Source organism: Phocoena sinus, chromosome 5, assembly GCF_008692025.1.
Source record: "Phocoena sinus isolate mPhoSin1 chromosome 5, mPhoSin1.pri, whole genome shotgun sequence".
In the NCBI taxonomy this organism is placed as follows: Eukaryota; Metazoa; Chordata; class Mammalia; order Artiodactyla; family Phocoenidae; genus Phocoena; species Phocoena sinus.
The window spans coordinates 14260818-14319932 of record NC_045767.1 but is presented as its reverse complement, the minus strand read 5'-3'; the positions used below and the strand labels follow the sequence as shown (position 1 = coordinate 14319932).

General features: G+C 35.8%; 1 protein-coding gene across 2 annotated transcripts; it reads left to right on the top strand.

The window, feature by feature from the left end:
• The first annotated feature begins 5369 nt into the window (after window positions 1–5369).
• HSPA4L (heat shock protein family A (Hsp70) member 4 like) lies at window positions 5370–58823 on the top strand. Of its 2 annotated transcripts, XM_032632913.1 has the most exons (19): window positions 5370–5888; window positions 16774–16831; window positions 18782–18922; window positions 20928–21050; window positions 23839–23938; window positions 24301–24434; window positions 26209–26453; window positions 26596–26672; window positions 27296–27447; window positions 27919–28025; window positions 29237–29370; window positions 31007–31206; window positions 37214–37312; window positions 39216–39353; window positions 43064–43189; window positions 43465–43572; window positions 45946–46065; window positions 50421–50582; window positions 53575–58823. In XM_032632913.1, the coding sequence occupies exons 1-19, from the start codon at window positions 5782–5784 to the stop codon at window positions 53764–53766; spliced, it is 2523 nt and encodes an 840-aa protein (XP_032488804.1). In that variant the 5' UTR covers window positions 5370–5781; the 3' UTR covers window positions 53767–58823. The 2 variants fall into 2 exon arrangements, with proteins under 2 accessions (XP_032488804.1, XP_032488805.1); XM_032632914.1 differs by lacking the exon at window positions 16774–16831 and having other exon boundaries at window positions 5531–5888.
• Window positions 58824–59115: the final 292 nt, after the last annotated feature.

The following is a 59115-nucleotide window of genomic DNA, read 5'->3' as shown; positions in this document are numbered from 1 at the left end:
AATCAGTTAAAGTAATAAAAATTAGGAATAGTGTCCCGTAAAAAGATAAACTAAGAAAAGATAAAAGTTTTTAATTTGTTTAGGGACATGCTTAGAGGCAAAAAGTCTTTAAAAATGGCATCCATAGAGAGCAAACAATTTAATTACTAAATTGCTAGACCAAAAGCCTGTTCTTTGAATCCTGCAACATGTATATAGTTAGGACAAAAGAAAATAAAATGTTAACCTAGGGGACTGAAACTGAATATGCTGTGCCTACCAACCACACAAACTGTCCAATACAGTTGAAAGGTTGGAAGGAGTTTTATTTAAGAGGAAAAACTAGGAAGATAGGCACCAAACCATAATAGACAAGGAGGATTGCCAACCATCTCAAAGCAGTGAGTAGGAAAAAGTAAAGTCATCTGTGAGAAATCATAACCCCCAGGCTTGTGTCACAACAAAGTATAGAATATATACATAAGTACTATCTGTGATACAGGAACTCCAAACTGAATAAGTAAAACTGTTCTAGGACCAGTGAGACTTCCTAAGGGCTCTGAAAGAAACAAATACAAAACCTCTCTGGGACACTTCTATGACCCAGGGCACACAAAAATCCCACAGAAAAAGCAGCCTTACTGAGGATGAATTCATGGTGAAAACATAAATCATATGAGGAAACAAGCACTGTGTAGCAGAGTTGGTAGATACAATCAGAATTAGCAATTAGCACCCTAATTCTGAGAACTAAAAATGTGATAAAATACTCTAAAAGGCTATAAAGTTAGAATGTTTAAAATGATTAATAGATTTTTTAAAGGAAGCAAAATAATACAAATAGTACAGTATGAAAGAACAGACAAGTTTGAAAGAACATCTAGAAATGGTAGAGTGCTTGAAATTAAAAACATGACAAAAAGAGGCTAAGAGTCATAGAAGTTAGAATAAAGGGATCCTACACATTCTAATAGGAGATCTAGAAGAAACTGAAAAGAAGGGGTGAGAGGCAGTAATCAAAGGACAATGTCTGAGACTTCTCCAGAAGCTAAAAAATCCATCCATCCTCAGGTTAATAAAAAATTCCCAGTAAATTTAAAAAATTTATAATGCTATAAATTTTATTGAAGATGTTGGGATAGTACTTTATATTTGTGCTGTATTACACAAACACATTTCTAAAGCACTGACATACATATTAGAAATAACCCTTGAAGTGAGGTAGATAATAAAGGTAGATGATAACTGGGGAGGTTAAAGGAATCACAAAAGTTAGTGGCAAATCTTGGACTCCCTATATCTAATTTAAATTTGTTTTACTAATACTATACAACTAGTATATTTTAGGATAATATAATCTGAGAGCTCACAGTTGGCCTTGTAGAATGCAAAATCCACCATCTTCATTTTACAGAAGAAGGAACTACACCCCAGAGATTGTGTGGCTTGCCCAGAGAGGCACAGGTAGTTGTTGTTGATTCCATCATTGGAATCAGGTCAGCATCTGGTTCTTGCAGTAGTCCTCTTTTCAGGAAACAGGGTCGGGTAAAGGTTGGGTACACCTGCTCTGGAATCAAATCCCTACTCAGCTCTTATTGGCTGTATAACTTTGGGAAATCATTTTTTTTTTCATTTTTATTGGAGTATAGTTGCTCTACAGTGTTGTGTTAGTTTCTGCTGTACAGCAACGTGAATCAGCAATACATATATTTTTTAAAATCCACATTAGACACATCCTAATGAAACTACAAAATATCAAAGAAATAAAACTCATGACTTGCAAAGGAACACTATTTAGACTCATCAATAATAATGGATGCCAAAAGATAAGGGACAGTTACTGTCAATCAAGAATTGTCAACCAAATTATTATTCAAAAGGTAAAGATTTTTAGACAGAAACAAAAAATTCACCATTCAGAGACCTTTACTGAAAGAAAACCCAGAAGGAAAGAGGTATGCAAGAGGCAATGAAGTAAACATATTGGTAAACCAAGATAAACACTGGCTGTAAAAGACTTTTTGGTGGGAGAAGTAACCTGGTGAATTGGGGGATAATTTAGACTCTTTCTCAGTTTTCTTGAGAGCCTACACACATTTTGGTCTCTTCTTGCATTTTTTCAGGGGCAGGCCCCAATGTAAAACTAGGTATATTACTATAAGCAGGTAAGTCTGCTTAATTCTGGAGTGCAATAATTATAAGCCCATAGACACATTTCTGTAATATCAGTAAAGCTGATTTTTTTTCTATCTCCACTGCCCACTCTTCTAGCTCAACTGTTTGAAATTTCAGGTAGAGATTCAGCTAAAATGGTATCTAGAAGGAAATTTATGTCTGCAAATATATGTATTAGAAAACAAAGAGAAAATTAATGAGCTGGGTGTTAGAAAAAGGACAAAGTAAACAAATATAGAAGGAGATAATAAAGAGCAGATGAAATAGAAAACAAAGACATAATAAACAGGCAAGAAACCCAGAAGCACTTTAAGAAACCACTAGTGATAGGAGCCAAGAAAAGAGATTCAAATAATGTTAAGAATGAGAATATTGGACATATAGAAAAGATTTTTTAAATAAATGAATAATCAGCTTTATGCCAACAAACATGAAGGCTTACATGAAATGGTCAATTTTCAATAAAAATATAAATCAATATTGATACAAGAAATAATAGAAAACAAAGACTGTATCCCCTAAAGAAACTTAACCCATGGTCATAAATCTACTTGTAAGCTCCAGGCCAAGATGGTTTTCAGGCTTGTTTTACCAAAACTTTGCCAGAGAAAAGAAAAAGGGGAAACCTCCACAACTTCTTCTATGAAGCTAGTATAATCTTGATATTAGCAAGAAGAGTAAAGAAAGGAAAATTAAACCTTATAGATACAAACATTCTAAATAAAATAATCACAAGCTAAATCCAATATATCTAAAAACAGAACCATCATGGGTGGCCTAACAGGTTTATCCGAGGAATACAGGGATGTTTAAAAATCTATTAGTATTACTGCATTAACTGATTTAGGGAGAAAAAAAGATCATTTCAATAGATGATGAATAGCGTTTGTTAAGTTTCAGTATCCATTTACGAGAAAAAACTCTTAGCAAGGAAAAGAGGATAATTTTAGCTTTTTTATATCAACGCAGAAGTATTTTCTTTAACGTTAAGCACAAGACAAGGATGCTCACTGCTATAGCTTATATTCACCATTGTACTGAAGAGCTTAGGCAACATAATTAAGAAAAAAGAAGTAGGATTAAAAATGAAGAAAAAATTTGGTTATTTCCCAGGCCATATGGTTCTATATACAGAAAATCCAAGAAACTCTACAAATATTAGAATTTTTGAGAATACAGCAGGATTGATGGATACATTGATCAATATACATAAATCAAACATAATCCCTATGTTGTAGCAGCAGCTGGGCATACCTACCATGTATTGGCTTTTTTGGTTCCAGGCATTGTGGCTATGCTCACATTATTTAATAATAAAAACAGCCTCATAGGTGTATTTGTCGTCTTCTTTTAACAGGTTTTGAACATGGGACTTGGATAGTTAAGTAACTTGCCGAAGGTCCTACCGCTAGTAACTTAGGTGAGGCTGGGACTACAACCCAAGTCTATGTGACCCCAAACCTAGCCAGGAGGTACTCTCATTTCCTCCCAGTAAATGTAGAGAATGTAATGATAATAATCCCTTGCGCCTGACCCCAACTCTTTCTTTTTACTCTGATATTTTGTGTTTTTTTAATAGGAAAATTATTCTCACACCCTCAAGTTGTACACACAACATGGAGAAATAAATGGTCGTAGGAGAATTTCAGGATATTCTGGACAAAATCCGGACGGTGGCGGGCCTAAAAGGATGGTGGCCGCAGGGGCAACTGAGGAGACCGGGGAGAAGCCGGGAGCCGCCCAGCAGCACTGGGACCCGGGGTCTGTTGGGAGCAGCGGCACCCAGTCCCCTCGCTGCTCACGCACTGCCTGCTGGGAGGCAAGGCCGCGACACCCGCCGCGTCGGAGAGGACAGAGGACGGCGTCGACGGGTATCACCAACTTCTCCGGTGTGCTTGTGAGACGGAAGAGCGGTGTGATTCTTTAACGTAGAAAGACCAGAGCCAAAACATTACATTGCGGTTTCCACAGTACCGCCCTTGAAAATGGATTTCACATTCCTCATAGCAACAGCAGCAGGAGCTATAGCCACCCTTGCTGCTGCGGCTGTTGCAGCATTGATAGTGGTAAGAAGTCTACGTTCTTTTAGAAAGTGGACAAATAAGGACAATAAGCGTACGGAAAAACCTCGTAAAAAAGTCTCTTTCATGAGACCAACCAATGGGAAACAGTAAAGACCTGAGGAATCGGGCGAGAAGCAACAGGAATCACACAAGGAATTGGACGAGAGTGTACAGGAAACCCGGGAAGAACTGAACGACAAGGGACAGGACCACGAAGCACCGAATGACAAGGAACAGGAACCCCAGGAAGAAGTGAACAAGAAGGGAGAAGAAACTCACAAAGAAACGAATGAGAAGGAACAGGACAGCCAAACTTCAGGCAGACACAGATGCTGATCAAATGAAGAAAGCAGACAGCTGGGGCAGCGGAGGCTCCTTTTCTGCGGAAGAAAGGGCAGAGGCTGGAGGCCATTCACAGGCTTGCTTGGTGTCACGGCCACACACAGGCGTAAGGTTGCTTTCCTGTAAAACTGGTTTTCAGAGGTAAGGGTTAGTGGATGAGACTGCACCTTTTAGGATATGAGGGAAGTTAAACGAAGGGAAAGTTGTCAGTGTGTTGTTCCTTGACAAAAGTTTTTTTTGGTATTTCAAGCCCTGGTGGGGGGGGGGGGGAAGTCCCATTGGCTTTCATACCAGACACTGTTACTTGTGAGGAGAAAAGGACTCCTTCCCCCACCCCCCCGCCCGGGATCGACGGTGCCCCGTAGGGCGAGGCGAGGCCGCGGTCGGCCGCACAATGGGAGCCACCTCACAGGGGCGGGCGCGGCGCGGCTGGCGGCACGTGGGCACCTCGGGGCGGCGAGGCCGGCGGGGGTTGCGGGGGGAGCCAAAGCTGCGGGCGGGCCCTCGGGGGAAAGAGCGAGGAAGTGGTTGACGGGTCATCAACCGCCAGGCTGCGCGCCCGACACCGGGCAGGCCTGGGCAGTGTCCTGCCCCTGCGACCGGCAACGCGTCCCCCGTTGCCAAAACAACCGGAAGGGGTCCTTCAGAACACGTGGGCAAACCGCCGGCGGCCGCTCTCACCTATACCAGCCGCAGTGCGCCCCGCTGCCGCGCGGTGGCGACCGAGCTAGCTAGTTCTGCTTCCCCTCCTCCTCTCCTGCCCGATCCTCCCCGCTCCCCCTTCTCCTCCCTCCCACTCCCGGCTGCCTCAGCCGCCTCCATTTTCCAGATCTTTCTCGAACCCGCAGCTCCTCGGGCAGCCGTTGCCCGAGTGCTGACGGAAGCGGCCGAAGTCGAGGCCGGGAGCAGCCTCGGGCGCGGAGGGGGACCCGGCGCGCCTCCCCAGCGACCGAACGCGCAGGCGCAGACCCAAGTAACTGCCGGTTGGAGGCGGTCGAGCCGCAGTGGAGAGAGACCTGGCTGGCGGAGGCTGCGGCGCGGGCGGCCTCCACCTCCTCCAGGGTTCCCCGACGCGCTGCCCTCGTTTTAATGCGCAGCGACTTCGGGTCATCTCTCCTTTGCTTCTCGTAGGAGTCGCAGTTCCAGGAGCAACAGCCTAGAAGAGGACGCGGTCCCCGCACAGAGGGCTTCAGCACCATCCCCCCGACCATTAGGCGGCGGGATGTCTGTGGTCGGCATTGACCTCGGCTTTCTCAACTGCTACATCGCGGTAGCGAGGAGTGGCGGCATCGAAACCATCGCCAATGAGTACAGCGACAGGTGTACCCCGTAAGTGCCTTGTCTGGTCATAACCCTAGGAAACGTCTCCTCCCGACCCTTAACGCTTGTCCCGCCCGCTGGTTTCTTCTGATGCGCGGAACTCTGAGATGACAGGTGCAGTGTATCAACTGCGATCTCTAGGGACCGCGGGTTGGCGCGCCCAGGTGGGAGTCGGACGTACTCGCTCCGCACAGCTGCTTTTCCTTCAAGGACAAGGGACTTAACTCGGATAGCTGGCCCATCTCTCCTTTCTGTACCCACGCCCCCTCTCCCCCCCCCCCCCCACGCCGCCCACCACGCCTCTGTCCGCTGGCGGCCCTGCTTCAGTTTTCGGGAAAGGGATCGGAGCGGGACCACCACGATGTCCGGAACACTGGAGAAAGATCTTTGGTTACCCCTAGTGGGGCTTGTGTGGGATTATTGGCCGCGGGCAGGCATCCCCGCTCGCTCAGTAGAAAAACTGTTTATTCTTTTTTCCCTTCCTGCTTTCCCCATCTGTCAGCGTGACAGCTTTCTCTCAAAAAAAGTAGGAAATGAAAGCTTAGACTGCAAATATCAGAAGATGAGTTGCAAGTTCATCTGACCCAGAAAACCTTTTTTGTTTGTTTTTAAAGAAGAGATTGAGATATTCAGGTTTTTATCTCAGTGTCCTTGAGAATTCGAGGTAATCGGATCGGTTTCCAGGGGCGTAGGTTAATGGTACATTAATAGGGAGAGGATCAGGGATGGGAGTCGTTGGCCTCAAGTATTGGTAATGTTCATCCATTAAAGGAAAGTGGGGGAGTTAGAACCTACCAAAAGCATATTTCTACAGAATGAACCGTTGGAGAGTCAGAGGCCGCTGCCCTGTATAAGCGTGACTGTGAAGTGATTCCATTACGAACACTTAACGAAACACTTAGGAGGAGTGGCATTATGTCATGGAAACATGTTTCCATATGTTCCATTGTTTCTCTGATCTGGGAAGTTAGCAAAGAATAGAATTAAGTAAGACAGGGTATGAAAAACTAGCTTCTTATTGTAGACTCCTGTTACCGGTAATTTTATGAGGAAACCAACTGTCCATATCTTATTTCCTATGGAGAGGCAACTAAACATGTTTGACCCTTCTGAATGGTCCAAAATACAGTACTTTAAATATAAGACTAATCTTGTCAGTGTTAAGCTAAGCCTTTAAATAATTATATTACTACACTTTTATGAGTAATTTAAATTACGTCAAGGAAATGTTGACGATAGCTTACTTGAATCATTTTGTGCTTTGGTTTCTTTCCAAGAATATTCTATAAGGTTTTGTACCACATTTTTCTAGATTATATGCATTACATTTCTTTTACTGAAATTTTGGATCGTTGTATTCTCAAATGTGAGCATAGGTCAGTTAATTTTCATAGTACTGTTAGAACTCTTCTTTTTACATCTTTTTCTGGCTTTTATGCACAATGAGAAGGTGAAGTAGTAATTGTAAACTATTTATGACTTCATCTCTACAACGTTTTGTTTTAAGCCACAGTAGATATTGGCTTCTGCCAGAAAAGGACTAGGAAATTCCACTCTCCTCTTTCAGCAGAGTAAAGGTTAATGGGGGCAGTCTTTGGCTTCAGGGACTTAGCTTATGGAGAAAAAGTGAGAGGTAGGATGGACGTTCCCCTTATCTTTAAAGCCTTATCCTAAAAGGTCATAAACCAGAATTGTAAAACAGATACTGCATTTCCAGGCTCAGAAATCTTAGTAGTGGGTCCATGACTCTTTAAATTTAAAGAGCCTGGCCAAACTTTCAAAAGAGAGTTATTTAGAAATTAGGCTGCTTATTTAAGTCTTCTAAAAGTCTCTTTGTTAATATTCTTAAGCACATTGGCAAATTCTGTGTGGCTGAGAGTTAATGATCTTTCTGATTGTAAGAGAGTCACTTCTAAGATCTAGATTTAATGAGCCTAATCCAAAGTAGAAAGTTGTAAAGGTGGAAGCACTGTATTCCTAGCTTGTATCAGCAACTCTTCCCTTCTTTCCGTGGCTGTGTACTGTCATTTATCTCAGAAATATATCTTTTATTGTTACTGAACTAATACTTCACTGTAGTCCAGTGTTCTTATACTGTATATTTGCTTTGCAGGGCTTACATTTTTGAGTGAAAGCATAGCCCTTTCTGATCCCTAGACATTTATTCGTCAAATGCCTGTCTTGCAAAAAGCATAACTATTAGAGGACCTGTAACTTTTCTAATACACCACAGTGTCTAATAATACACATAAACTAGCATTTCAAAAAATTTTTTTTTCCATATTCCAGTTGCTGACATCAAGGTAATATGACACAGGTATTTCTGAGATGCAAATACATTATAAAAAGATCCTGTGAGGACTTCCTGGGTAGGCCAGCGTTTAAGACTCCGAGCTTCCACTGCTGGGGGCACGGGTTCGATCCCTGGTCAGGGAACTAATATCCCACGTGACCTGAGGCGAATAGAATAGAATTGATTAAAATAGGATAAAATATTGATAAAAAGGTCCTGTGGAAAAGAGGTAGGAAATGTTTGATTTAGTTGGTTTCAACATCCATACTTTTTCACATTTGTTTCATTCTTTGACAAACTTTATTATGGATTCATGGGAGAATCCCACATATAAACAAAGAACAATTTAATGAAAAAGATAATTGCTTAAGTTTGGTGTACAATTAAGGGACCAAGGGCAAGTAGTTAAACCTGTTTTTCAGATTCACCTTCTGTAAAGTTGGGAGTGCTTGTACTAGCCTCTCTTATCTCGTGCATAAATTGAAGAGGAAGAAAGAAATTAACATGCATAAATTGAATAAAATATTAACTTATTTTTTCTGAATATTTTCTTATTTAAAATTATTATGCAAATAGTACATGTTTATTGTAGAAATATAGGCATGTTAAAAGATGAAAATGAAAATTATAATTTTTCCATCCAGAAATAAAATTTCCAGATGGTTTTCTCTGTGTGTATTTCAAGGGTAGATTATATTTTATATTCTGTTTGGTGTCCTTTATATATAAAATATATTTCTATACTATTAGTTTCAGTGTCTGTATAATCATTTCCTTAATTTAATTCATCCCTTATTGGATATTCAGGTTGTTTATATTTTCTTTTTATAAGCAGTGTTGCAATAACTATCTTTATAACTAAATTTTTGACCCTTAATTCCTTCAAATAAGTTCCTAGAAGTAGAATTACTGAGTGTGTACATTCTTAAGGCCTTAGATATGTTTGTATTGCTTGATTAAGTATAGATGTAGGGATTGGAATTTCCATGCTAGACTCAGTTATATCAAAGTGATTAGTTTCACACATGGGAAAAGAAAACTGCAGCCAGAAATCCTCATTCAGTATCAGATTAAAGCATGTGGTCAGCTAAAACATGCTGCCTGCCTGTATTGATAATAGTGATGTCTAGGGGCTAAGCATTGTGTTTGCGCTGTCACACATATCACACCAGTTCTATGAGTTTGATAATACTAGCTATCTTTTTCCATAAGAAGCCTTAAGCAAAGTTAAGTATCTTGGCCAAGAACTAGTAAGCAGTGAAATGGATTCAGTTTCAGGCTGCTTTGACCCCTGAACCCCAATGTCCTTACATTATCCATTGGCATATGGATGGTATCTATATATTGGTTTCATGGGGGTGTCATGGAACAAATTGGGCAGTTACTGTAGAGAGAAGGATCTTTAATATCAGTCAAATCATCTGTTTTTGGCTATTTTTTAAGAAGTATTGTTTTAAAATGTTTTAATATGCTTTTAAGTTATTTTAAGAACATGTAAAAATCTTGTTTCAATTTAGAAATTCATTAAAAAATACGTACACAAAGTAAGTTAGTGTAAACCTATGGAGGAAAGTAGTGTGGAAAGACTATAAACTATTAACAATGGATATTTCTTGACAGTAGAATTATAGAGTATGCTTTTAATACATAGTCTGTAATGTTTTGAATTTTTATGAACTTATTTTACAGTAAGGAAAATGGATCTTTTAATCAAACTATTATTTCAAGACATTTTTGTTAGGTGTACGTATTTGTTTTGTGATCAACATTCTGTAGGATCCGACTTACTGTTCAATTCTCTGTTTTTCTGTCTTCATTACCTTTTCCCTATTTCTTTTCCAGTGTATGTATAATCTGAAAATATGCGAAAATATTATTTATACACTACACCTCAAATATGTGAGATGTCCTCTTCAGTGCACAAAAGTAGAAATCACTTACCTTGGGGTATTGAAAATAAAAATTTTTGTACACAGAAAATGACAAAACTACAGACATTAACAGTGGCTAGTTGGGTAGGAGGACTTTTTATGATAATAGCAGTTTGGAGTAGGAGAATATTTTTACAGTTTTTAAATTAAATATTGTACTATATGAAATGGTGTTGTTTGTATGTTTTACTATTAGCTTACATTAACTTTGATTTAAAATATTTTAAATACTGAAGAATTACATAAAGTAAATCTCCCAGACACCTCCTAAACTTTAGTGTGTTTCTATACATTTGCAAGTATATGTATATAACTGGGATTTTTTTTAACGTAGAATTACATTATACATATTTTGCAATTGCTTTTTTCAAAATATACTGTGGACATCTCAGACTTGCTCATATGACTCTAATTTATCTCATCTTTTTAATGGTTGTACAGCATTCCGTTTATCTATACACTACCATTAGTGTACATTTCAAAATATTTTGCTGTTGACAAACAAAGTTCAATGAACAGCTTCCCCACACCCTTCTTTTTTTAAAAAATGAAATTGTGCCTAAAGGAGTGGGTGGGCAGGTATCTCACACTTAAGCACGGCCAAAGCTAGAACTATAAAATCTTTTAGTATGAATATTATGCATGAAACAAAATGAATCTCCAGTCATTGCCTTGAATTTGTGGGTGAAAAATTCTGAAAAGTTTCTAGAAGTCAAGGAATGATAGGTACAAATTACATAATATCTATTACGAGTTGGAGGTGTTTCATGTCATTGGTAGTCTTTTTAGTATGTGGTCACTAAAATACAAATTAATGACCATAACCATGTTCTAATAAAACTTTATTTGCAAAAATAAGTGGCAAGGGGTAATTTGCAAACCTCTCTTCTAGGCAGTCATAATCAAAAGACTTAAAATTACTGTGCATGGATATTTGTCTTTGAACTGATGAATTTTAAGTAAGATAGTCAGCTTTTAAAATAATGTATCTAAATACTTAAACAATATGTCTCATTTAATGTATCTAATCAGCTTTTTAATTATTGTGTCTACCTATATAAATGTCTGTGATTTCTGTTAATGGGTTCAAGTTATAAACTAATTTGTGAATTATGCTTACTAGAAGCGTTTGGAAACTATTAAAGGAATTTTTATTATTTTTATCTGTTAAAATGTTTTATGCATTGTCCATATTGAAAGATTTGAAAGTTTATATTATTACTAAATCATATATGCCTAGAAGTTTTATACTTTTAAGTAGCAAGCTAAAAAGGAAATGGCAACAATCAGTCCTTTTGAGAACATTCCTCCCCCACCCCTTCTAGGGCAACTTTTTTCCAGATAGTTAATTTTGAGAAATAATAACTAGATGTTTTCTTTACTGTCAAACTCTCAGATCCCTTAATTTGTTTATAGGCATTGAAACACTCTAAGAATGTTGTCTCCAAATTATTTGAACCACTAAGGAATCATTTTGTACAGAACACTATTTGGGAAATGATGCAGTGGTTCTCAGCTGGAGGAGATGTTGTCCCCTAGGGTGTATCTGACAATATCTGAAGATATTTTGGTTGTCACACGGGGAGGGGGAAAGGAGGAGTGCTACTGGCTTCCAGCAGGTAGAGGCCAGAGATGCTCCTCAAATCCTCTAGTGCACAAAATAGCCCCACTGCCTCAAAAAAAATTAGCCCAAAATGTCAGCAGTACCAAGGTTGAGAAACCCTGCTCTATAGACATCTTGGCAACCATATCAGCGGTTGACAATTTGATTCAGAGCCAAATTGGCCATGCAAGGAGCGGACCTTTTGATTTAAACTAATTGATTGTCCTCTCATATCATTAATTCAGCTATTGTATTTCTTAGCATCTACTCAATGATAGCCAAAGAGGTTATAAATAGTAATTATGATCTCATGGGACTGGCAAGGGAAAGCGGAGATTTCTAAAAATAGGGCTATTTTTAAAGTGTAAATGGTAAGATCAAGAGGTTTTGAATCCTTTGCTTTATAAAGAAGCAAACAAATTTAGTGTTGCCCTCTTAGGTGAGAAGTTTCATAGTCTGTTGGCAGTATGTGTTTTCTCCAACCTAACCATGCTTGGCTTTATAAAAATAGGCTTTATAAGAGAGACAGAAAGTTAATCTTAGATTTTAAGGGAAAATACAAGTACATCTTTCTTAAAGTAATATCCTGTCATTTGATTTTTATGCCGCTCCTCTACTAAAAGTGATATAGGACATTCAGAAGCTTTGCTTATTTGTTTAGAGTTTTGTGGCATTCTTTGAGAATCTAGGACTACCACTGTGGTGGCAACATCAGACTGGATATAATATATTTAAGCTGCATTGTGAACTCTCCTTTTTTTTTTCTTTCAGGTATAAAATGGAATTTCTAAATAGTAGTTGAAATAATATATAAAAAGTATAATGTAATTGGATTATGTGATACATAGTTGGATAAACTGTTGAATATCCTTTTCTATAAGAACTTTTATATCAACCTAATATGTGTGTAATTTCCTTGGTATTACTAAAGGTCAGGTAAAAGTGTTGAAAGAGAATAGGTATTTAACTTATTTTGATTTTTCTGAGAATCCTTGGCAGGTATTTATTTAATGGCTGTGTTCTAGAATCTTTTTGAAAAAAAAATTGAAGGAAGGAATTTGAAGAACTTTAGTATGTGAGGAGAATTTTCTCTGTATTGAAACTGGGTATTTCCAAGTTATAACATTAAATTTTTAAACTTTAAAAGTTGTCTGGGGCTTCCCTGGTGGCGCAGTGGTTGAGAGTCCGCCTGCCGATGCAGGGGACGCAGGTTCGTGCCCCGGTCCGGGAAGATCCCACATGCCGCGGAGCGGCTGGGCCCGTGGGCCATGGCCGCTGAGCCTGCGCGTCCGGAGCCTGTGCTCCGCAACGGGAGAGGCCACAGCAGTGAGAGGCCCGCGTACCGCAAAAAAAAAAAAAAAAGTTGTCTGCTTTTAACCTAAAAGAATATCTGATAATGATAACTGTTTAGCTTTCCTTGTGAAGTGATACAGGTGCAAAACATATTTCAGTGAATACAGCACTTAATAAATGATAGTTGAATCAATCTTATTTGGAACTAAGTGTTCTAACAAGGTAAACTCGTGAGAATCAACCTAAGAATAAGATTTTCTGTGCATTGAAATGTTGGTAGCCTTGTATTGAAAAAAGTATTCAGAAGTGTATCCAAATAATGGAGTTGAGAGTAAGATGGACTATAAACAGGCTAAGAGATGGCAAATCCATGTTTTCTCTGATGAGTTTTAGGGTGGAATGCCAACCATCCGCGTGGATTGCTATATCAGGTATGCAGATATCTACTCTGGCAAAGACTGTGTTGAATCAAGGAGTTATTTGCAAGAGAAATGAAGGTGTCACCTGAACCACTGATTCTTACTATATCCTGTTTTGGCCAGATCACAATTAAAAGTAACTTCCATTTCGTTCATCTGTTCATCACATTTAACATTTTAGTCCTACATATATATCTGCTTGGACGTCTCAAAGGTACCTCAATCTCAGCATGTCCAAAATAGAACTTGTGAAGGTCCATCCCCAAACATGTCTCTCTTACAGTGTTTTCTGTCCCATTGCATGGCACCACTATCTACCCTCTTACACAAACTGGAAACCTAGACATTATTCTTGACACCTCTTCCTATTACGTATTCCAGCACTGTTCAATAAAAATAAATATAATGTATGTGAGCCACATACATAATTTTAAATGTTCTAGTAGTTACATTAAAAAGCTAAGAAACAGGCAAAGTTTTAATATACTTGATTAAATCACTATATTCAAAATCTTATTTCAACATGTAATCAGTGTTTTAAAATTAATGAGATATTGTAACATTTCTTTTTATATTTTAAATCTTCAAACTCCAGAGTGTATTTCACACTTAAAATAAATACATCCAATTCAGATTAACTGCGCTGGAGCTCCAGTGTCACAGTTGGTGAGCGCGAGGTACTTACACAGCCTAGCTGCGTTTCATGTGCCTGATAGCCACGTGTGTCTGGTGGCTGCCGGATTGCACCGCGAAGACCTAGTTCATCACAAAGTCCTTTGAGTTTTAGCTCCTAAAATCTCTTAATTCCTTTTCCTTCTGTCTCAGCTGCTACTATACTGATAGAGATTATTGATAACTTCTAGCCCTCCTCCCATTCCTGTAGTCAAAATGATCTCCACCAGGGCTTCCCTGGTGGCACAGTGGTTGAGAGTCCGCCTGCCGATGCAGGGGACACGAGTTCGTGCCCTGGTCCGGGAGGATCCCACATGCTGCGGAGCAGCTAGGCCCGTGAGCCATGGCCACTGAGCCTGCGCGTCCAGAGCCTGTTCTCTGCAACGGGAGAGGCCACAACAGTGAGAGGCCTGCGAACCCAAAAAAAAAAAAAAAAAAATGATCTCCACCAAACACTCCCCTAATTGAATCCATCATCATTTACTCTTCCTTCAAATCTCATCACTTTCTCCGATAAGCCATTCCTGATCCTCTTTTAGGTCAATTCGTGCTGTTGCACCATGTGTACCCGTTTTTGTACCACCTAGTTTACTTTCACTTGTGACTCTATAGCAATATAAGTTCCAAGGGAGCCAAAATGATGTCTGACTTTTTTCCCCTTATTATTATAGCTTTAGTACCCAACAGAGTGCCAGGCATGTAGTAGTTACTCAGCATTCATCTGTTAAATTGACTGAATGAACTTAACTGCTTGCCTTCCCTGAAAAATCCTGTGTCCCCAGTATAACAATATCTTGTTCAGCTCTTGAAAAGCACTGTTCTGGGATCTTTTTTTTTTTTCCACTTTGTATTATATGTAAGCATGGAGTGTTCATTCTATTATTCAAAAGCCTTTAATGAACTCTCAAACCTACTGAAATATATTTCAAATTTATAATATATCATTTGAGACACTGTATAATCTGGCCCTCTGATGTATCTACCAAAATGTCCTATGAAACTAGCGAAGTTGTATTCTTCCTAGTCTCCAAGTGAGCATTAACCTTAGGAGCCATCTTCCCTTTCTTTCAGCAAGTACCTTGGTTATGTACCAGATGTCTAAACCAGTGCTATCCAGAACTTTCTATTCTACAGTGTATGTTCTATGTATTTTCTGTTCTCTGCATATCCAGTAGCCATATGTAGCTGTTAAGCACTTGGCTCTTGAGCCCTTGAAATGTGACTAATGCTGAGGAACTGAATTTTTAATTTTAGTCAATTTAAATTTTACTAGCTACATGTGGCTAGTGGCTACCATATTGGATAGTGCAGATCAAGGCAATGGGACATACATTATCTACCTACATGGCGTTCACATCCTACTGTGGAGATAGTAAAAAAATAAATTGTATCCGATGGTGATACATTATGGAGAAGAATAAAATTGGGGAAACAGGAGATGTATGTATTGGGGAGGAGCAAGAATGTTATTTATATAAGATAGAGAAGGTATCTTGGATAAGCTGACATTTGAGCCAGAGACATGAAAGAAGTGAGAGCTCATGGCATGTGTTCCAGAAAGAGAGAACAGCGTGTACAAAGCCCCTGATGCAGAAATGTGCTTGCCCTCTTCCAGAAATAGCAAGGAGACCTGTGTACCTAGATTGAAGTTCCAGAGTAGAGCAGCTAAGAACCAAACCATGAAGGGCTTTATTGGCTGTTGGGGAGATAGGACACCATTGAAGGGTTTTTAGCAGAGGAGTTTGTCTTTAAGAGGATCACTCAGGCTGTCATATTGAGAATAGACATATACTGGGAATGTCCTTTTCCACAAAACAGATACATATTAAAATGCTTTCTTTTCTTTGAAGTCTTAATTCAGAAATCACATCTTCCACCTGCTTTTCCTAAGCCTTATTATCTAGAAGTGATTATTCTCTTTTTTTGCTAGTATCATTCATAATTTTATTTTATATGTTGATTTTCTTTTGATAGACTATATTCTCCAAGCACAGTGATTGTAGCTAGTATACATACAATGCCTGTAAATATTTTTTGATTGAATGAATAATTACCTGTAATTACAACTGAAACCATGGAAACATTTTCTCGAATCACAACATGAAATTTTTTTGAAAGTTTTTTTGATAAAAATGTTACTCTACACTTGTTTTTATAAGCAGAATTACATTTGCAGTAGTAAAAGCAACAATCATATTGTCCAAAGCATTTACCTATACTCACTCACTTAATCTTCACACAACTCTGTGAGTAGGTATTATTATCAACACTATCTTCTTGATGGGAAGCTGAGGCAAATAATGGTTAGGTAATTTCTACAAGGTTACTCAGCTGTTAATGGGCAGAGCCAGGATTTAGATCCAAGGAGCCTGGCCTTACTAAGTACAGTTAGTCTTTTTAGTAAGTCATAGACCAGTAGAATTTGAAAAACAATTTTGGGACCAATACAGTGTTGCCAAGTATTACCACATTAAGAAAAATTCTAACGTTTATTCTGACCACTATTCTATTACTTAAGAAAGTTTAAAAATATGTAAAATTCTGATTTCAGTAACCTATTTTTTTGAGTAATACATAATTATATTCATTCCTTTAATTCATTTTTATATAGAGAGAAGCAGAGTAATAGCACATTAGTATAAAAATACCTTGAGAACAAACTTTTTGTTTTTTTCCTGTTTAGAGCCTGTATATCTTTGGGATCAAGAACGCGAGCCATTGGAAATGCAGCTAAGAGCCAGGTAAATTGTTCCTGTAGATGTTTTGACTTACAGGCAGAGTTAACTTCATATTGGTAACTAAGCTCCCATTTTATGTACTTGAGAGTGAAAAAAGAGAATAAAGAAGATGACTGGTCCTTATATCTTTGTATCTTATTAGATATGTTTTGCTTTGGGTTGTAAAATATTTCTTGAATTTTATTTTTAAAAAATCTTAGTTGTGAAGTCAGAGTATGCTACCAAATGACGTCAGTTTTTCCTTGTATGGTCACTTTCTATGAGGGATATCCTCCTATCTAGAATATATACTTCTACAACAAGTGAATGATGTCTTTGTAAAAGAAGGTGGGAAAAAATGGAGAAACTAATATCCAGAGTAATCCTCTGTGGCTACTATTTTACTACTACTTTACATGGAATCTGTTTAAGTATTTATATTTCTAGGCTTCTGAAATCAGTTTGCATAAAACATTCACTTTTAACATTCCATGCTATAGGTTCATCGTCCTTGGACTTTGTTTATTACCATGAACCAAAACCCTTAACAATTATTTCTTACATGTTAATATATACCTGAGTCGTCTTTATTACAAAATAAGTCTGTTTAAAGGGGCATTTTTCCTCATGACTTTTTGTACTCAATTATTCAATTGACTCATTTATCCATGAATTTTTGCTTAAGATTTTATCAAGATTGTCTTACAGTTGGCCTGTGTATGAATGTGTTTTTTTTCTTTCTTTTCCATTTTCATATTACATATAAACAAATGTTGTTTGTGCCAAAAGGACCCCTTCACTAAAGTTTACATCTCGTATTCTGGCTGATCTTCTTCTTTTTTTTAATTTTCCTTATTTTGGGGGGCTGCGTTGGGTCTTAGTTGCGGCACACAGGATCTTCGATGAGGCATGCGGGATCTTTTCGTTGCGGTGCTCAGGCTTCTCTCTAGTTGCAGCTTGCGGGCTTCTCTCTAGTTGTGGCATGCCAGCTTTCTCTAGTTGTGGTGCATGGGCTCTCTGGCTCCAGAGCGTCTGGGCTCTGCAGTTTGTGGCACATGGGCTCTCTCGTTGAGGTGTGCAAGTTCAAAAGTTGTGGTGTGTAGGCTTAGTTGCCCCGCGGCCTGTGGGATCTTAGTTTCCTGACCAGAGATCGAAGTCGTGTCCCCTGCATTGGAAGGCGGATTCTTTAACCACTGGACCACCAGGGAAGTCCCCTGGCTGATGTTCTAAGTGTATCGTAGACCTCAGACTCTCTGAAGAAAGCAAACTATGAGTTACTTCTCCAAAAAAGCTAAAGAGATCAACATGGTAATTCAGCATCCCAGTAGTTTTCATCTCATAATTGAAGATCAAGATCTACTTGGCTTTAAAGATCACTGAGAGGGAAACAACTGGATCTCAATAATATTCTATAGTTTGAACTACATGTTCTAGTTAAAGAAAAAAATTACTTTGCCAAAATACAAGCTATTTACAAATTAAGACACTTTAACTTAGCATCATGTTACATGGAAGGAGTTTTAATTTACTAGCCTAGGAGCAGTTTTCAGCAGTGGAAGCAACATAGTACCACAAAGAATAAGATATTGAGAGTAAAAGAAGAACATGGCAATAAAAAACATAGTTTAAATAAAAACACAAATGAAAGTGGAAAGAAAGAAATCAAAGATACTAATTTATTAGCCCAAAAGTGTTGAAGAAAGCCAGAAATGAGTTGTAGATAGATTTTCATTGTATTATTTGAAAAGTTTTAAAGTTTTCTTTTTTGAATCTAACATTCCTAAGGTAGGAGCAGAGTTGGAGGGGCAATAGTGTAATTTTTCTATCAATTAGAAACCAGAAGAATGAATGATTGTGTGTGATTCTGAACTTGGATATGTAGGATAAGGAGACTTAGTGATTCTCAAGTATTAGCATAGTGTTTATTTTGCATTAATTAAGTAATTGATAAATAAAAGTGTTTACTGCCAACAGATAGTCACGAATGTAAGAAATACAATTCATGGTTTCAAAAAGCTTCATGGGCGATCATTTGATGATCCTGTTGTGCAAACTGAAAGGATCAGGCTTCCCTATGAGCTGCAGAAGATGTCTAATGGAAGTGCAGGAGTTAAGGTAAGTTTATATTCCCAGAATGCAAACATATGTTCAAATTAAAGAAACCAATTATGATAATATTGCCTGTTTTTAAATATTTAAAAATTTTTTAATTTAACTCCTTTCCTCTGGATGCAGTACCTTTATACCAAAAATACAGGCAGTTTTCGTAATATGCTTTAGTGAATGCAAAAAAAGAATCTGATTTAGAATAATAATCTTTTTAATCCAAATACTTTTATTGTCAAGAAAAAAGGATTATTATTTGGAGAACTTTCAGAGGTGAACCACTTTTAAGGAATAAAGGCAGATGTGATTTAGAAAAATAGACCCCAAAAGTATGTTAATTTCTATAATGAGCTTTCTCTAATTTAGAAGAATCTTATAACATGTTACAGAAGTATTAAAGCAAACTCTTCTTCCAAGTAAGAGATGGATTCTGGATTTTTACTTCTACATCCTGAGACAGGAAGTTATAGATTGGTTAACAAAAACTAACAGAATACCCCAAACCACAGAGTTACTATATGGCTCAGCAATTCTACTCTTAGGTATATACACAAGAGAATTGAACCATATGTGCACACAAAAATTTGTACACTAATGGTCATAATAGCATTATTTATAATAGCCAGAAAGTGGAAACAACCCAAGCGTCCATCAGCTGATGAGTGGATAAACAAAATGTGGTATAGCTATTCAATGGAATATATTATTTGGCCATAAAAAGGAGTGAAGTACTGATATGTGCTACAACATGGATGAACCTTGAAAACATGCTAACTGGAAATAAGGCAGATATAAAAGGCCGCATATTGTATGATTCCATTTTTATGGCTATCCAGAATCAGGCAAATCAATAGCCATGGAAAACAGATGTGTGGTTGCTAGGAGTTAAGGGTAAGGGGGAATGGGTGAATCTACTACTACTACTGCTAATGGGTCACTCTTTTTAGGGTGATGAAAATGTACTACAGTTAATGGTAATCAGTGTACAGCTTTGAATGGACTAAAAACCACTGAATTATATACTTCAGAAGGATAAACTTTATGTGATATGAATTATATCTCAAAGTTAAAAATTTTAATAGCTGATTTTAAACTTGATATATATTTCCATGTTTAGAAGAGGGTTCTGACTACAGGATGGATGATGAGTTGTAGTAAGGAGACATGAGACTTACAGTAGTTCAAAAAAGACACCATGAGAGATTAAAGACAAGTTGAAAAATGGTGAAATTTGTGGATCAGGAGGTGAAATTTGTGGATCAGCTCTTCCAAAGTTTAGTGTATTCACTCCATTGGGGTACAAAGTTAAAAGGCATAGCGTTTTCTTCTGTAAGTTGGATGTAGTTATCATATGGGTTCTAAGGTAACTTTGTATTGCTTATAAATATTGTGGTTGTCATTATGAAAGGGTTTGATTACTTGAATAAAGCACAGTATTCCTTGGTCAAGAAGCACTGTAAAGTTTCATTTTAGGTGCTTAAATTCAACCTAGTCTTAAACCTGTGTATGAGATGAAGTAGTTATTTTAAAAAATAATTTAAAAATTCCATGTATACATCTATATACAGTAATATATATTAAATTTCTTTTTTTTTTAAAATAAGGAATTTTTTTTTGGCTGTGTTCTCATTTCCTTTTCACAAAACTGTATTACTAAAATTTTCATTTTAAACCCAAGAAGAGTTCTAACTTCCAAAAGAAAGATTATTTGATCTTTTTCCCCTTATTTGTTTATAAGAGTAGTGAATGATAAAACTTGCTCTTCTGGGAGATGGGGAGCTGGAGCATGTAAAGACACTCTTGATAATTTATTTGGTTGTAATACTATGTGTAAGGCACTGGAACTTCAGAGATGAGACATAATGATACTAGAGCAATCCTTTTGGTATATAACTTCATTGAGCAAGGAGTTTGCCTTTTTCACTGTTGTGTATCGATCATGTATAAGGTAGGTGCTCATAAAATACTAGATGAATAAATGACTCTTGATAAATATCTCCTCTTTTGGCTTTAGGCGCGATACCTAGAAGAAGAGAGACCTTTTGCGATCGAACAAGTTACTGGAATGCTGTTGGCTAAGCTTAAAGAGACTTCAGAAAATGCTTTGAAGAAACCAGTGGCTGACTGTGTGATTTCAGTAAGTTTTACCTCAGTAATGAACACTCTTGAATCATATTTTCCAGTGTATTAATGTTGTATTGAAATATTTTTCTTCCCTTTACTTTTCCTTCTGCCCTAATCCAGTAAATAACCTAAATCCATTTTTACTTTTATGTTAAAAAATTATTTTATTTGATAAAGTTCAGGATTGAGTTTCCCATAAAGTTAACTGTGATAATCAGTGAATCTTAAAATAAAAACTAATGTATGTGATTAGTTGGTGACTGCTGTACCTGCCACTTATCCCTAAGAATCTTTCTAGGTAGCACTTAACGTCCCACCCCTAGGGACCGACCTTAGTAACATTTATGTCAAAGGTTGAAAATGCCCAGTTGGGAATTTGAGATTCTATATATTCTGTATCAGAAATAAAAGATCCTTTTTTTAAAATGATAAATTAGATGTATTTAACCTGTATACTTCCAGAAGTTTTGACATACGCATACACCCGTGAAACCATCATCATCACAATCAGTATAATAAACACATTTATCACCCCTCAAAACCCACTTGAGCCTTTAAGGTAAAAATTGTTTTTATGTAAGATGAACAGCATGATGCTTTGATATACATAGTGAAATGATCACTACAGTCAAGCAAATTAACATATCCATCGCCTGTGGTTACTTTTTTTGTGTTTGTGTGGTGAGAATACCTGAGATCTACTTTCTTAGCACATTTCCAGTATATAATAGAGTATTGTTAAGTGTAGTCACCATGCTGTACATTAGATCTCTAGAACTTATTCATTCTACATAACTGAAATTTTGTACCCTTTGGCCACTGTCTCCCCATTTCCCCGACTCCCTGCCCCTGTTAACCACCATTCTACTCTATCATATGAATTAGACTTTTTTAGATTCCACATATAGGTGAGATCATGCAGTACTTTTCAGAAAGAAAAGATCTGTCTTTTAAAGATTCTTAACAAAGCGTTTAATCTTTTACCCCCTGTTTTATCTCTTGAGATCCCATTATATATTGATAACTAGTTTTTAAGTTATATGTTGTCACCTAAATGTGAATATATTCTTAGTATTGTTAAACTTGACTACGTAAGTTCAGGAGTCTCATGTCATCAGAAAAATAGAATCGAATTATGAACTCTTCAATGAATTTAGTAATTAAAATTTGTGAGGTGTATTTATTTTTTAAATATTTATTTATTTGGTCGTGCTGGGTCTTAGTTGCGACAGGCGGGCTCCTTAGTTCCGGCATGCATGTGGGATCTAGCCTTGACCAGGGATCGAACCTGGGCCTCCTGCATTGGGAACATGCAGTCTTAACCACTGTGCCACCAGGGAAGTCCCTGTCAGGTGTATATAGAATTTTTAAATGAGAGAAAAATATTAGCTTAGTATTTTGTTTTCCAGTCATTTTGTTATAGTAAATGATAGAGTTTACCATTGTCCAGGCCCTATTAAAGGCATTTAACGTGCATTAACCCATTTAATCCTCAGAACCACTCTGTAGGTAGGCTATTATTAACCTCAATTTCACAGATGAAAAAACTGAGACACAGAGAAGTTAAATAACTTGTGGTCATAACTCTTCCATTATACTGCTACTTAAAAGTATATGTCAGAATGGTGCACATTTTAAAAATGTATCTTAAATTCAAATCCATCCCTATTTATCTAGCCATACTTGATTTTACTTTCATGTCAGAAATTAGTATCAGAACATGGCATTGTGAACTTCTTGGGCATTATTAACTTTGTAATCAGTGCAGTAGACCCATGTGAGCTGTACAAAGGGAAGTATTTTCTGCTCTATGCACTGTCATATCTCTAATGGCTGGAAAAGTACTGGTACATAAGTGCTTAGTGAAAATTAAGTGAACCATACCTTATAATTTAGATTTTTGTCTGAAGGGTAATACCAAAATCAGGATATACAAACTTATCAAAATTCAAGTTCTTTTTGTGTTATTATCTATTAAATGAAATTTCTAAATTCAAAAAGCACTAAGATTGGAGGAGACTACTTACTTAAAATTGGAAGAGCCCCAAGTTTTATACATGGATATACTTAATTAGCTTTTTAGAAATTTGTCTGTAGACCAAATGAAAGTGCTTCTTAGTTTGACAGTAATAAGTATATGTAATCTTAATTATTAGTTTTAAATTAAGAGTTTATTTTTTAATAGAAATATATTTAATGTTTTTTCGTGATTTATAAAGAAACACATGCTCATCATAAGTCCCCTGCAATATAGTTCCCCCTCCCTTTGAAATACAACCATTGTAAACATTTGGAAATATATTCTTCTAGTAGTACATACATACACAAAAATGAAATCATGCTCTACATGCCCCCTTTTCTTAATGTAATAAAGATACTATTCCATGACAATTCAGATCGATCTGATTCTAACAGCTATGTAGGATTCCATTATGTGGATATAACATATTTAACCAATCTCATTTTAATAGACTCTTGGGTTTTTAATGTTTCATTATTAAAGATTAATAAATAAGTATTTTTATAGACCAACATGAGAAGGATTTAACATATTTTTGAAATCCTGCAATATTAATTCTGTTTTACTAATTGCTTTAAATTTGTGTTCATACTTTAGGTCAAGACTTTATGATGTAGAAATTGCCAACCTTAAAAAAGAAACTAGTATTTTTTCCTCATTTATTTTATTAGAACACCAGTCTTTGCCTTAAGCTGTACATAAGTTCATTTTTCAATTGATGAAATGTTTAAGTAAAATCTGTTACATTGAACTAATAACAATTATTGTTTTGCAACACCAGATTCCGAGCTTTTTCACTGATGCTGAGAGAAGATCTGTGATGGCTGCAGCCCAGGTTGCAGGCTTAAATTGTTTAAGGCTAATGAATGAAACTACTGCAGGTGAGCAGTTTGCAATTTGAAAATTACTGTCAGAAAAATATTATTATAGTTATTTTTCTAATTAATACAAAGCATTTATTTTTTAACTCTATTATGTACTGATATAAGCTTGTCATTTTGGAGCACAACATTATGGCAGAGTTTAAACATGTCTTTCATTGGCTATAAGAGTCATTAATATTATAGGGTTATAGATGGGTAGAGAAAAAAACATTAACCAATTTGTGAAAAGTGAATTTACTTTGAAACTAATAATTTGTATTACTCTACTGTGTGTTAAAATGTAGTATCAACATGACTTGCCTATTGTTTTCTAAGTGATTGCTAGGCTGGAATTAACCTAATTCTTTGTTCTTACATAGTTGCACTGGCATATGGAATTTATAAACAGGATCTTCCTCCGTTAGATGAGAAACCAAGAAATGTAATATTTATTGATATGGGACATTCTGCCTACCAGATCTCAGTTTGTGCTTTTAACAAAGGAAAACTTAAAGTAAGTAAATAAATGATTTACTATATTTAATTTTAATGTCTAAGAGCATATGAGACTATATAGAGAACCCTAATGCTTGGGTTTAAATCCTGGCTCTGCCACTTAAAAACTGTGACCTTGAGCAAGTTACCTAACCTCCCCAAATCTCAGGTTCCTCACCTGAGGATATTATCAGTAAGTACCTCATAGACTTTTTGAGGATAAAATGAGTTAATGATTATAAGATGCTTGGAATGCCATATAGCAGATATTATGTGTTAGCTATTTTTACTATTGTTGAGGTTTTCAGTCACCTATCAGGGAGCATAAATTACATATTTATAAATGTACATAGGAAACATTTCTAAAATGATTCCCATTGTCTTTAGAAACCTTTCTATCCTGGAGTCCTAATCAAAATTTTCTACAGTGTGGTATTATTTACCTCTATATGCTTATCTTCTTACAGCCTTTGTTTGGTTTTGTATTCATTTCTACATTGATATCTTACCCAGACTTAACACACACTCTCTCTCTCCCCCCATTATACACATGTATAGATTAGCTCAGAAGAGTAAATGCTTTGGGTTATCCAGCACCTTTTAGAGCCTTTCGTCTTGCCGTTTATAGTACTATGTTAACATCCTTGTAATCAGAAAATTAAAGGGAAATGACTCATAGTGAATATAGAATAGTTTCTTGCAAATTGATTTAATCCTTGGTATTTAGTGTTGAATTTTAACTTAATTAAAAAAGAACATTTTCCTTTCTTCCTTTTTAGTGAATACCCTAGAGTATAGAGCTATTATTTTTTAGATCACAGGCACCTTTGGAAGTTTGATAAAAGCTATGGCCCTCCTCTGAGAATGATGCACATTTGCACTAGTCACATACCTACACAATTTTACATCTAATTTTGGGTAATACTGGACCTCATGAGAAGTCTGTCCATGGATTCTTCATGCTCATCTGGGATAACATCCCAACCAGTCTGTGCTCACATCTTACTGTGATGTTTACCACTATTCCACCACCCATCCTTGTGAAAAAGAAGTTGATGAACCACACCAACAGTGGGATTCTACTTTTTTAGTCATGACTATTATAAGTAGTTATTTTTGCCCTCTACCTCGGGGAGAGAGACTAGATGTCTTGGTCCTGTTTTCAAGAACTATATTGTTGAAGTGCTGTGACTCGTCTATTCCTTTTCCACTCGACTGCTAACTGGGGGCTATTGCTCAACAAGCTTATTAAAATTTTGTCTCTCCTCTTCATTTTTTTTGTTTTCTTTTTTGTTCCCTTGCGTGCTTTTATCTTCCTTCTATATATTTATGAGGGATGGGGGCACTAATTCCTGATTTGTAAGTTGACCAATTACAATATTTTAGATTTAATCTTTGGATTGCCTCTTCTTGGCTGTTTTGTTTTTGGTTACATACTTAGGACTCTTTCTTTGCTCTCTTAAACTTGGTTTTTGGCACACCTGTTCAGTGTTGTTATAGAACCATGGGTTGTGAGATAATGAAGTTTTAGTCATTGTAACTCAGTTATTCAGAATTAGAATTATTCTTTCACGTAGGTATATAGATCTATAACTTAAAGCAGATAATTCAGAGTGGTTAGATATGTTGGCTAAATATAAGTACTAACTAATATAACTGGTTCCAAATTTGGTACCCCTGTGATTTTTGTCAAGGTCTTTGGTTTTGATTTTAATTTTAAAAGGTATTTTGGAGGGGGTGCTGAAAACATCTAATATTTCTGAAAATTCAGTTCTGTTTTTTCAATTAAACAGGTCTTGGCTACTACCTTTGATCCATATTTGGGTGGCAGGAACTTTGATGAGGTTTTAGTAGACTACTTCTGTGATGAGTTCAAGACAAAATATAAGATAAATGTAAAAGAAAACTCTCGGGCCTTGTTGCGCTTATATCAGGAATGTGAAAAACTAAAGAAGCTAATGAGTGCAAATGCATCAGACCTTCCACTGAACATTGAGTGTTTCATGAATGACCTTGATGTTTCTAGTAAAATGAACAGGTACCACGCATGCTTTCAGTTTGAAAAGTGTTTCCTTATTTTATGTTTAGTTCATGTCTGATTTTTCTTCGTTCTGTTATTTTAGAAGATATGCTCAATTTTTATATCCCCAAATAATGAATTTTATTTCATTTTCCCACAGGGCTCAGTTTGAACAATTATGTGCTTCCCTCTTAGCCAGAGTTGACCCACCATTAAAAGCAGTAATGGAACAAGCTAGTAAGTGGAAGTTACTGAACTAACAATCAAAACTGTACCATGGTGTTACTTGAATGGGGTAGAAAATGGTAAAAACAACAAAAAATTCATGTGCTTTTTGAAGACATATTTCTTGTTTTAGAGAAGGAGATTATATAACTCATTGTTTGTTCATAAGAGCAGGGCCACTAGAAATCAAAGTTTATGAGAACTCCTTCTGACTCATATTGTTTAATGCTAGTTATATTTGAAGGTGTCTATATGTAAGATTTTAAAGATTGATTGAAAGTTGAAATGAGGACATGACTGCTTTTTGTTAGAGATTTTTGTAATCAATTAAAATTACCTTCTGTGGCAATTTGTGAGGTGGAAGTTAAAACTGAAGGACTCTGAAGTCCATGAGGTGCATGTCTGTTCTTGTGGTCACTTCATCATCTAGACCAAGTATAGTGCCTGATAAGTAGATAATTAATATCTATTAAATTTTGCTTTTTTCCAAAATTTATTTTTATCTTCTTTCCATTTTACCTTGTTTTGAGCAAATAAAAAAATACATTTTTTTTAAAAAGTACTTTCTGGGGTCTACTGTTCACATTTTTATAAAGACTGTCTTATTTTTCTCAATTAAACCTTTCATTTTCCAGACTTACATTGTGAAGACATAAGTAGTATAGAAATTGTAGGGGGAGCAACACGAATTCCTGCTGTGAAGGAACAAATCACTAAATTCTTTCTTAAAGACATAAGTACCACATTAAATGCTGATGAAGCTGTTGCAAGAGGGTGTGCATTACAGGTATGATTATTAGTCTTTTTTTAAATTTTAGAATGTATATTTTGCCAGAAATATGGTGATAGGCCTCAAAGAACTTTTTAATATTATCTTGTCCAACCAGTTATCAATAAGCTAAAATTAAATTGAAATTATTCCTGAAATATAAGGGTTGTGTCTGTCCCATTTGTTTAAACTACCATAGGACAGTATGTCTGTAATTATACCGAAAAAGCATTTATTTTATTAATTCTTATAATTATTCCCATTTAAAATTCTTTTTTTGAGATTTAAACATATTTTACATCAGTTTTTGTAAAGTCACAGAAAGAGTGCTCTGACACTTTAAAATTTTAACTAGTTATTACCAAAAACCCAGAAATTTTTAAAATGTAACAATTTTATTATAAGAACTTTATTAAGCAGTTCAATCATGGTAACCTAGGATATGTTTGGTGTTTGTTGATTTAAATATGGTATACATCTTATTTTCAGTGTGCGATTCTCTCACCAGCATTTAAAGTGCGTGAATTTTCCATAACAGACCTTGTTCCCTATTCAATCACATTAAGATGGAAGACCTCTTTTGAAGATGGGACTGGGTAAGTTACTTCTAAAGCCTTGGTTAGAGCTTGTCATAAATAATCAATTGAACCTACTATTCTAAATTAGAGGAATTTATACTTCTTAAACTTGTCAAACACTTTAGAATACTATCTTAGAAACAAAGAGAATATGAAAATGATATATTATCTATAAACCATTATGGCATATTTTTTAATTAGTATTTTATTATAAAAGTAAAACATTCTCTTTTCAAATAAAAATCACAGTATAGAAATATAAAAACTTAAAAATTTGCATTTGCCATACCCCAACTCCCTTAGCCCATTTTATTGAGGTAACTAACTATTGTTAACAGCTGGGTATATATCTATCCAGTCATTTTCTTTGAATATCCAAATAAAAGCATCACTTTTAAATCGTACTTTATTATTAAATTTGCATTTCTGACTGTTGTGAGCTGCAAGTCTTTTCATGCTTTGACATTAACATTTCCTTTTCCATGAACTGCCCAGGATATAAATTGTTTACTTTCCTACTAAAATAAAAATCTGTATTTCAAATATTATATTTGACTGCTTTTCAGAAGTATAGTTGGTATAATAAAATAAACCTGTATTTAGGTTTTGAAGTTGCTTTTAAGATTTTGTTCTGTGTTTTATACATCTGCACCCCCAAGAAATTGAAATTTTTGCACAAATTTCAAAAATATCAATAGAATTTGGTCCTCAGATGTGAGCAAAAACATCCTTATATATTGCCTTAAAATATACCTATTCTCAGGGCTTCCCTGGTGGTGCAGTGGTTGAGAGTCCGCCTGCCGATGCAGGGGACACGGGTTCGTGCCCCGGTCCGGGAAGATTCCACATACCGCGGAGCGGCTGGGCCCGCGAGCCATAGCCGATGAGCCTGCGCGTCCGGAGCCTGTGCTCCGCAACGGGAGAGGCCACAACAGTGAGAGGCCCATGTACCGCCAAAACAAACAAACAAAATATACCTATTCTCAGATAATTTTTCTCAGTAGGATAGAATTGTCTGTTACTATGTCAGACGTTCTAGAACTTTGAGCCCTAAACCTGTCAAAAGGCATGTTTATTTATAGCAAAACCAGTAATTCTTTTTCTTAAAATTTGTGCACAGAGGTCTTTAAAATTGCTGCTTATCATGAATTAAAAATGAGATGGATTCTGTAATTAGGTTCATAAGCAACTTTCTATTTGTTTTAAACTGTTTTCCCACTCCATTTTAGGGAATGTGAAGTATTCTGTAAGAACCATCCTGCCCCATTCTCAAAAGTCATTACTTTCCACAAGAAAGAACCATTTGAACTAGAAGCATTTTATACTAATTTACATGAAGTGCCTTATCCAGATCCAAGAATTGGTAAGAGAACTCCAAAACTTTTTTTTCATAAATTTTAGCCTCTTACAAATATGTTAATATTTGAATCAAGGAAACAAAGTAACATTTCAGCGAAGCCAGCACTGGATTTTTAAAGAAAAATAATCATACTTTTTTCTAAATGTGCACTTTTTAGTGCTCAGAGTTTATTTCTGGAATAACAGCAAGTTTGAATCTTTTTAATTCATTTTGAAATGCATATTTAAAATGCTCTGTAATTGACCTGAAAAGTTTGGGTGAGGGTTATTTTTTAATGGAAGAACTCTTTAATCGGTAAGCTGAAATTGTGCTGCCAGACTGACTACATATTCTGATTTTAAACTTACGTTCACTGGCAACAACTAGAAGCCAGTTAATCATTGGATTAATACAAAAGTGGAAATAGGAGACTGTAATATCCATTTTAGCTGAGTAATCTTTTAGAAGATATAAAACAAAGTATGATTTACATCATTTAAAAGAGAAGGAATATTAAATTAAAAATTTTTCTATATGTGCTACTTTTATTGATAGACTAAAAAAGGAGACAATATTAATTTTTCATGTACATTATTTAAAGCAGTAGAAGTACATTATTGAAAATGGTATTAGTTTTCAAGGGCTTCTGGAACAAAGTATCACAAACTAGGTGGTTTCAACAGTAGAAATTTATCATCTCACAGTTCTGGAGTCTAGAAGTTCAAAATTAAGTTGTTGGCAGGATTGGTTCCTTCTGAGGGCTGTGGGGGAAGGATCCATTCCAGGTGTTTGTTCTTGGTTCATAAATGGCTCTCTTCATGTTTACATGACGTTCTCTTTGTGTATGTATCTGTCTCCAAATAAGGACGCCAAGTCATTTGATTAGAACCCACCCGATGACTTCACTTTAACTTGATAACCTGTAAAGACCCTATCTCCAAATAAGGTCATCTTCTGAGGTTACTGGAGAGTAGGGCTTCAACATATGAATTGGGGCCAGAGGGAGGTCACAATTCAACCTCTAATATAGGTCAGCCAGATTTTTTATATACAGTTTTTCTGCCTGGTAGTGTCTCTTTACTATGGATAACATATATTTGAGATTTTTTTTTTCTGAAAAATAAAACATCAGATTTCTTAAAGTGAAAAATTAAAGTGACCTCAGTAGGTAGTAGTGACTGGATAACTTAGCAATTTTGCTATAGGAAAAATCCAGAAAAAATTTTAAATTGCTTTATTTATGAATTACCAAGATGATTATGATTTGCAAAGTTTATAGCAAAAAGGTAATATCTATTTGGTTTTCAAACTCAGAAATTGTGTTTTGTTATTTTGGTTTTAGTGTAGCAACATTGTAAAACTTAAAAGTGATATTGCCTTCAGTCAGATTGTCCTTGGTTAAGATCCCAACTCTCCTTTTTCCTATTGTTGATGATTTTGGGCAGGTTGCTTAACCTGTCTGAGTGTTTATACCAGGTTTATTAGTATATTAAAAAGGTAATCTGGGGGAAATGCATGTCCCACAGAAATTAATCAGCATATGATAATTTATGATTTTCTTTTGCCAGCATCTGAAAGATGATAGTAAAACTATTGAATGAATGAATTGAATGAGTTAATCTGAGGCCCATGTACTGATCAAAGCTCTTTCTTCCTTAAGGGAGCTTCACTATTCAGAATGTTTTCCCACAGTCTGATGGTGATAGTTCCAAAGTTAAGGTTAAAGTTCGTATTAACATCCATGGAATCTTCAGTGTGGCTAGTGCATCAGTAATTGAGAAGCAGAATATAGAAGGGGATCACAGTGATGTTCCTATGGAGACAGAAACTTCTTTTAAGAATGAAAGCAAAGATGATGTGGTATGTAGAAATTCTGTTTCAAAAAGGTTCCTCTAATATATGCAGTATCTTAATTCTACCTGGTACTTTTAATAGTTGAAAATATTAATATCTGAGGTTTTGCTCTGAAGTTCTGCTATAGGAATAAGTATATAAGCTTTTAAAAATAAAATCATTAAAGAATAATTCTATTTTAAATGCTCTACATCTTTTCACATTGTAACATGCTTTTCGGAGGTTTGTGTATTTTTCATAGCATTATATGGAAAATATGCATATGTGTGTCTGGAGTCATTGTTCCTAAATTCTTTATTTCTATTAAAAACATTTATTATAGCTAGCTTTTTAGCTTACACATAAATCCAATTCAGAATGATAAATTCTGAACTGTATACATATGTGTTTTTAGATTGAGAATACATGCTTAATAAAGAAATTTTCAGAGCTTAGTTAGGAGATATCTGTGGCAGTTGAGCAGAAGAATGTGCTGTACATTCAGTAACATTAAAACAGATTTTTGACAGTTTCTTTATGAAAGAGTTATATGACTCTAACATTGTATTTACTCTTGGCATACTATGAATGAAGGAATCTTAGGAGAAAGTTATTATATTCCATTACATAAAGTTTTCGTCTTTTTATGTATACTATTTGTAAGTTATTTTTAATGGCTTTTGTTGGATTTTTTTCAAATCATAATTGGAGGTCTGCCCTAGATTTTTCATATATTTCTGCATGTTAAGAATGGATTTTGGGCTTCCCTGGTGGTGCAGTGGTTGAGAGTCCACCTGCCGATGCAGGGGACACGGGTTCGTGCCCCGGTCCGGGAAGATCCCACATGCCGCGGAGCAGCTGGGCCCATGAGCCATGGCCGCTGAGCCTGCGCGTCCGGAGCCTGTGCTCCGCAACGGGGGAGGCCACAACAATGAGAGGCCCGCGTATCGCAAAAAAAAAAAAAAAAAAAAAAAAGAATGGATTTTAAGATTTTAAATTTCAAGATAGTTTCTCCCTTTTGTGAAAGTTGTCTTTTTGTCTGTTTTTACTAACAGCTACTATAAAATCCTTTCTTCCAGATTGATCAGAATTCTACCACTACTCCTTAAAGTACTTCGTTTAAGGACCATGGCATTTTCTTTCATTCTTCTTCCCGTGTGTTATTTTCCTATTACATCCTCCCTTCCTTGAATTGAGGAGAAGGAAATACTGTCCTAATATGTTAGTGAAGATACAGTCAATGTTTCATAAATAAACATAAGAGTAATAGGTGAAAAGTTAATTTTCCTAATTGTAGTTCACAGCAATGTATGGCAGACATTTAATCCATTTAAGATTTATTTTTTTGCTAAAATTGAAAGCATTCTCTATGCCTTTTATTTTGTTTTTAACATCTTTATTGGAGTATAATTGCTTTACAATGGTGTGTTAGTTTCTGCTTTATAACAAAGTGAATCAGCTATACATATACATATATCCGCCTATCTCCTCCCTCTTGCATCTCCCTCCCACCCTCCCTATCCCACCCCTCTAGGTGGTCACAAAGCACCGAGCTGATCTCCCTGTGCTATGCGGCTGCTTCCCACTAGCTAGCTATCTTACATTTGGTAGTGTATATATGTCCACGCCACTCTCTCACTTTGTCCCAGCTTACCCTTCCCCCTCCCCCTGTGCTCAAGTCCATTCTCTACATCTGCATCTTTATTCCTGTCCTGCCGCTCGGTTCTTCAGAACCTTTTTTTTTTTTAGATTCCTTATATATTTGTTAGCACATGGTATTTGTTTTCCTCCTTCTGACTTACTTCACTCTGTATGGCAGACTCTAGGTCCATCCACCTCACTACAGATAACTCAATTTCATTTCTTTTTATGGCTGAGTAATATTCCATTGTATATATGTGCCACATCTTCTTTATCCATTCATCTGTCGATGGACACTTAGGTTACTTCCATGTCCTGGCTATTGTAAATAGAGCTGCAGTGAACATTGTGGTACATGACTCTTTCTGAATTATGGTTTTCTCAGGGTATATGCCCAGTAGTGGGATTGCTGGGTCATATGGTAGTTCTGTTTGTAGTTTTTTAAGGAACCTCCATACTGTTCTCCATAGTGGCTGTATCAATTTACATTCCCATCAACAGTGCCTTTTAGAGTGAGTTCTTTAAAAGCCATTTCACTTTCTTCACCTCTTTTTCTTCAAAGTCTCTGTGTAATGTTTTAGACCTTTAGTTTTCTCTGTGTAATGTTAGTGAATCCTGGGCACTAAAAACAAGGAGAGTATGGCACCCATTTTCTACCTCTCCTGGCATTTCTTATTTGCTGCTTCTATTTGTCTGTGGGCTTGAAATCCAGTTAGCCAGTCCTTTAGGATGATCTCTTGAATATGGACTTAAAAAACTCACTTGTGAATAAAATGTATGAATTTATAACATCTGCTTTGGCCATTCATAGATTGATTTGCTTACAAGAGTGTTTTCGGCTTACTAGAACCCAGGTAGTTGGTGTTCCATATAAGGTATTTCTTCTTCTTAAGTGAGATGTTCCTGAGTATTTCTTTTATAATTTATATAATCAAGAGCCAAAAAAAAGGTAACTAACGTTATGGATCATATACTTAGCATTGTTGGTGAGCACATTCACATATATTAATCTCCTTTTAAATCCCTACCTTAGCTGATACAATAGGTGTTGAATAAATTGTAGTTTATTTCCTTACTCTTGCTAATAATGTAAATTATTTTCTTGTCGTTGCTTTTAACATAAGGGGTGATGTTGAGTATCCTACTGTGTAGAAGACATCCTGTGTACTGTATTGCTTAATGGTTCTCTCTAGGACTTTTCTCTTTAATTCTGTATCCAGAAGTTTAAAAGCTTAAGGCTTGGGCTTCCCTGGTGGCACAGTGGTTGAGAGTCTGCCTGCCGATGCAGGGGACACGGGTTCGTGCCCCGGTCCGGGAAGATCCCACATGCCATGGAGCGGCTGGGCCCGTGAGCCATGGCCACTGAGCCTGCGCGTCCGGAGCCTGTGCTCCGTGACGGGAGAGGCCACAACAGTAAGAGGCCCGCGTACCGCAAAAAAAAAAAAAAAAAAAAAAAAGCTTAAGGCTTAAATACCATTATAAAGCAGTCTCTCCCTTCCCCCCTCCCAAAATGTGAACAAATTCAAAGTAGACTCTGGAAGCTAATTGTTTTAAGCTTTACAGCAGAAGGTAAGAGGATAATAAGTTCTTTTTTACCGTTCCCTAGTTGCTGACACTGCTGGCTCTTAGGTCGATGAAACCCAGACATATATCAGTGAGCAACAGTAGGAGTTCTTTGTTTTTGTCTTTCTTTGCTTGAGAGTCAATTTATGAGAGATTATTTTATGGCCCTCATTTTTTCATTAAAAATTAAGATGGCTTCGATTTTCCTGAAAAACCATAACATAGATTGCCAACTTTTCTTCGATACAGTATAAGGATATCTCAGAAAATGGACACTTTTCTTCTAGGTATTTATTAATATCTGGACATATTAGGAAGGTATTACAACTTAGGCTTCATGGCACAGTGAAGGATCAAAGAGACTATCGTACTAATGTACCACAATTTATTCCCCAGTTGTTGACAATTTGGGTTGTTTATCTTTCTATTTTTAAATTCAAAACATCTGATTACTTATATGTACCAGGTACTGTTCCAGGCACTGAGGATACAGTGGTAATAAGCAAGATAAAGAAGGTCCCCACCCATCTGTAACTTACATTCTAATGGAAGAGGATAGGCTAGAAGCAACAAGATACCATATAAATATAAAGGAAATTAACAGCAGGGGATGCATAGTGGAAATTAAGTGATGAGGAAAGCCACCTGTGAGGAAGGAAAAGGAACGCTAGCCTGAAAGATGAAAAGGCAGTTTGAGAGTAAGGATCAGGTAGGTAGTTGTCCAGACAGAGAGAATAACAAAGGCCCTGACGGCAGGATATCCTTTTTTATTGTTACAGATACTAAGGTAGCTGATAATATAAAATACAGAAAAGGGGAGAGTGACAAAAAAAAAAGAAATTGAGAAGGTAGATCAAGGGACAGATTAGATAATTATTCTGGATTTTATTCTTAAGTGCTTTTTCATTTATTCAGCAAATAACTAGAAGTACCTAAATTGTGTGTTTGGATATAGCAGTGAATAGAAAGACAGTCTCAGCCCTCGTGGAGTTTAAAATCAATTAGAGAAACCAGTCTAGAGGCACGTCCATTAACTTACCCACTAGTGATAATATTCCTATGAACCTTCTTAAAATTATTTTAAAAGACTAACAAATGACTCTCATATCAATTGTAAGATGTACAGTTTTCCACTTAATATATCTGAAATTGGGATGGGCCATGCAAATGATAATATATTTACTGTTGCCTATGGCAGTAATCATGAGAAGTTCTCATCATCTGTCTGTACATGTGTGAACTTGGTTGTTATTCCTAATGGCATGAGTAGGCAATTGCAACCCCTTGACATTAAACAACTTAAGGACCATTCAAGGAAGGAATATCAGTCCTGGTTGTTGTCCGAAAATAATCTGTTGACTCCTTCTGGTAAGTTAGAGAAAAAAACATCATAAAACTTGTAGAATAGGGGACTTCCTTTGGCGGTCCAGTGGTTAAGACTCCACTGCAGGGGGCACGGGTTCAATCCCTGGTCGGGGAACTAAGATCCCGCCTGCCACATGGCGTGGCCAAAAAAAAAAAAACACTCGTAGAAGATGTGTCAGTGGCTTATAAGAAAACATTAGAGACTATACAGGAGCAATTTTTAAACAAATGGCTGGGTCACTAATGCTCTTGATGGCACAGAGAACAATATTGTGTAGAAAAATTCAGACATCAACAACTTAAGTGATTTAGAAGAGTTGTATTCTTAATGTGGAGTAGTTTTAGAAATACCTTAACCATATTATTTGGTTTATTTCTTTTAGAGAGATGAATATATACACAATAGAAGAGCTTTTTCAATAAGTATAAAATAAAAATGCCAAGTGATAAAGTATTTTGGCCTTAATTGGCAGCATTGTTTTCTTAGTATTACATGAAATAGAGTTATTAATGTATTTGTGCCTTTCTGCATTACCCCAACTCGCCACTATTAACACATTTTCCACCACTTTTCCATCATAGGGTTGGGAAAATTGTAGAGTTGGAAGGTGGTAGGGCAGGGAGGATGGGGGTTGGAATTTCAGTAGCTGACCTTTTAATTACGAAGAACAGTGGTGTAAATTATCTTCTAACTTGTTTTTCTCTTTGGCACAAATAAGCATTTATTCAAGATAGCCTTCTGGACATTATATGTATACTTAACTATATATATATATATATATATATATATATTTATGAAGACCTAAATTATCCTGATTCCTGAACTCCAAGCTTTCTCCTTTTTAGGAGGATGGTGGTGGGTAAGATTAAGAAAGACCAGAAAAACTTAATACTTGTGATTGTTTGCCAAGCGGAGAGTCCATCTTGGCAATCTTATGGGTTGAAAATTTGTCTTTTAGACATTAAGAAAAATAGTAAAAGTTTAAATTGTAATAATTCAGAGACATCTACTTAGACAGTTTTGATACATTTCGTTTGAGTATTTTCCTACATTTAAAAAATATAATTGAATTTATGTGTAATACTTAAATTTTATATCTTTTTCTCTTTATTTTCCCACATTAAGTTCTTTATAAACATTTTTCATGTCAAGTTTAATGTTCTCTTTTTTTGTGAATCTTCATTTGTGAATTTGACTTGAGAACAATTTTCCATTTATTTTGCAGTTATTTCGCCACAGGTAAATGAAACAAGATTTATTCACATAGCATCAAATAGATCTTTTCATTTTACTTACTACCTGTTAATCTAGTTATTTATAGTTACTCTCAAAAACAGCTTCTACTTCACTGTGTTCACATATTTGAAAACAGGCTTGAACTCTAAGATGCTGTTCATTACCAAACAAATAGAAAAAAGAAAGAAAAAGACTACAGATATTGTCAATTACATATTTTCTTTGCAGGATAAAATGCAGGTTGACCAGGAAGAAGAGGGTCATCAAAAATGTCATGCTGAACACACTCCAGAAGAAGAAATTGATCATACAGGAACCAAAACAAAGGTTTGTTATACTATTACTGTGGTTGTGTCTTTTTGAGATTGATATTTTGAGTTAATACATTTGCTGTGTAATGCATGCTTTTAATACACCTGGTGTTTTAAATTTCGTATTATGAAAGTATATAACCAGAATAAATACACTTCAGTGATTCACTATAGAAGATTTTTAAAAGAATGGACTCTAATATGAGTAAAATTATTTTTTAGTGGGAAAAAAAGATGTTTTTCATTACTTTTTTTTTCTCACTAAAAATCATGTAATCTCAGAAAATAGAAACCAGAATAGGACAAATGAAGAGAACTTAAATTAGCAATAATGCTGCATCTGAATATTAACCACTCTAAGCATTTTGCTGCATGTCATAAAGCTGTTTTTTGTGCAAAATAATATTTTGGAAGTAAAATTTTAAAGGATAAATGACTCTATTATTAAGAGTCATTATTAAGAAAATGATTGCTGATAGAAGAGAAGGGAGAAACACCCTGCCCCAGTCACCCCGATGAATGTGGCTACAGCTCTAAACTATCATCTTTGACAGATTTTTCTAACCTGAGCAGAATTTAATCTGTAATGGTTAGCTGTATAGATTTTTTCCAAAGGCTATAAAGATTCAGTTATAAATCCTAGTTGCTCAAGTAATATAAAACCTGAAACTCATTTTTCTAATTTTTTTTATTTTATTCAATGTTTGCCTTTAATTATTCAACAACTCTATTGAGATATAATTTACATACCATGCAATTCTCCCATTTAAAAGTACAATTCAAAGGTTTTTAATATACTCACAGAGTTATGCAATCATTATCACAATTTTACGTTTTCATCACTCCAAAAAGAAGCCCTGTACCCATTAGCAGTAACTCTTTATTTTCCTCCCACCCCTCCCCTTGCCAGCTCTAGGCACCCACTAATCTTTTTGTCTCATTGACTTGCCTGTTCTGGACATTTCATATAAAAACAGTCATACAATATGTAGTCCTTTAATGACTGGCTTCTTTCACTAAGCATGTTTTCAAGGTTCATCCAGGTTGTAGGATATATCAGTACTTCATTCCCTTTTATGGCTGAGTAATGTATCATACGGATGCATACCACATGTATTCATTCATCAGCTGATGGACACTTAGATTGTTTCTACTTTTTGACTATTACGAATAATGCTATTATGAACATATACAGGTTTTGTGTGGATGGATATTTTCATTTTTCTTGGGCGTGTACCTAGGAATGGAATTGCTGGGTCATATGGTATCTCTGTGTTTAATAATTTGAGGAACTGCCCAACTGTTTTCCAAAATGGCTGCAATATTTTACTATGTTGTCAAAAATGTATGAGGGTTTCCATTTCTCTATATCCTCACCAACTCTTCCTCTTTTTTTTTTTTTTTTTATTATAGTCATCCTAGTGGGTATGAAATGGGACCTCATTGTGGTTTTTATTTTATTTATTTTTGGCTGGGTTGGGTCTTCGTTGCGGTGCGCGGGCTTCGCATTGTGGTGGCTTCTCTTGTTGTGGAGCACGGGCTCTAGGCATGCGGGCTTCAGTAGTTTTGGCATGCGGGCTCTAGAGTGCAGGCTCAGTAGTTGTGGCACACGGGCTCCACTGCATGTGGGATCTTCCCAGACCGGGGCTCGAACCCATGTCCCCTGCATTGGCAGGCAGATTCTTAACCACTGTGCCACCAGGGAAGCCTCATTGTGGTTTTAATTTGCATTTCCAGCACAATATTTAGTGTATACAGGGTGTAAAATACTATCAATATTAAAATAATGTTTTTAATTAAAGTATAGTAGATGATAATAGTTTTGTTTGATTTTACTTTGTTTCATCAGAAATCAGTCTCTTAAATATATTTTTAAGCTAGTTTTAGAAATTTATACTTTTCTTGCATTTCTTTTGCAGTCTGTACCCTCAGATAAACAAGAGCGATTAAACCAGACCATTAAAAAAGGAAAAGTCAAGAGTATTGATCTACCTATCCAGAGTAGCCTGTGTAGGCAATTGGGCCAAGATCTTCTCAACATCTACATTGAAAATGAGGTATATAAATCAGAATTGATGTTGAAATAGGTGGTAGTGTGTCCTGAAATTTTTGTAGAAGTAAATGATTATCCGTCAAATTTGTGGAACTAGGCTATAACTCATAAGGAACTATTAAATAGATTATTGAACTATTTTATTTTGGACAAAATGCTGAGCTGTGTTTGTGTCATGTACAGTGTAACCTTCACCTTAGTTACATGAAAAACATGGATTGTCTCCACTATAGAGAAAGGCCTTTCCAATGCTAGTAATTCTTACCCCCTTTTATTGTGTCTTAACAGTAGCACACTCAGCAGACATTGTATAGGAAAGTATTACCAGCTCCCCTCTTCTAATGTGTTGTCCTTAAAGATTAACGTTCAAATCAGAATGTTTTCTGACTTCCATTTAATACTTTTTAGAATCTGTTGTCATTCTTGAAATTTTCTTTACGTATTTACATGCTTCATTTTACAGTCTCTTGAGGAAAAGAGTTTGGTTTCTTTACCAATAGTTGTGTGTAAAAAGTAATTTTTTTATTTTAAAATTTACACTTAAGTGGTAGTTACTAATTTCTACAGGCTTGACTGACATTAAAGAAGGTCAGTTTTCTTTGAAGTGCCACATATTCTCTACTTGCTGCATGTTATTCTGGGAATTTCCTAAAGAGATTTTTGACTTTACAATGCTGCTCTTTCTAGTACCTAAGTATATCACCTATTCATTAGTTATTAAAGGCTACACTTTATGTGAAGCATTTCTATCTCTGGAAATAATTCTGAGATAATCCTGAATAATTCTGAATTTGTATGATTTGAGACTAATTTTCTCAAAGGAATGAATTGTAGGGAAGTGCAGCTAATGATAAATTTTGTGTATAAGATTTTTTCTTAAATTTTTAAATGGCTCACTATTTTTTAAATTTTAAAATAAAATTATTTTATTTATTTATTTTTGGCTGCGTTGGGTCTTTGTTGCTGTGGTGAGCAGGGGCTACTCTTCATTGCAGTGCGTGGGCTTCTCAAAGCGGTGGCTTCTCGTTGTGGAGCATGGGCTCTAGGTGCACGGGCTTCACTAGTTGCAGCATGCGGGCTCAGTAGTTGTGGCTCGCAGGCTCTGGAGCACAGGCTCAGTAGTTGTGGCGTACGGGCTTAGTTGCTCTGGGGCATGTGAGATCTTCCCAGAACAGGGATTGAACCTGTGTCCCCTGCATTGGCAGGCGGATTCTTAACCACTGTGCCACCAGGGAAGTCCATATCTCACTATTTTTTTTTCAAATTGGAATATAGTTACTTTACAATGTTGTGTTAGTTTCTGCTGTACAGCAAAGTGAATCAGTTATACCTATACATATATCCACTTTTATAGATTTCCTGTCTCACTATTTTAAATTCACAAATATCAGTGCATTGTAGTATTACGTTTAAAATACTATGTTTTTGTTAAAGTACAAATTTTGTTTTTTATTAGTCTTCAGATTCTTTCTTTGCTTTTGATTTGACAATAATGATTTTTGCTAACATCTTTAAATACTTTGATACTTATTTAATCCTCAAACCTACGAAGTGTAAGTACTGTTAGAGATCTACATTTGATAGATGAGGAAACAGGCAGAGGTAGACTGAATCACCGAAGTTCAAAGAGTAACCTTTTGTTTTGGAGCCAGGTAGTCTGTCTCCAAAGCTCGAGATCACAGCCACTGTGCTGTGTCACTTACCAAAACCAACGTTTATTCAGTACCAGTTATGTGTCAGGCACTGTACTAAATAGTTTATGTGAATTACGTCAATCTTATTAACAGCCATACGAGACAGACAGAAGTAAGCGCTCTAGAATGAGAAAACTGAGGCTTAGGTTAGGTGACTTCGCTGCAATTTCAAAGGTAGTAAGTGGGAAACCTGGGATTTGAACACCAATATGTACAATGATATAGTCTATGGGGGTTTTTTTGCTTTTTTGGGGTTTTTTTGCGGTACGTGGGCCTCTCACTGTTGTGGCCTCTCCCGTTGCGGAGCACAGGCTCCAGACGCGCAGGCTCCGCGGCATGTGGGATCTTCCTGGACTGGGGCACGAACCCGTGTACCCTGCTTCGGCAGGTGGACGCTCAAACACTGCGCCACCAGGGAAGCCCTATGGTTTTTTTTTATAAAAGCTTTTATTGAGGTATAATTCACATACCATACAATTCACTAATTTAAAGTGTACAGTTCAGTGGCTTTTGGTATTATTAATTTTTTAAATTGTAAAATATATATAACTTGAAATTTGCCATTTTAAGCATACAATTCAGTGACATTAATTATATTCACAGTTATATAACCATTGCCACTATCTTTTTTAAAGATTTATTTATTATTCATTTATTTTATTTATTTTTGGCTGCATTGAGTCTTAGTTGCGGCACACAGGATCTTAGTTGAGGCATGCAGGATCTTTCGTTGCAGTGCATGGGCTTCTTTCTAGTTGTGGTGTGTGGGTTTTCTCTTCTCTAGTTGTGGTGCATGGGCTCTGTAGTTTGCGGCACGCAGGCTGTAGGTGAGGCACGTGAGCTCAATAGTGGTGGCACATGGGATCTTAGTTCCCTGACTAGGGATCGAACCCGTGTCCCCTGCATTCTAAGGCAGATTCTTTACCACTGGACCACCAGGGGAGTCCCACCATTGCCACTATCTTTTCCAGAACCTTTTCATCACCCCAAACCGAAACTGTAACCATTAAGTAATAACTCTCCCTTCCCCCAATCCCCAGTAAACCAATCTATTGATACTTTGTCTCTGTGAATTTGGTAGATAACTCATATAAATGTAATCATAGAATATTTGTCTTTTTGTGTCTGGCTTATTTCACTTAGCATAATGTTTTCAAGGTTTATCCACTTTGTAACATGTATCAGAACTTTATTTCTTTTTATAGTAGAGTAATATTCCATTTTGTATATATACATTTTATTTATCCATTCATCTGTTACAGATCAAGTGAGTTGTTTCCACCTTTTGGCTATTGTGAATAATGCTGCAGTGAACACTGGCATACGAATAACTGTTTTGAGTTCCTGCTTTCAATTTTTTGGTTATATACCTAGGAGTGAAATTGCTGAGTCATAGTGTCATTCTTTTTTTTTTTTTAGAATTTATTTATTTATTTATTTATTATTTATTTTTGGCTGTGTTGGGTCTTTGTTGCTGCACACAGGCCTTCTCCAGTTGCGGTGAGTGGGGAACCACTCCTTGCCACGGTGCGGGGGCCCCTCACTGCAGTGTCTTCTCCTGCTGCGAAGCACGGGCTCCAGGTGCACGGGCTTCAGCAGTTGTGGCACATGGACTCAGTAGTTGTGGCTCGGGGGCTGTAGAGCACAGGCCCAGTAGTTGTGGCACACAGGCCCAGCTGCTCCACGGCGTGTGGGATCTTCCCAGACCAGGGCTTGAACCCGTGTCCCCTGCATTGGCAGGCAGACTTGCAACCACTATGCCACCAGGGAAGCCCCATATTGTAATTCTTTGTTTAGCTTCTTTAGGAGCCACAATACTGTTTTGTCCTAAGCTGCAGTATTTTACATTCCCAACAGCAATGTACAAGGGTTTCAAATTTTCCAAATCATCATCAACACTTATTATGTTCCGTTTCTTCGATTATATCATCCTAGTAGGTGTGAAGTAGTATTTCATTGCAGTTTTGGTTTGTATTTCCCTAGTGTTTTCATGGCAGCTAATCTGAAACTTTTTGAATAGGGGAAGATGATAATGCAGGACAAATTAGAGAAAGAAAGAAATGATGCGAAGAATGCTGTTGAAGAATATGTATATGATTTTAGGGACAAGCTTGGCACTGTCTATGAAAAATTCATCACTCTAGAAGTAAGTCTAACTTTTGTAGTTTTGCTTGAGAATGCTAATATGAATTATGTAAATAAATGTACCAAATGTGTTATTGTTGTCAATCTTTTTGAGCACATTTAGGAATGGTCCTTAGTTATTTTTCCAAATTACAGAAGGCTGGTGAGAAAGATGTTTATAAATAAAAAGTCAGAAAAAAATAATTTTTTACACTTGAAAAACATTTTGTGCTGCCTTGATGACTTTTATTTCTAAGGAGAGCATTTTCAATCAGTATCTCTTAAATGTATAACTAGGACTTGAGAAAACTGTCTGCAATATTGGAAGACACAGAAAATTGGCTTTATGAAGAAGGAGAGGACCAAGCTAAACAGATTTATGTGGATAAGCTTCAAGAACTAAAGGTAAACTTTTTAAAGTCCGTGTTAGTGTTGAACAGAACATTAAGTTGTCCTAAAAATTACGGTGTAAGAGCACAGTGTATGTGTTTAATAAATATATAAGAAATTACTAAGGCAGGTATGTGTAAGAGGAAGTGTTCTCTGAATTTGAGGTGAGTAATGCTACATGATAACTGAAATTAAATAATGTATAATCATATTTGTCTATCATGATACTCAGATATAAAAATTTAGCAGATGACCAGAGTGTTAATATTACTTTCATACAAGCCATATGTTTCTGAGATGTCATTAATAAGTGATTTGTCAACCTGACCCCTTATCCATTAAAGGAGTTACCCTTGCTCTGCTTCTTTCCCCCTTGACTGCTCTGAGTTTGAGGAGTAATAAACTTCCCTTTCCTGTTTTCACATTATAACTAATGTGAAATTAGTGGGACACCAGGCCAGCAAAGAACTTCAGAAATAGTACCCCTGCTCTTCAGTGTCCTTTTACAAAGAAATAAGGAGATGTGTCCACCAGCTGCCCTTTTTCTACTAGGTCAGTGGTCTGACTTTAAGAAAAGACCACTATTACTCTGTTCCTCCTGCTTGCTACCCAGCGCTCCCCCCACACAGAAAAAAAAATGCTTTAAAAGATTAGAAGTTCAGATTGGAAGGATGACAGGAAATTTTCCTTCCTAGTGTGAATCATAGCAGTCCTTTAATGTGCACATGAATTACCGGGGGCCCTTACTGAAAAGCAAATTATGGCTCAGTATATCTGAGTTGGGCCCATGATTCTGCACTTTTTTTTTTTCTTTTTGCGGTACACGGGCCTCTCACTGTTGTGGCCTCTCCCGTTGCGGAGCACAGGCTCCGGACGCACAGGCTCAGCGGCCATGGCTCACGGGCCCAGCCGCTCTGCGGCATGTGGGATCTTCCCGGACTAGGGCACGAACCCGTGTCCTCTGCAGCGGCAGGCAGACTCTCAACCACTGCGCCACCAGGGAAGCCCGATTCTGTACTTTTTAATAAGCTTCTGGGAGATTCTGATGCTGCTGGTCCCTGAACCATTCTTTGAGTAGCAAGTGAATACACAGATGCTAGGTGATGACATTAATAAGGACTTCTAGCGTATGGGAAAAGGAAGCCCTTTAGGGATTGGCGGGGGTGGTGTGTGCAAAAGAAGTTAATACCTTGCAAAAATTACCTTCATGCCAATAAATTACTTTCAAAGGGAATAATTAAAAAGCAACTTGAAAACCTAAGCTTATGAACGCAAAACTAGCTTTACTGTATTTTATCTTGGTGGTTTTTACTCCCCATCTCCCTAAAATATATATACTTGGGGCTGGAGGCGCAAACCAGGCAGCTGAGGCTAATAGAAATAACTGAAAAGCCCAGCAGCTCCCAGAATGGATTATTTCGCTTCAAATATATAAGTAACCATAGAAATGAATGTTATAGATGTTTTCACAGGCTTTACTGTTTTTTTTGAGATGGCTTTTAGGAATTAAAATGCTTTCAAAAACATTAACAATAAAAAGTATGATGTGTAAAGAGACTAAATGCAATATGGTATCCTGGAACAGAAAAAGATGAAATCCACATAATCTGGAGTTCAGTTAATAGTAATACACCAGTGTTGGTTTCTTAGTTTTGACAAATATACCACGAGGTATAAGATGTTAACATTAGAGAAAAGGCGCTTGGCTCTTTATTGTTTCCTTTGTAACTTTTCTGAAAACCTAAAATTGCTCTAAAATAAGCTGATTTTTATTTAAATATGTAAAGGATTTGAAAGAAAATATTTGTCTTTCTAATGCATTCCCCTCCTCAAAGTTATAGGAGGCTGTTTTAAAATTTAGAAACTCCCTCCTACCAGGCACCTGGGGCAAGGGACTGAATGGGTTTTTTTGTTTTTAAGCACTATACTTAAAATACACATCTTAATCTAATGAATAAATGTAACAAATAATATTCAATAGGTATTAAATATCAGGAAATCCCAGTAATCATGTTGCTTTTAGAGAGTTATATGCATTATAAATATTTGAAACCAAGTTTCAAATACATGAGTCCTGCACACAGTGTATAGTCCTTATGGTTTTCTTAACGGTTTTATAGACTTTGAACACGTAACTTTAAAGTAATTAAAGATTTTCTTTGGATTTGAGAGGAATCAAGAGGTAATCTTAATGAATGAGAGAAGATAGGCATTCCTGTGTAGGATTCAGTAAGCAAATAACAACTGGAACTCATCTCCATGTAGGAAAACAAGAGGGGACATATTTTAATCTGACCAGCTTTCTTTCCTATTCATCATTCTGTAAGGGCCCAATAGAAGTTGTTTTCTGTTAATAACTTTTTCTTTTTAAAAAACTTGTGTTAACAGAAATATGGCCAGCCAATTCAAATGAGGTACGTGGAACATGAAGAGAGACCAAAAGCTTTAAACGACTTGGGAAAAAAGATCCAACTTGTCATGAAAGTTATAGAAGCATACAGAAACAAGGTATTGAATTCATAAAGTAAACTGGTGTGTATTACGCAGAGAGGGTGGGGTAAATCTAAAAATTCTCAACTACAAAGCTATAGCAGTTGTTGCTACCAAATTCCAGAGACATTGTGCACCAAACTTAACCTTTTTTTTCTTTACTGTAAAATTATCAGTAAAGGATACTGATAATTTCAAATACAGTGCAGATATGTGGCTTTAATCTTTTAAAATTCCCTAAAACTATATTATAAATTTAATCCAGTGACCAAATTCATTGTTTTCTTCTTAGGTGTTTCATTATAGTGCAGAAGGTTTTTTTGGACCTTTTTTAATTTACAGGCCTCTTTGAAACTGGACTCTGCTAGCATTCATTTTGTCCCTTGGCCTCTTTTTCTTTTGGTTGCACTTTGTCTTCCAGTCTTTCAGTCATCTGTAACTCCCGTATCATTTATTGTTTTATATATGTGCCCAAATCTATCTTACTACCCTTAACCTTTCCACTGTTTTTCAGCCTGAAATATTTAGTTGTATAGATAATATCTCCATTTGGATCTAACAGTAAGATTTGACAAAATTAAGCTGATGATTTTTTCCCTCTAAATCAGAGGTTAGCAGGCTTTTTCTTTAAATGAACAAATAATAAATATTATAGGCTCTGTAGGCCTACCATCTCTATACAACTACCCAACTTTGCCATTGTAGTGCAAGAGCAAACACACAATGTGTAAATGAATGGGCATGGCTGTGTTCCAGAATAACTTTATTTAAAAATTCAGTAAGTTGGATTTGGCCTGCAGGACAAGTTTGCTGACTCCTGTTTTAAACAGATATCCACTATAATTCCCCCAGGTTTTACCACTGATGTTAAAATTGCATCAGTGGGCTGGAGAGGCCAGCACCAGAAAGATTTAGGCAGGGTATTATCATAGCTTACATTTACCAGGCACTTTGCATGAATTATCTCACTTTATTCTCACAAGAATGTATTATGTAAGAGAAGTGCAGTGCTTAAGCAAACTTGTCAAGGATTACACAGGTAGGTTAAGAGAAGCAGTCAGGATAAAACCTAAGCAATCTGAAACATACAGACCCTTAACAACTATACTGCTTTTCACTACACAATGTGGAGGGTGATTGCTTATTTTAGGAATAAAGATTTGTAAATTCTGTAAAATAAAGAGTGCAATCCAGCCTACCTAAAAGAATAATCCAGGTACTGATTGTGAATGTGCCTGCCAATATCAGTGTCCATATAAGTACAAATAGAATTTAAGGATAAAGGAAAAGTAAGAAGGAACAAGCAGACAAATAAAAACACCAAGAGTATTTCACATCTGGTATTGGAAGATCTGTATACAACTACCATAACTTAGTGTTCGCCAGGCTGTAGCAGTCTTCTTGAGGATGCAGGTTTAAAATATTATTCACAGCAAGGCAAGATTTCACTTATGCTCAAGAATTTTGAGTTACTACGTTCCAGGCTCTCTTCAAGGTGCTGGAACTACAGCATCAAACAAAACACTGAACTTGTTTCTAATATGCTTCAGTGGGAAGAGATAGACAATAAATGAGTTACTATGAAGTAGTCAGATGGTGATAAGGGCTATGGGAAAAGTAAGGGACTGCCATAGGTGGAGATTTGTCAGAAATGCAGACTAATAAGATGACATCATGTGAGGGGAGAATTAAAGGACATGAGGGTTCAAGATGTATGATAACTATAAAAAGAATGTCCTTAACAAAGGGGGAATAGCAGTTGCAAAGGGGAAAATGTGTTGGAGTAACAGTAAGGAAGCCAGTGTGGCTCAGAACATTGCGGGGTGGGATTATCAGCTGCCAGATCATGAAGGGCCTAGTGGGCCATTATAAAAGTTTGGATTTTACACTAAGATAGGAATCCACTGGAGGCTTTTGAGCATAGAATTCTAAATTTTGACTTTTCTTTTAAAGGCTACGGAAGCAGAGAGACTAGTTAAAACATTAGAATAACACAAGCAAGCAGTGACGGAGCCCTGAACCCAGAGAGTGGAGGGGGAAGAAGTGGTTGGATTTCTGCTGCATATATTTTGAAGGCAGAGCCAATAAGATTCACTGATAGATTTTATGTAAATATAACAGAAAGAGGAGTCAAATGACTCCAAGGATTTTTGGCCTGCAAGGGTGAAGTTGCCATTTACTGAGACGGGGAGAACTTGGAAGAGTAGGTGGGGAGGTAATCATGAGTTTGAAACATAGGTAAGTCGTTTCAGACATTACAAATAAGAATTCAAGTTGGAAGTTGGCTATAGAGTAGGGAGTTCAGGGAAGAGGTTCAGGCTAGAGATTTTTTTAAAAGCATGCAGGGGGCTTCCCTGGGGGCGCAGTGGTTGAGAGTCTGCCTGCCGATGCAGGGGACACGGGTTCGTGCCCCGGTCAGGGAAGATCCCACATGCCGCAGAGCGGCTGGGCCCGTGAGTCATGGCCACTGAGCCTGCACGTCCGGAGCCTGTGCTCCGCAACGGGAGAGGCCACAACAGTGAGAGGCCCGCGTACCGCCAAAAAAAAAATAAAATAAAAAAGCATGCAGATAGAGGGATGAATGGGGAGGAGATCCTCTTTCTATATGTTGCATTGTCATTTCTTTCTGGTTTTGAGACTGCCAGTCTAAATCATCACATCTTAAGATCGTTGCCTACATGTGACAGCTGCAGTTGTCTCTTTCAGACAAAATTTTATTATGTATTGGGTTGGCCAAAAGGTTCATTCGGTTTTTTTGTAAGATGGCTCTACTAGCGCTTAGTTGTCTTAAACTTCATTCGAAACAATTTTATTAGATTGTATTTTGACAGCTGTCATATCAGCGTGCATTTTAAAAACAACATCAAAATTGGTGAATTTTTGTGTAGCCATTTTAATAATGAAGATGGAAGAAAACAACATTTTCGGCATATTATGCTTTATTATTTCAAACAAAGTAAAAATGCAACTGAAAAACAAGATTTGTGCAGTGTATGGAGAAGGTGCTGTGACTGAACAGATGTGTCAAAAGTGGTTTGTGAAGTTTAATGATGGACATTTCTCGCTGGATGATGCTCCACAGTCAGGTAGACCAGTTGAAGTTGACAGCGATCAAATCGAGACATTGAGAACAATCAATGTTATACCACGCGGGAGATAGCCGACATACTCAAAATATACAAATCAAGTGTTGAAAATCATTTGCACCAGCTTGGTTATGTTAATCACTTTGATGTTTGGGTTCCACATAGGTTAAGCGAGAAAAACCTTGACCATATTTCCGAACATGATTCTCTACTTAAATGTAATGAAAACGTTTCGTTTTTAAAACAAATTGTGAGGGGCAAAGAAAAGTGAATACTGTACAATAATTTGGAACGGAAGAGATCATGGGGCAAGCGAAATGAACCACCACCACCACCATGAAAGGCCGGGCTTCATCCAAAGAAAGTGATGTTGCATATATGGTGGGATTGGGAGGGAGTCCTCTATTATGAGCTCCTTCTGGAAAACAAAAAGATTAATTCCAACAAGTACTGCCCCCAGTTAGACCAACTGAAAGCAGCACTCGATGGAAAGCGTCCGGAATTAGTCTACAGAAAACGCATGATCTTCCATCAGGATAACCACGTGTTTCTTTGATGACCAGGCAAAAACTGTTACAGCTTGGCTGGGAGGTTCTGATTCATCTGCCATATTCACCAGATATTGCACCTTTGGATTTCCACTTATTTTGGTCTTTACGAAATTCTCTTAATGGAAAAAATTTCAGTTCCCTGGAAGACTGTAAAAGGCCTGGAACGGTTCCTTGCTCAAAAAGAAAAAGTTTTGGGAAGATGGAATTATGACGTTGCCTGAAAAATGGCAGAAGGTAGTGGAACAAAAGGGTGAATGCGTTGTTCAGTGAAGTTCTTGGTGAACATGGAAAATGTGTCTTTTATTTTTACTTAAAAACCAAAGGCACTTTTTGGCCAACCCAGTAATTCTTGTCAACAACTTAAACATATTCTGTTGTACAGTCAGAATTTTCTATCTAGCTTGCTATGTGCCTGCTTAACTTATTTTTCTTTACTCCCTGACAAATTTAAGTCCATGCAGCTTCTTTCTTGGCTAAATACTACTTTTTCCTCTAATACTCTTCACCATTCTTTTCCAAACCTGACTTCTTCAGAAGGCCTTTCCTTTTAAAACCCCATACTGATTTTTCTTTCTCCCAGTTTCTTCAGTTCTGTGTAGTCTGTAAATGGCTTCTTCACATGTGTATGTGTGAGGTGTACACTCAATAAGAGTCTTAACTCTTTTAAGCAGAAATTATCAATAAATTGGTGCTTATTGAAAAACCTGTTACATTAAGTATTTTTTTTTCCTAATAGGATGAAAGATACGATCATTTGGATCCTGCTGAAATGGAAAAAGTTGAAAAATATATCAGTGAAGCCATGAGTTGGCTGAACAGTAAGATGAATGCACAGAACAAACTAAGTCTCACTCAAGATCCTGTGGTGAAAGTTTCAGAAATAGTCACAAAGTCAAAGGTAAGAAACTATAAACTTCTTTTTCATGGGGTCAGTCACTAAACATTTTTAATAGGAGCCATACTTTGAGAAATAATCAGCTTGGCAGAAGAATACAGAAAAACAGGAATTTGAGGCTAATCTTTAATTTGGGGGAAAAAAAAACATTCTAGGTGGGACATCTCTGTTCCTTGATTTAATTAGTCATATACACAAAGCTGTTTTTTAGATTTTAAGTGTAATACAGAATGAAGTAAAGCAATGTGACAACTCCAAATATGTCCGATTTTTCTAGGCTGTATAATACTTCTGAGCCTCCATTGTAAAACTGCAATATATGTTTGTCTTTGACGTAGATTGAAACGTGTAAAATTCCATGGTAAAGTCTTACTTATGAGATAAACTTTCCAGTTTAAAAAACATTACTACTGAAAATGTCAAAGGTTATAGAAAACACTATGAAAAACACAGGGACAAACATGATAATAAAGATCAGCATCTAAGTAGAAAAATGAGTAAAGACATTGGTAAAACATCTGACAAAGAAAGAAATACATATCCAATAAACATATGAAAAGGTGTTCATCTTCATTACTAATCTAAGAAATGCGAATCTCTTCTCTCTGATTTGGTTGTGTGTTTACATTCACAATCTTTGCCATAATTGCCAAGGGTGTGAAAAAATGGACGCCGTTCCTGAGCAACTTGGTTAAATTTGTTACCGTTTTTCTGGGACATCATTTCAGAATATGTATAGAAATTTAAAATGAGTTTACCCTTTAGTGCAGAAATCACAATTCTAGGAATTCACCTTAATTTGACTGTTGCATAAGTATATGCAGATAAATACCCTTGCTTATGATAGCAAAAAACTGGCGACAACCTAAATACCTATCAGTAAGAAACTAGATAAATAAATTGATGCATATTTCAATATTAAAACACATTTCAACAATTAAATATAGTATTTAAGATATCAGAGGTAAATCTATTTAGATATATAGATTTATACAACATATTCAGTGAAAAAGGAAAGATAACTTTATTTAGATTCTGTAATCTCACTGTATCAATTAGCATGTTCATAGATTTGTATGTTTGGAGATGTGTGTGTGCATGGACATACATCTAGGATGTTCACCAAAAGGTTAGTTATGTTAATCTATAGGAGATGGAATTTCAGGTGATTCTTTTTAATCTGGTTCAGTATGTCTGTAGGTATTTGATTCATTTTTAAAACAAAAACAGGTTTTAGGGTGTTTTTAATTGGAGTATATTTGGTTTGCAAGATTAGTTTCAAGTGTACACACAGTGATTAATGTTTTATAGATTATACTTCAAAGTTATTATAAAATATTGGCTATATTTCCTATGTTGTACAATATATCCTTGTAGCTTATTTATTTTATACATATTAGTTTGTACCTCTTAATCCTCTACCTGTATCTTTCCCCTCCCCAGTTCCCTCTCCCCACTGGTAACCTCTAGTTTGTTTATATCTGTGAATCTATTTCTTTTTTGTTATATTCACTCATTTGCTTTATTTTTAAAATTCCACATGTAAGTAATAACATACAGTATTTGTCTTTTTCTATAAGCATAATACCCTCCATGTTGTTGCAAGCGGCAAATTGTCATTCTTTTTTCATGGCTGAGTAGTAATATTCCATTGTATATACGTGCCACATCTTCTTTGTCCATTCATCTGTTGATGGACACTTAGGTTGCTTCTTATCTTGGCTATTGTAAATAATGCTGCTTAGGAACATTAGGGTGCATGTATCTTTTCAAATTAGTATTTTCATTTTTTCTGGATATATACCCAGAAGTAGAATTGCTGGATCATATGGTAATTCTATTTTTAGCTTTTTGAGGAACCCCCATACTGTTTTCTATAATGGCTGTACCAATTTACATTTCCACCAGACGTGTACCTAGAGTTCCCTTTTCCCTATATCCTTGCCAAAATTTGTTATTTGTATTATTTTTGATGATAGCCATTCTGACATGTGTGAGATATGTCACTGTGATTTTGATTTGCGTTTTTCTGATGATTAGTGATGTTGAGCAACTTTTCCTGTACCAAAATGGGTATTTAAAATCATAAAATAAGAGTATTTTCCTTTTGAGAAAGTTTGGCAAAGAATCTATAGTAATTTACTCCTAATCAGATGAGATGCAGAGTGTGATAACAGTTTGCACTAAAACACTCCCCAAGGATGTTACTTTCTGTGTTTCCGTCCCTATCCCAATATCTGTGACACTGGTCTTGAAAGAACTTAAAGTGTTTCAGTAGCTTTATCTGAAATGGTCTTTTATTTCTGTGTAGAAAAAGCAAGGATATGGAAAATATATCTCTTTTAAATTATTAAGTTGAATTTACTTTCATGGCTTATTTTTCCTTCAACAGAAAAGGCTACTGAGCTGTTTTCAGAAAGTAAATGAAGACAGTGTGTATATTTATATAATTCCATTTATTAAAACTTTTTTGTAAATGTTGAGAAATTTTAATTTATGCAATAGGTATTACATGATGTAATTTTCATAACAGAGCTCTCGGCATAATTTAAAGGAATGAATTAAAATTCATTCCTGGGAATTCCCTGGCGGGCCAGTGGTGAGGACTCCGCAGTCTCACTGCCAAGAGCCCAGGTTCAATCCCTGGTCGGGAAGCTAAGATGTCGCATGCTGCGCAGTGCAGCCAAAAAAATAAATAAAATAAAAAGTTTTCCCGCCAAAATACACTGTATTCATATTATGAGGAAAAAATTTTAGGAACAGTAAATACAGAATATTTTATTAAAGACTGAATAGTTTCTTATCACCCCTGACAAACACTAGCCGAGAAGGTAAATCGGTAGTTTAAGAATTAGTTGATTATCTAGCTGAGCCAACAGCTATTCAGGAATGTGGAATTATGTGGAAATTTAGAAAGTTAAAGTGGACTTTAGAATGTTAATGGTAACTTGTTACATAATATTTTTAATATAATCAATTTTCTTCATGTCTTTAGGAACTGGATCATTTCTGTAACCCCATCATTTATAAGCCCAAACCAAAAGTAGAGGTTGCTGAAGACAAGGCAAGAGCTAATAGTGAACACAACGGACCAGTGGATGGACAGAGTGGGACTGAAACTAAACCAGATACAACAAAAGACAGCACACAGCATACTAAATCTTCTGGAGAGATGGAAGTGGACTAAGTCTTAATTTCAGCTTCACGTAATTCAAACAGTGCAAGTAACCACAGGGTCCATTCTTCTTTTACATCTGGTACACACAACAGACGTTTAGTTGTTCTTAACCACTTTTTGTCATTTGTTTTTTGGAGTAGTTTTGAAAAGTGTTTTATATTGAGTGCACCTCCTGTTCATTTCCATTGCTGCTTAATGTGAAGATTTAGCTGAATATACATTAACAAGTCAGTTTAAGCTTTCCTAATATATTTTATGTCAAAGATGCAAGATTGATAAGTAGCTGGCAACCTTATTTAAAGCTTCTACTTGGATAAACCTCAGCTCCTTTATTCAGGAAAGGATACTGTATTGTGCTACTGTTGCAGAAGCATAGATTTAATTGCATCATTATTTTGAAAAACAAATATTGAAACTGATGTGGTTTAAAGCCACCAAGTCACTGACCTTTTTCTAGTTATGGTATTGTTATAATTTAAATATTAAAACAAATAAGAGGTTCCTTGACAAATTAGTCCATCTCGGTGTGCCATGAGAACTTCAAAACCTTGTTTTCATCATATAAATGAACTAAATCACACATTGAAAAGGAAAATGCACAATTTTATGTTAAGGTGACACCAGCAGTTAGCTTCTTTTCATTAGTCATGTGGATTGATGTTTCTTAGAGTAGTTCAGTGTCTTTAGCACTTGAAACTTCTGATCTACTTGTCCTGAAGACCAGCTGCTGCTAAAGTGATGCTGGCCCAAAAATGATGAAGCATTTTTGATGAAAATACCTTCATGTTAAGGGGGAAATGCTGTTGACCTACACAGACATGCATCTGTGACGTTGATAACCTTGTTTTAGTTTTAGTAGTTGTTTTGGTCTTCTTATTGATTTTGTTAATATGTTAACAGAGGGCAGGGAGAAACGGCACAATGTGTATTGCATTATATACATTTATCACTGATTTACTTAATGTTAACATATAAACACTAAATAAGCAGTAATACTTGAAAAGAAGCACTTATACTATAGGTCTTAGGAAATACTGCTTGTAATAAACTTAACTGTGTTACACATCAACAGGCAAAATATAGAATGTTACATAGTGTAATATGATGTGATTAAATTATAGTTCCTGCTGTTACAATACCTGTTCAGACCTTGGCTCCAGTTTTGGTGCTTCATATATAAATTATGTGGGTTGAAGGGCTGTGAAATTAAGATATTTTAAAGACTTAATCTGTGCTTCATCACCAGACTTGTTCACACTGTTCAGTTCTGTGCAGAAGCTTGATATGGGAGCAGAATGAAATGACTTTTCAACCTACAAGAAAAAGAAGCATAGACAATGCATGGGCACTTGTGTTCTTAATGCCAATCAACTAGATTGACATAGGTTAAAATTTTGAAAGGCTCAGTTTTCCCCAAAGCTACATCATCTTTATACTAAGGATTTAAAAAAAATTAATATGGACTTTTCTTAAGTAATAAAAATTGAGAGTTTAATATCTTTAGGGATAGTCGTTACTTCTCACAACTAGTTCTCTAAGAGAGATTCTGTTTCTACAGTGTAGTCTGCACTGAAAGGAAAGTATGGAGCAGTGCATTTTGCAGGGATTTTTATTCATCATTTTTGAGGGAGATGTCCCTTTTTTGCATTAAAAAATCATATAGACCCAATATATTTTTTAATGTTTTCAAACTAATGAAGTAATTATATACATTAGTAATGATGAAATACATTTTTTTAAAAGCATGTTTGTTACTTTTCGTTGGTATGTTGAATATATAGGTTCACTTCAGTAAGAGCATAAAGTTATGAAAGGGAATATATAACAGTACACATAGGGCATTCACAGCTTTTTAAGAAGAAAATCTCCACCCACTTTGTTAGGAGCTGTACCTCCAAAACTAATTGGGAATATACGGGAACAAAGCTTTCTGCATCTGAATTGTGTAGTACATCCTGACATTTTCCAGTTCCATAAGTCAGTTTATATAGTTTTGTGTTTTAGTCAGAATTATAACATTCCAATTCCTGCAGTTATGTAACACTTCATTTAATAAGTTAAATACATCCAAAGATAATATGTATACTTTTCCTACCCATTTATTCAACTTAAATGATTTTCAAAAGCCCTTAACCTTATAATTATTTATTGAATACGGTAATAAAAGAGAAAATGTTCTCAATATAGTTTTGGGTAGAAGGCATGGGTCCAGTTTAATTTTAATCTGTATGAAATATGCAGTGCTTAGATGAAAAATTAAAGATCTTTTTTCAAAATAAAAAGCCACTATTTTAGAAGTTATTTTTAAAAATACATTGCAATATAGGATGTATTCCTGTAGTAAACAAATAAGAACTAAGTATGTAGGAAATGATTAATAGGATTAATAGGAAATGATTAATTTAATGTATTAATCTAATACACTACGACTCTGGAAAAGTATAAATTATTTGGTTTTAGAAATCAACTCCTGATAGCCAATCACATGGTGATTTTAAAAACAAAGATTGCTAAATAATGTAACAAAAGAAAGTCTGTGATGTTTTAATTCCTTAGCAATATACAGAATACTTAAGTTTTAAAACAACTATTGATACAAACAGCACACCAAAGAATGAGGCTATTGGAATAACAGATAATCTCAATTTTAAAAAGGTAAAAATTAGACTTTAAGAAGAAATAAAGATTTCTTAGACTTTGGGGGGTCAATTTTTAGTATACTTATGATTATATTTCCTAGCTAGAAGTCTTTAAAGTGAATTTTGGGGATCAATTATCAACATAATAAAGTGATATGTTAAAACAGTTTATCCAAATTAGCACAGATTCAACTGTTTTGAAAGACTAAAGATAATAGACATTTGAATACAGTGATCAATTGACCCAAAACAGATCTAACCATCCCTGTTTTCATAAATTTGAATTGTAATACTAAGCCTACAAACATTCCCATTAGGATTTTGTTTTGTTTTTAATAGTTGGTATTTGGTAGTCCACAACAATTAAAGTCTTGGCATTAACTTTACATATCATAGATTTAGAAGTGGTAGACAAATATAACTTCATCTTTCTCAACTTTTAGAATCTGACAACAAAAAAACTTCAGTTCTAAAGTAGACGTTATTTTGTGGTTAGACTTCAGAACTTCTAAGTGGAATTTGGTTTTGTGATAGTGGATTCTGTAAAACTTAATGAGAGGCATATCTAATTGTATTGATACCTCAGTATTTAAAATCTGATGGCATTGATTAAAGTCAGCCACTGATATCTTTTCAAATGACACAGGTGTCAGGATGCTTATAAAGTCTGATTCTAATGTTTTATTGTCCTCTTAACTACAGTATGTTTTATAACTATCAGTCATTTACCAAACTAATCTTCTTAGTCAATTTCAGAAGAGACAGACTTTTTGATCAAAAAAGAGAAAACAGTTTTAAAATTACCTTTTTTTTTTTTTTGTCAAGGTTAAGCCAAAGTATAATTTTAAAACAACTTCCAGGAAGCACATAATCTTTTCTTTTGATAAAAAGTAATAAGATTTAACGCAGATCAAGACCAGGTCTTTAACCAAAACAAAAGCTTTAGTTATTTTACTTTCACATCTCTAATACACAATAAACTAAAATTAATATTCTTCCATGTTTCTTAACCAGACAGCTCTGGGTTTATAATATAGCCAGATGTCTTAAGTTTTTTTCCCTTGTTAAATTCAAGGGTGATTGTTTCATACAATAACAGGGTACCTGGAATTTTTAGAATATTAACGAACTGCTTAGAAGAAAAACCCCTAAATGTCTATGGCAGTAGTCAGTACCTATAAGTGGTAATGGCTCTTTCACCTTCCAGATCTCTAGGGGTACCTCTAGCATATTGTTCGAGTAAGCATTAAAACAAAAGGCATGTCTGTTAAGATACATTATGAAATAACTTGGAGCTTTCAAGTCAAAGAAAGAAAACTAATAATTGAATCACGAACATTTGACTTAGTCTGTCAGGCAGGTCAAAATCCATATCAACAACAGCAACAAAAATAAATGGTAATGATCTTTGCTTTGGAATCTCTAATTTACTGTCATGTCCTAGGTCACATGATGAGTATTAGGGAAGTGTATTGATTACCCATCCTATAAAGAGATTAGTGAACTTCAACATGTTTTAGATAGATTAATTGCATTATAGTATATTACACTATAAGTGGAAATTATCTTAGTCTTTCCAGTTTTCTTGTTTCATCTCTCAGTTCTGGACTCTTAAATAATCATTATATTTCTTTCAATTATATTTTGTTTTATTCTGGATTATTATTTAAGTCTTTTATTTCATGGATTTAAAAAAATACTTTTACGATCACTTTGATAGCTAACTTTATTACCTGTCTTTTTACTTTAAAACCAAATCTTACTGTTAAGAATTTTTTGACTCTTAAATTTATACTTGAAAAGCCATGTTATAAGTTTCCATATGTAATTTCTCTAAAATTTAAGAGGCTTAATAGATTTTTCATATTCTGGCCTTTGAATACTTTTAAGTAGTTCTAGACCAAAAGAGGTCAATTTTGTGAGTACTGTGTATTAAGTAACCAACGTCCCTCGTTTTTAATCCAGATATCAATGTAACAAAAAGGGTCAGAAATTCAAAATAGTTGTTAAAGATCAGACAACTTCAATTCTTTGCTGCCTTCTGATTACATACATGTGTTGTGCATCCTCCTTGTTTTTTTTCAGAATTTCTTAAATTTTTTGCTTCCAAGACCTTGAGTTAACATGCTCTTGAAATCTTATGGACCCACCCAGAATGCAGATGTAAAAATGTAATTAGAAATGGAGAGCTAAGCAAAGGAAACATTAAAGTGTTGTGGTTTCTTCACCTGAAATAATACTTTTATGGCTTAGTGTCTTGGAAGGAGACTCACATTAAAAGTAAAAAATGTTATATTTGGCAGGATGAAGCCATCGTTGTTTAATATAGAAGCAAATTTTTAATGAAGTTACTGAATTGTTTAGTACTAAAATGGCATCCAAGTCATTTTTCCTTTCTCCAACCATTATTAAAATAATTTATACACATAGTGACTCCGACTCCAGTCATTAGTATAAAATACCTTCTGGCAGTTTAGTACCTACTAGCTTTATTATTTTTTTTTTAAAGAAAACTACTGCATTTGATTTCTCAATTTCCCAGTTTGTTTTTAGCACAGTGACCAGTGTAAAGCAGAAAATCATAATCAAGTGTGATGTGTCTATAAACTGCATATAATGGACCCTTAGTTTCAATAAGCAGACACGAGAATGGTTTGTAATGTTAAGTCGGTAATGTTATTATATATGATGCTAATATATATGTGGCATACAATTTTGG

What these genes read in the sequence shown, in the direction of transcription:
- HSPA4L (XM_032632913.1), top strand. Translation starts at nt 5,782, where the DNA reads ATGTCTGTGGTCGGCATTGACCTCGGCTTTCTCAACTGCTACATCGCG. An exon ending in CAAGAGGGTGTGCATTACAG is followed by an intron (nt 27,448 to 27,918) that starts GTATGATTATTA and finishes TCTTATTTTCAG; the next exon opens with TGTGCGATTCTCTCACCAGC. An exon ending in TAGAAGCATACAGAAACAAG is followed by an intron (nt 46,066 to 50,420) that starts GTATTGAATTCA and finishes TTTTCCTAATAG; the next exon opens with GATGAAAGATACGATCATTT.